The sequence below is a fragment of the Triturus cristatus genome, chromosome 8 (assembly GCF_964204655.1).
Source record: "Triturus cristatus chromosome 8, aTriCri1.1, whole genome shotgun sequence".
Classification (NCBI taxonomy): domain Eukaryota; kingdom Metazoa; phylum Chordata; class Amphibia; order Caudata; family Salamandridae; genus Triturus; species Triturus cristatus.
In genome coordinates, this window is record NC_140591.1 from 692472657 (window position 1) to 692544745 (window position 72089).

Here is a 72089-nt window from a genome sequence, read left to right on the forward strand (position 1 = left end):
TTGTCGGCCAAACTCACTATGCTGTTATGTCTGATCTCCTGTCGTAGAGTCTAGGATGTGCGAGCTCTGGATCTGGCAGGTAGAATGTTTTCTCCACAGGGTGTCTCTTTTGTCATCATGAGGCGGACAAAAATGGTGTCACGTTCGGTAGAGTATCCTGCTTTTCCTCACAATAATAAGTTATGTGTTTTACATTGCCTGAAAAGTTATGAGGAGCGTACACTTGTCCATAGGGCTGAGCCTTTGGGGCAATTGTTGATTGCAATTCAAAAACCTTACAGACCAGTATGCTGCCACCTTGGCCAAGTGGGTTCGGTGGGTGATGTCAGAAGCTGGCATCGATGTCTCCATCTATGGTGCTCATTCCACTAGAGTAGCTATGGCCTCTAAAGCGTATATGTTGGGCTCTCGTTTAGAGGATATACTGAGAGCGGCTGACTGGTCTACGGATTCTATGTTCAAAATATTTTATTATAAGCCTATATCGCATGTTTCTTCTGTTGTTATTGATGAGCTTTGAACCAGCATAATCAGAAGCCTCCGGTCCTGACATAGAATACAAAATTTTCCAGATATTGCAACAAGAATTTTAGATTCTATTAAGGACACGGAGGTGAGTATCAACTGGTATCAACTGTTAAGTTGTATTATTGTTATATTCACAACAGATTATTGCCCACCCTTAAGGAATTAGGTTTTTGGGTTCCCCTTTTTTCAACCTTGTTTCTATTTTCAGGAAATGACTCTAACAAGAACTGAAGTAATGCTCTGGTTGGAGATGACTTTTCCCGTGTGAGAAGATGTTGATCTCAGGACTGAGAAAGGACTATCACAAGAACTGAAGTAATACTCCGGCTGGAAGTGGATCCCCCTTGTGAGAAGATATTGTTCTTTGGACTGGGTGACTATATTCTCCGTTGAGAATTCTAAAGAAACGATTTATCTCTCCGTTGAGAGATGAATTTGCTGTGATGTTTCATTCGGACTTATAGACTGGTTTTCGCAAAGAAAGAGGAAGACAAGGAAGTGTCTCTCTGCTTTGTATACTTTGACAGATCGCCATTGGCTGCTGTGAGGTGGCGTGGTTCAAAGCCTCATGGGATGTGATGTTTTTTACTTATGTAGTTCATTTTTCATTGGCTGCTGAGTTCAGTAAAGAAATTGAGAAAGCATAATCCTCGCCTCCGTGTCCTTAATAGAATCTAAAATTCTTGTTGCGATAGCTGGAAAATTTTGTATTCATTGCCCCAGTGCACCAATTGCTGAGTCTCCTCCCTCTGAAAGAAGTAAGTGTATGCCTTGGCACCCTTGTTATTGCTGATCCCCATATTATGTAGTTCTCTGTTGCTCACCCTCCTCGTTCGTGCTATAAGCACCCACACAAATGGGAAAGGTATCTTTTGAGGTTTTCGAGGGGGGTGAAAATCCTGGACAGAAGAGGCACGTATTTCTTCTGGATTCATTGCGAGTGGTAAGATTATACATATAAAGTTAAGTTCATGCAACAGTAGATGGCGCTGTTGCTACAATCTAGGAGTGACCAATTGAGAGTTTCTCATCGCCGATTCAATTAACATTTTACGCAAGGAGTTTGTTGTTCTCCCCGAGTAAACAGGCAGGGTTTTAAGTGGGATGGCTGCTTAAAAGCAGGTGCTGAGACGCGTCCCTATTGGTGGCTCCATTTTCGCCCTCAGGGTGAACAAAAAAAATCTCAACTCAGCAGCAGCACCACTGCCCAAAGCCTTAGATGTAATTTCAAATCGACTTGTTTTAGTTCTTTAACAGTCTCATTTCAGAACTTAAGCATTTTCAATACTATATATTAAATACCCATAGTTGTTGCTTGTTTATCTGATGCAACTAACAACCATCGGGGTCTCCATTTTCGCCCTCAGGGTGAAGAAAAAAATCTCAACTGAGCAGCAGCATCACTTCTCAAAGCCTTTGATGTAATTTCAAATAAATGTGTTTTAGTTCTTTCACAGTTCTCAATATTATATATTATATACAGCAATGCCATAGTTGTTGCTTATTTATCTTATGCAACTTACAACCATTGGCAAAGCCAATAGTCCTGGCTTGTTGCAGGTATAATGTTACTTGTTGTATCTGATATATCTGGATGCAATGACAAACAGCAAAATACCAGAAGGGTGGCACACTATGCCAAGCACAATTTTTTAGCTTACATGTTTTTAAGCCATGCCCTTAATTTCATTGGCCATGGCCCTTTGAGAGACCCCCCCATTTTTTCATCCAACGTAAAGCCCTGTAACCAGGCGATCCATGTCAGTTAGTAGTATATATCACCGCAGTTCAATCTAAAAAGTGTATAAGGATTTTTTTAAATAAGGCCGTAGTTCACATTTTGTTTATTTTCAGCGTCTTTACTGACCCTGGCATTATTTCTTTACGTTTATTCAGAGCCCACATTTGGAGCAATTTTTTTAGCATTTATTATATTGCACTTATCAAGCAGGATGTAGACTCCATTAAGAGTCCGGGGTATCTCTTCTAGGGGTGGGCGGAATTTGCGGAATTAACCTTCGCAAATTATCGCGAGAATGTTTAAAATTATCGCAAACAAGCAGAAATATCGCGAAGATGCGGAAGTTTTTTTCCGGCATGTTCGCGAGATTTTCTGCATGGTTGCGGGTCGCCAACTTACCCATGTGGTTGCTTGCGGGCGCGGCCATCTTGTTTTGAGTTGTTCTCGCGGTGCATGATCGCGAGAAGAAAGACGTGATCGCGCGACGCATGACGTCACTGCGGGCGCGAACTGTCGCGAGACAGCGCAAATGGCTAAAAACAATACAACATCTCATGGAGAACGCGACCGGATCAAGAAAACTTGTCGGCGAACGCAGGGATTCAGGTAAGGCGATCGCGCGCGCGCGAGAATGTATCATTTTACAGCGCGAGCAAGAAACAAATTATCGCCAAGCTGCGGAAACCGGAATTTTTGACATTTTCGCGCTCTCCGCGGAACGCAAAAATGTCAAATTATCGCAATTTCCGCGAAGGGAACGAAATTTTTGCCCAGGCCTAATCTCTTCCCACAATGTCAGTGTCTTTCCTGACACACCCCCAATCTCCCTTTGAAGGAGACCAGGGGATCCCAGGGGTGGATGCAGAGCGTGTCTTCTTGGTCCTGTTGCAGTGCATCCCCAGGGCTGTAGGTGGGATAAAAAAAGTGAGGGGTCCCTGAAAGGGGTGGAACCTACATAATTGAGCAGTGTGTGACTATTCAAAGTTAATGTCGATCGGTGTTGCAGTGCATGCTTCTGGAGTAGGCACATCCCTCCAGATATCCAGTACAATAATTTTACAGTGGAATTCTTGCATTATTGTCAATTCAGAAGAATTAATTTTAAGAGAAATGAGCCACAGGGGCTATAATTAATTACAGCTCACCATCAAAAGATGCCAGCTGGTGTTTCTGCACAGTTTCCAGCTGATGACTGGCATAGTATCCTCTGTCCTCCGTAGCGCGCATCCACCATTTTGGATGTTTGTGGCCCACTTCTGGTTGCAGATCCGGGCTGTTTGTCGGTCCCGGATCTGCAATCAGAAGTGGGCCACAAGCCCGTCCCTGAAATATTTATGACAGCGCAGCATTTTATACAACTTTGAATTCATAAGTGCACGAAGGGACGCTGCCTCCTTTAGTAGCTTTATGGTCCAAGAAAGATACAGGGATTAGAATAGCGGTATAGATGTGTGAGAATAATGGTGCTACTAGTTTAAAAGGAATTGCCGCCATCAGTGAAATATTTCTCCTGGAAACATGTTGACATTGATGAAAATAATACCTTGGAAAATCAGCAGGGAGAACATGAGATGAGCATAGGCAGCTGAAGTGTAATGATTAAAGCTCAGTTTATGTATAGTGCATTATTCCTGTGTACGTGTCCCTCTTGTGTATATTGCATTGTTTCATGCAGCAGTATCGCACGTAGAACAGCTGGGTTCTGCTTTCAGGCTTCAGAAGAATTTGTTTTGTATTATACTCACAGAATCTCACATCAATAGAGAAAACTGTTCCTGAGTTAGCACTGTTTTGCGTTACTGAGCCCCCTGTCTCTATCTGTCTCTGCCTCTATCTGTCTCTGCCTCTATCTGGCTCTGTCTCTATATGTCTCTATCTGTCTCTATCTGTCTCTGTCTCTATCTGTCTCTGCCTCTATCTGTCTCTGTCTCTATCTGTCAGTCTGTCCCTGTCTCTGTCTGTCTCTGTCTATATCTCTATCTGTCTCTATCTATTTCTGTCTCTATCTGTCTCTGTGCCTCGGGCAGTGCACACGTGCTGTGTCTACACGTCGTCGTCACAAGCCCAGAGACAGCCCCCCCACTCCCCCCTCTCCCTGTGTAATGAATTTGCTGCTTAGTGGGGTTTGTGTCCCACCACTGTGCCTGGGGTTACATCTGTCGCTGGCTTTAATTCTGACTCTCACCCCCTGAGCTGTCAGATCAAAGCCCCCCTTTGGCACCAGTCACCCGTCCGTGTAGGTATGCATGCATCAATTATATATAGCGCCAACCTGGCGACGCGCACTTGTGCACTGTGCTGCAAGAGCGGAGACTAGGCCTAAGCTCCCTGGCCTTAGCTCGACTCTCTGACTACAGGCTGACGGGAAACATCACATCACAGGCTCTTAACGCACACCTCACCCGGCTCTCACTCCCTACTGCCCTCTGTCACCCTCTGTCACCTCACTCGGCTCTCACTCCCTGCAACCCTCTGTCACCTCACCCGGCTCTCAGTCCCTGCTGCGCTCTGTCACCTCACCCGGCTCTCACTCCCTGCTGCCTTCTGCCACCTCACCCGGCTCTCACTCCCTGCTGCCCTCTGTCACCTCACCCGGCTCTCACTCCCTGCTGCCCTCCGTCACCTCACCCGGTTCTCACTACCTGTGGCCCTCCGTCACTTCACACCCTGCTGTCCTCTGTCACCACACCCCCCCCCCCTTCCCCCCGTGTGTGGCAGCTGTAGGTGTTGTGGGTCAGTTAATGATTTGGGTGAGGTATTTGGAACAAGAAATCATTCCAAATGAAGAGCTCCCCCGCCTTTTGCCATTGCATGGTCACACAGGAGGAGAGATTGTATTGACCAGCATGTGTAATTTCTTTGAATCTCATCACAATCTTGTATGTATCACTACAGATGGGGCACCCTCCATGATTGTACATGAGAGGGGCTTTGTATCTCTATGAAGAAAAAAAATTCAATCATCCACTTTAATTGATTATCATTGCATAATCCATCAGGAAGCATTGTGCGTGAAAATACAAGGACAACTTAATGATGTTATGAAGCAAGTAGTAAGAATTGTTAATTATATTCAAACAAAAGCACCCAACCATAGACTTTTTTTAAATTATTGCTGGGGATGCCTAAACTGAATATGCAGAACTGTTGTTGCATTCTGAAGTTACGTGGTTAAGCAGTATTATTTTACTTCCAGAAATTGAACAATTTGTAATCAGTCGAGGGCAGTCCTTCCCAGAATTGCATGACTTGAAATGGCTCACAATGCTCCATTTTATGTGTGACATCTCACATTTCAACACTCTTAATCTGGTACTTCAAGGTAGACAGAAACTTGTGTCATCAATGATGAGTGCCACATACTCCTTTGAAAGTAAACTCGACCTGTTCCGAGACCAGCTGAGCAAGGTGATCTCGCACACTTTCCTAAGTTGCAGGCTTTACTGCAGAGGGTTGAAAAAGCTCAGGAAATGTTGCTGAGTCTCAACTTGTGTGCTCATCTGGAGGAAATTTCTAGGGACATTAAGAGGCGATTTTCTTAGTTTAGAGTTCTCACCCCACTTTTCAGGCTTGTCGAAAATCCATGGATGGCTAATGCAAGGACTCTTGAAGCTGTTGAACTTCTTGGATTGAAAATGGCACAAGCTGAGATGGACTAATTGACATGCAATACAGGTCTGTGCTTGAGCCCTCTTTCTTGGGGAAGGAACCAGAAGATTTCTGGCAAAGTGTGCCATCTGAAAAATTCCCTCTTCTTTTTACCTTGGCACAGAAAATACTTTGCATGTTTGGTTCCACATATGTAGGCAAGTATTCCTTTTCCAAAATGGTTGTTCTAAAAAAATAAGTAAGAAAACAACTGACTAATGCACATCTGGATCTGCTCCTGACACTTGCACTTTCTCAAAATGTTCCAGAGTTCAAGAAATAAATTGCGGGTATAAGGTGTAAAATGAGTGTGTAAACTCTGTGCCTTGGAATAGACTTTTCCCGTATTATGTGTGCCTTTGTACTTGCTGTTCTACATTCACTAAAGGCCTTCAAATCAGAGTAACACTTTCTATTCAACATCTAGATTGGGAGACTTGCACTGCACCTCTTGCACACTGGTGAATACTTTGCCTGTCTTCTTCAGTGAATCTATTCATATGTGATATGAAGGAACTACTTGTACGTCAGTTCCTTTCAGTCTTTAATTATTAATTTGATTGACATCCCTCCAACATTGCCAGTGATACCTAATCAGAATGCATTAAGTACCTAATAGGAATGCTACTTTATCAGAATAATAGACATTTAAAAAAATGTTGGGTTGAATGTACTTTCAATTGACAGAGCTTTATCATTCTTACATCATTGTATGTGATTTATACCACAAATGGCACATTTTCTATGAATTACTAGAATATCCTTTGGAATGGTTACACTTCAAACCTATCCACAATGCAGCAGTCTCTCAATCTTTGTAATTGTTTATTTAAATAACTTATTTTCTAAATTTCATGCATTGTTTCTCTTCACGTGGTAATATGCCAATATGCCATGTCCCGCCCAATATAGCCCCACCCCCAAACCACCCATCTGAATCTCCCCATCCACATGTCCCTCCACCCAAGGATATATGTGTGGCCCCCGATGACAACCCAGACAGTGCATTTTGGCTCCTGAGGAAATGTTTGTGAGTACTCATGCTCTATACAAACACTGATCGATTCTCTCTGGCACGGTATTTCTATAACACGTTCTTTGAACCTACTTCTTTTCGGGCACACTTCAGGTTACACCTATACCTGTAGCCCAGGGCCCCAGGGATAGTAGTCGCCACTAGTTGCCATCCTTCTCCTAGGGGTGGGTTGCTTACTTCTCATTATACATCTCCTTTCTGGGATTCAACACTCAAATTCCCAATTTCCATATTTCTTGACTAAGACTTTTCCAACCACATAGTTTATTCCCAATTTCATTGTGACTTTAAGTAATGCAAGATTAAGTATCAATTGCAGCCTTGAAAAAGTCCATGTGACAAAACACGTACAGCTGCTATCTTGTGTGTGATGTCACGCTTGCCTTTTAAGGATTATAAAATCTTTGGAAGAATCGCCACGTTGGCGTAGCAACAATGAGCAGTTTAATCTAAGAGGGACAGGGAGTGTACCTGGCAGACAGCTGCCAGGTTTGGGTGGGGTAAAGTAAGAATTAGAATGTTAGACGTTATTGTTTTATTTTGCATTACCAAAATCGCACGTTATACCATAGGCTTACAGACATGACACTATTTACTAACGCATCATCAATGGCACATCAGGTCGATACGCGTCACTGCATATCAGTGACCCTGTTGACATGGCACATACGAGGCAGCAACAATCAGAAAAAGAGTAGGCAGGTGCTCCAATACATGCGACAGAACAAAGTTGACATTGTTTACTTGCAGAAAGCGCACCTATCACCAACCCACCCTCCTAGATTTGCAACTCCTGGGGGACTCACCGTTTTTTCGCAAGTTACAGCTCTTACTCCTGAGGAGTGGCAATTTTGATAAATAAAGCACTGTCCTTTGTACATGTCTCCACAGTCACTGATGTAGAGGGACGCTTTCTCTTGGTAGTGAGTAGACTAGCGGGTCACGTGGCCCTACTACTTAACGTTTACTCCCTGAACACAGACGATCCGGCCTTTAACACTCGATTACAGTCTCAAATGGATGCCATAGACACCGACTACACCTTCCTGGGAGAAGACTTAAATATCCTGCCAGACCCCAAACTTGACAGCACTGCCATGTCCCCAGTCAATAAGCCCTGGTAACTCCCGTTGATGAAAGAAATTTGCCATACCTACCCATTGACGGATGCCTGGAGGCACCTAAATCCTGAAGTACAGATTACACACATTACGCGCAGCAATACAACATGTGGATGAGACTGGACTATTGGCTGCTATCCAATTCAGCTATATCATGGGTCCAATCGGCTGCACATTTGCCCTGCACACTATCTGACCATTCTCCAGTGCTCCTAACAATTCAAGTCCGGGAGAGGAAGGCTTTGTAAGGCAGTGGCAATTTCCCACCATGGGGCTGCAAGACAGAGTCATTAAGGATGAAATACACACCGTGATAGTTGAATACTTTGCCCACAACACAGGATCAGTCTCTTTGCAGGTGGTACTGTGGGATGCCTTTAAGGTATGCATCAGAGGGGCCTGCATTTCCACCCACACTGGAGTTTTGAGAGATCTGCGATGCAGCCTCGCAAAATTAGAGGGTGAGGTTACTAAACTAGACAGGGACATTATGGTAGGAGGGGATAGGGACGGCCCTACATACCTGAACTGCAGGGCAGACTTACTTGCAGAACATACTGAGGCTGTAGAGCGGGAAGCCCACTACTTGGGGAAATATGCGAAAGCCCGACGGTATGACGAGGGAGAGCGCCCTGGGTGCACTCTCGCGCGACTACTCCAACTGCACCGCTACATACAGTGGCCACAGGTACGTTAGAAATAGGGCAAGTGCTACTGCAATACTACACAGCGGTTCACAGTCTGGGGGAAATCAAGACATACTTAAATGAGATAGCTATGGTCTGGCTACCTGGTCCCCATCAAGAATTTCTAAGTGAACCATTCTCCATTGGTGAAATAGAGCAGGCCATAAACAACATGGATGGTTCCAAAGCCCCGGGCCTAGACGGCTTTCCCAGAGCCTTTTACAAAGCCTATAAAACTATCTTGGCCCCCCACCTCCTGGAGGTATATGGGGAGGTGCTAGATGAGGGAACTCTGCCCCCCTCATTCATAAAGGCATAATTATCCTTTTACTAAAACCTGGAAAGGATCCAGAAAAATGTGGCTCATACTGCTCGCTCTCATTGCTAAACTTCGATTATAAAATATTAGCCAAGCTGCTGGCCACTCGGTTGGTCCTACTCATGGAGCAGATTATAGCACCTGCCCAGACTGGATTTAATAAAACACAGGTCCACAGCTCTAAACTTGCGTTCCTTCTTCTCCATAGTCAACAGAATAGACCCAAAAGTCCAGGCGGTGGCCTTTTTGGACGCTGAAAAAGCATTTGATTCTGTAGAGTGGCCCTTTTTGCACACAGTGGTGGGGAAAGTGGGCATGCTGAAGGGCTTCACTGCGTTAATCAAACTGCTGTATGCTGCTCCATCAGTCCGCAACCGCTATAAGAGCACGATTACGGAGCCTTTCCCTATATCTCGAGAAACACAGCAGGGATGCCCAATATCCCCATTATTGTTCATAATCGCAATGGATCCCTTGATCCGCTACTTGCAAAAAGATCACATGCATAGAGGACTTCAGTTCAAACATCGTCCACTGCTGGTAACTTTGTATGCTGATGATGTAGTACTTGATGTTAGAATGCCAGCCACTAATCTCCCACCAGTATTGCTGGAAATCGAAAGGTTTGGGTCCTTATCTGTACTCCACATCAATTGGGGAAAATCCAAGATTTTCACACTGACGGAAGTACAAGATAGAGCATGTGGACAATTTCTAATCAAGTGGTGCGAGGCAGAGATCAGATATTTAGGCATACACCTTGACAGGGACAAAGAGCATTTACTGTGACTGAACTATGGTCCAGCGATAAACAAACTGCAAACGCAGGTGGAGCGTTGGATCCAACTGCCATTGTCCATGGCGGGATGATGGTTCTCCCCTGTTTACTCTACCTCTTCCAAAGCATCCCCATTCCACTTACAAACGCGTTCTTCACACAGATACGTACGTTATTAATAAAATTGGTGGAGTAAGCTGAAACATACTGACTTTGCCATATGAAAGAGGGGGATTCGGGGTGCCTGATGTACAACTTTATTATTTACTGGCGCAGTGTGGGTACTCCTGGCTCTGGTACCACCCAGACGCAAGCATGCCATGTGCAAAGGCAGAGAGAGATCTGACTGATCCTAACCCGTTAAATTCATTATTGCCAACTGTGATGACACGGGATCCTCATGCTGTTCAGACACTGTACACAACATGTTGGGAATGGACGCGACTGCTCAGAAAAATAGGAGACACGTCACTATACTCCCCAGCCCTCTCAATAATAGCTAACCCATGGCTCCCCCCTACATTAGACATGCTAACTAGACACACCCTCCAGCACTTGGGTATAAGCACCATTAGAGACTTGTTCCCTAACAGCCATGTTTTTTCCCGCACAGAAGACCCCCGGTTTTCAACAGCCCCGTTCATGGACCACGTTGTCCTGGCCCATGTACAGAGGGCACTTAGAGATGCTATACCCACATATCCCATCAAACCTAAAGAGTTCACTTCACTTACACTAGTACTTATGGACCACAGTGGAGAGCACATCACTTCCCAACTCTATAAAGCCTGTTTTTGGTGCTCATGCCTCAGTAGGGGACGCTTGGGCAGTCGATCTGGGGCAACCGCTCACTGACTAAATTTGGAAAAGTTGCTGCACACAAACAAAGCTAGTCTCCTGCAACCATAGGCTCAAGCTACTGCACTTTAAGATCCTAAAAAGGGCCTACGTCATGCTACAGCAGATGGCCCGTATAGACAGCACTAGGTTCGGGCACAGCCCCAAGTGTAACCTTCAGGCGGCTTCATTCGCACATATGAGAGGGACGTGCTCCAAAATAGCTTCATACCGGCAAGACATATTTAGGAAGGTGCAACAGATGACTGAGCTACAGCTAGCCTGCTCCCCATGAATAGCCTTACTCGGATATGTAGATGAGATCCCCAGGAGTGTAGCAGATTCGTAGCGATGGCAATGCTACTGGCTAATCGCGAAATTATCATGCGATGGGCCAGCAAACAGAAACCCGCAGTCAAACGCTGGGTTAAGAGCATGATACACTGCGACACCACAAGTGAGCTATTCGCAGAGCTTCAGCCCCGGCATCTCGCCCAAAAAACATATGGCAACTACTGAGGGAAAACCTGCGGTGACAGGATGACCATGCCACACAAGCGAATTAGGAACACAAAGCAGCACTCCCAAGGGAGTTTGAGTTAACTGAATACATAACTTGTTTACACTTTATATGCACAATAACCTGTGAGCTTCCTAGTGTGCTTCGGTACCTTTGACTGCCTATATTAAGTGTTAAACCGGCTATTTAGAGCGTGTTTTGAGTTTGATACTTTTCCTTTTCGAAAAGCTACAATGACAGGTAGTCTAGCTCTGAATTAATAGTCTGTTACTGTCATCTTGTGGCTAATTTCCAAATTGCCTATGAATTATTTTGTCCTACATTCTGTCATACACTGACTGGCACAACAATACTTTCCATTAGCAAATGAGATTCTGCTTAAATTAATCTGAATGTGAAACCGAGATAAACGCAGGGCTTTAAGTGGGATGAAAAAACTGGGAGGTCTCTCAAAGGGGCATGGCCAATGTAATTAGGGGCGTGGCTCAAAATCACGTAAGCAAAAAATCTGTGCTTAGCATATTGTGCTACCCGACTTGTATTTTGCTGTTTCTCTCATTGCATCCACATATATGATACAAGTAACATCATACCTACAACAAGTCAGGACTATTGGCTTTGTCAATGGTTGTTAGTTGCATAAGATAAATAAACAGCAACTATGGCTCGTATATAATATTGAAAAAGCTTCCACTTAAAGGCCTGATGAGCCCATGACAGCCCTGCTGCTCCTGAGTTTCAAAAACAGAAGTGAAACCCAGAGAGAAAATTACTCTTGTTAGAATATTTCCCTTCCCCTACAACGCTCACCTGGCATGATGTCAGTGCGAAGTGAGCAGTGTAAGCACATGCACATGATGTGCCTGCTGTCACTGCAGACCGAGAAAAAACAGACTGCTTGTGCCAGGGCGCAAAACAGAGTCCGATAGAGACCCCTTTAAAAAACCACCGGTGCTCAGACCTGGTGAGACCCGGCCCACTTAAAGCCCTGGAAAAATGGTATCGAACTAAATGAAGGATCTGTCTAACGTCTTCGGGACAACATCTGTGAATATTCCCTTTTATTTACTGCAGTCACATGGGCCCGAACTCAAAACGTACTGTGTGTAATAAGACATTTTGAAAGCGATTTGTCAAATAGGAACTGATATCTACCATTTTTCGCTGATGCAAGAAAACCGTATATGTATTTAAATGCATTTATAACCACAAAGGACAGTTTGAAAGAACAAATGTACAGACCCATTTGACACATCTGCAACAGGTAAATCTGCTGTGCCGTCTTGTTTTCTGGTTTTAAACAGGACAGGAAAATGAGTACCCAGATGGGAGAGCGACTGGTGGTACCGTTGCTAATGCGGAGGCAGTGTATGTATTTAATAAAAATGCCTCTTCCCACATTTTGTGCACTTCTAAACTTTACTTCAAGTTTGACTATTCTGAGCAATGAAGGCAGTAAAGTGTGCTTTTTACCAGCCCCTCTACTCTTTCTGCTACTCAGAGCCAGTGGGAAATAGATTACCCCTTTATACGAACCTGCCTGGGGAGATGCAGACTTTGGTGTGAAGGAGCACTGGCGACGATAATACCGCCATTTGCAATACTGCTGAATGACTACAAATGGTATTTTAATTTCCCAGACGATTTAAGAACTGATTCACATTTTTAGAAACGAATACCCTTGGCTCTACAAACGAAGCGGCTTATGAAGTGAACTGAAAACCCCAAAGCCCAGTGAGATCTCAGGACCTGCTGGAGCTTCCTGCAACACCACAACAGCAGTTTCCGCAGCCTCAGAGTACTTGAAGCACCAACACTATAATGAAGAGTCAATCTCACAGTTACAAGCCTACTTCAAAGAACCTCAGAAAACGATAAGGGCAACAGCTGAAAAAGTAGAAGACAAAGAGGAAATGTAAAGATCTGGAAGACAGGTCACAAAGAGACAATATCAGAATCCATAATACCAGGAAGAATGTGAAAAGAACAAATGTAAGTATGTTCTGTACTAACCTATTTAAACATCCTTGTGGAGGAGGCAACTCCAGACATTGGAACAGTGAGAGCATGCAGAGCGGGCCCAGCACAACTGGAACCTGAGCCGCAACCAAGAGATATCCTGGCAATACGCACATCGTCAGAAACCAAAGGTAGGATTTTAAGCCCAGTACAACAAGGAGCATCATCTTTGATCACTGCATGATGCAAATGTACCATGATGTTTCTCAAGCGACCCTGGCCAAAAGGAAAGCATGTGCCGAAATAACAAAGGCACCCAGAAACAGACAGATTAAACACAAATGGGCACACCCATTTACACTGATCTGCAAAACACCTGCAAAATTAGATCAATGTAACTAGTAAAAAAAGGAAGAAAATACCTTGCGATACCTAGTACAAATTCAAGCCAGGCAAACCAACTGGAGGAAACAACTGTCAAGCTGGAAAGGGCACATGGGAGAATAAAACACTGCAGTAAAATGTGAAGGAGACAAAAATTATCGGTCAGGAGCAGAACTGTTAATGCTTTACAAGGTATAGTGGAGAGGGAGAAAAGGATCATAATGGACACCTAGAGAATAGGGCGGGATCGTTGGCCACAGCTTTGGTTTCTTTGTCACACCACCCGTTTGCTTTAACCTACATGGTAAAGATGGTTAACATTTTTTAAAGGTTGAGCCTGCAAGCACATGCACTTTTTGCAACACTATTGTGTTCAATAAAGGACTTGCAGCCCACCCACTGCTTACCATTTGTTGGGTTCAGTTTCAGTCTTCTTTCCTACTTCGTAACTGGACAGCGCAGACAAAACATCAGTTCCGTTTGCCTCTGTGGAGCACGGACCAAGCTTAATCAATCCTTCCCCCACTCTCTCCTTTCCCCCTCTTCTGGTTTCCAAGTTGTTGTTCTAAGCTGATCACAGTGTGTCTTTTCAAGAGGGTGTGTTTGGATGGGAAAATCAGTCTGTGCAATGCACAAAGACATCACTTGAAATTTGCATGAATCAGGATGAAAATAAGTGGCACGAGGCACTGTTGTAACGGTCCACACAGGGGCGTAACACAGGCCCCCGCAGCCCCAGAGGTGCGGGGGGCTTCCAAGCTCCAGGGGGCCCCCTCAGCACAGCACTCTGGCTCCTGATTGAGCCCGGAGGGGGCCCCTCCACTCACCTTGCAGGGAGGCCCCCTCAAGTTTCGTCACGCCAGTGCGTCCACATCTGCCATCCCAATGGCCACCTCTCAGTGCCCAGTTTCCAGCAGCTTTTTTTTTCTGTTGCCAAGATTCCCACCTGGACAGTTATGTAACATTTCAACAATGCCATTTTGTTGCAGTAATCGACAGTGGACTGCAGGCTGCCTCATTGCGCCTTATTGAAACAGGGTTATTTCAGTGCCATCTTGTCAAATTCTTTAACTTCTCAACACTCTCCAAAGGGATCTTAAGTGGATTTAGTCAGTCTCATTGCCAAGAAAATACTGTGTTTCAGCGTAACATTCACAGCTCATCAAAGCACTGCAAAGAACACATAATCACAACTGCAGTGGGCCACCATACTTAAATCACACACTCTTTTGCAAAGATTCTCTTTAGTTAATTGTATTTCATTAGGGAGAGATGTGGCGTTATGGCCAAAGCTGCCACTTATGGTGCTGGGAAACCAGGTTCGAGTCTCAGTGTCAGTTTAGCATCCTGTGATTTGGGGCAAATCACTTAGGGGCATATTATCAAGCACGGCGTTAAAATTATCGCCGCCTTAGCGGCAGAAAACCGCCGCTAAAGCGGCGATAATGGGCTTGATATTATGCCGAAGAGAATTCTCTTTGAAGCCCATGTTGACACCAGAACATGGGCTTCTATGGGAATCCTCTTCGGCATATTATCAAGCCCATTATCGCCGCTTTAGTGGCAGTTTTCTGCCGCTAAAGTGGCGATAATTTTAACTCTGTTTCTTAATAATATGCCCCTTAATCTCGTAATGACTTCATGACAATACTTTAGGTCTGAGTTCGCACTATTTAAAATTGCACAAAAAATTGATTTTGTTGTGAATCAGAAACCCCGCTTATGAAAATATGAACAGCCATAAAGGTACTCTAACGTCTGTCATAAGAGGCTCCCTGCGAGAATCGAAGAGAGAAAAGCACCAAAAGAGAAGTTCCACAAAGCCAGTTGCAACACATATTGTAATTAAAAGCCACGAAAAAACAGAACTATTAAAAAATAATATACTGGATATCCACTATTAATATTTGTTTCTGTTTTACCATTTATTGATGGGGCTGGCTCGATTTGTTTCCTCCCCTCCCCACCCCACACCCAGCTCGTTGTTATTTAAGCTGTTTGCCATTAGCTCACCCCCTCCTCCGTGCTCACAGCCACGTAAATCCCTGGTCCAGCTCCCGCTCACCTATGCTTAAATGTACGCTCAAGCTCGGACAGCTACACTGCTATAGAGGCCAATAATTCAATACAGTCTGACTGTACTGGGGCTGTTACTAAATCCATCAAGCAGTAAACATCATCTGATGCTAATGCAAGCTTTTATCTTTCCACTTTGATGTATGTCTGTGGGAAGCCTGAGCATTCAGTGAATCATGTAATTCAGAGCCAGGTCTGTCTCAGACATCATATTGACATTTTTTTAGGTCTCGCCTAAGGCATTCTATACAATGACTGGCCCTACCATACCATACAGTGACAGCCTGTACCATACTATACAATGACAGCCCGTACCATACCATACAAAAACAGGCCATACCATACCATACTGTGCTATACCATACTATACCATACAATGAAAGGCCATACCATACCATACAATGACAGGCCATAACATACCATACCAAACACTACAATGACAGGCCATAACATACCAGACCATACCATACTATACAATGACAGCCATAACATACCATGCAAAGACAGGCCATATATACCATATAATGATAGGCCATATCATAACATACTATACTATATAATAGAAGGCCATACCATGTCACATTAAACTCTACAATGACAGTCCATACCATACCATGTTATACAATGACATGTCACACAATATCATACTGTAATATACAATGACAGGTAATACCTTACTATATAATGACAAGCTATCCCTTACCATTCCATGCCATACTATACAATGACAGGCAAAACCATATTATACAAAGACAGGACATACCATAGCATTTCATAAAATGAAAGGCCATACTGTACCTTACAATCACAAGCCTTACCATATCATACCATACCATGAAATAACAGGTCATACCATACCATACTACAGAATGACTGGCCATATCATGCTATACTATAGAATGGCAGGGAATACTACACCAGGGCAGGCATTAGGGCAGTGCGACTAGTGCGGCCTCACTGGGTGCTAACCTGGGGAGGGGGACCTGACCTCAGGGAGGGGGCTCTGTGTTTAGCAATAACTTATGATTTAAAAACACCTGCAGCAGAGTTACTTGTGCGTTATAGAAAAGTGACTGTTACTAACATAAAATAAGTTAGGACCTTCTGGGTTTCCCCCCCCCCAGTCTTTCATTATCTATTCCTAATGTTGCTGAAAAGGGTTTGTTCAGGTAAATATACCTTCTTATTAGTAAAGCCAGCCTTTACCGGTGCTTTAAAACAAATTAAATGTATGTCAGAGAGGGTCTATGGAGGAATATGGGGCACTTTTGCCCAGTGGTCATGAGGGAATCTGAGGAGGTGGTTGGGGGTGGGGAGGGTATCAAAAATGATTGTCGGACCAGGGCGCCAACAGCTCTAAAACCGGCCCTGTACTACACCTTGCCATACTAAAGAATGACAATTCATACCATACAATACTATAAAATGAAAGGCCATACAATAAAACACTATGAAATGACAGGCCAGTGTGCACCACACTACAACACTACACACCACTAACAAAACATTGACAGAGCTAATAGATCCCACATAGGCAAGACCTATTGCTTTGGCAATGCTTGTTGATGAATGCATTCATGTTGATTTGGGAGGGTGTGTGGATTGGCGGGAACAGTGTCACAATTCACCACTGACGGGGCCATCAGTACCTTTCCTTCATGCTATAACGGGCCAGTTCTCCACCATTGCCAGTTGGACCAATCTACAGTGTTTACCCCATAGTTATAATAGTGACTTGGAGAGTATAGGGATAAACTCTTTTACAAATAGGCGCAAGGTGTAGTAAACCTCAATCAGAGAGGTACCTTACGTCACATACCTGCAACAAACCCACCGGAGTCTAAAGGACACAAGATTAATGTCACACATATTGAACCCACACAGTTATTTACCACAGCTAAAGATAAGAAAAGCAAAGGCGTATTTTCAGCAATACACAAATGTTTACCATTGAAAGTAATAGAAACATTATTAACGAATGGGAAAGGAGATATGTAATACTCATAGGCACACTAAGTGGGAGTTAGAGTACGTCAGCTGCCTCATATGTGCCTAACAATAACCAAAAGACACATGTCTACGATCCTGGACCTATTGGAAGGGAAATCTTGAGGAGAAATCCTGTGAACCAGAGATTATATTAATGTCCATCCTCTCGAGCTGGGCAGAGGCCCTTTGGACAGATACACAGGGAGGTGGGATGACCCAGGCTCTCTTAATAAGATTGATTGACACAGGAGTAACCAGCCTATGGAGGGGAACCCGCCCACTGGAAAGGGACTTCACTTTCTTTTCGCATTTCCACAGATCCTTCTCCAGAATAAACCAAATCTGAGGAATAGGACCATTGCTGAACCAGACAGTTAGAATCGAGGTAGCCTTAGGAGCTATTAAGATGCATCGGAGAAATATGTCATCCATGACCAAAAACAATCCAGAGGTGAACTTAAAGCAAAAGAACAGCAATACCAAGAGGGGAGTACTGTCTCACATCTGGAAGAAATGACTAAAATAAGAAACCAACTAGATCTACTGCTAACAGAAGAATCTGAAAGAGCTCTATTTCACCTTAAACAAAGCTAATAAAGCTGGTAAATTACTGGTAGAAAGGAGACATTCTAAAGACCGCTCCCGCATAAGTAATATTAGAAAACATGATAGGGGCCTATTTAAAACATAAACTGAAAAATAATTGATTTGCTGGAATCAATACACCTACCTATCCTGCCACAAAATGTGAAGGATGAACTGGAGCATTAACCAACGATTAAGGAGGTGGAGAGAGTCATTAAAAAGGTACCATCAAATAAAGCCCTGGGACCTGAAGACCTCGCGAACTGGTTCTACAAAATATTTGACCCCTAAATAACTGCTCAACTGGCTAAACCTGGGATGCAGGTAGAGTGACTGATTCTATGATCAATGTAGTTATAGTTCTAAAGCATAAATAAGGCAAACAAAAGAATAATGTACCATGGACGGGCCTATATATATCTTAATATAGACTTAAAAATATTTATGGAGGTAATGGCAAATATTCTGGAGGGGTGTTTGTCCTTTCTGATTCATCCAGACCAGTCAGGGTTCATCAAGGGCCACCAGGCCTTCAAAGACATGTTCAGGATCTTAAATTGATTTGAAAAAGGCAATAGTCACTCCATAGTAACATTAATAGTGGAGATTGATGCTGAAAATGAGTTTTACCCTGGCCACTTCCAAAATGTCTATTTCTCCAAGTGTTAGAAAAAGCTGAAATAGGTACCTTTATGCAAAATTAAATCTGGGCTAGTTACCAAGACCCAACAGCGTGTATATTGGTGGATGGGATCAAACAGACACTTCTAACTATTTCCTGGGACAAGACAGGCACTTCCCTTGTCCCTGCTCCTTTTTACGCTTTCAATTGAACTGCTAGCCCAACTGGTGAGACAGGCACTAGAGATTAAAGGATAGACTTTAAAGGCTCCTCACACAAGACGCATCTCTTTGCAGATGACATCTTACTGACTTGACAGCATTGGCATAGGTAGCCATTTGTTCGCCAGTGGCGGTCCTTGCATTTGCCGCATTGAAGCGCGGGAGGCGGGTGCTGGAGAGATTCCGCTGGTTGCCGCCTCGCGACGGCCGCATTGTAGAGCGGGGGAGGTGGCAGCGATTGCCCCCAGAGACCACAGTTGAGAGCGGGAAGAGGCCGCCGCCCCCAAAACCCATGCCACCTGGGGCAGACTGCCCCTCTTGCTACTCCACTGCCTGACAGACCTTTTGAACTAGATATCCGCAAGTACCCACCTTTAATAAAAGAAGGAAAGAATTATCTTTTGAGGTGGGGGCCAATGCTCATTTCCTGGGTGGAAAGAATAGCATCCTTGAAGATGAACATGCTTCTTAGATTAATGCACTTTTTCAGGTCCAAACAGTGTTGCTTCCCAGCCAAGATATACAGCAATTGCAGTGCCTGTGTGATAAATTCATCTGGCAAAACCACAGACCTAGAATAACTAGAAAGGTGTTATAGGGCATAAAGAGCAAGACCAAGACTAGGTTATGGAGTGCTTGTTAGGAGTACACATATACACAGTACTTATGCCTGCATATATACACTGTCTTAGTATAACTGTGGAAATGGTTATTCTTTTCACTGTTCTCGTAATGCAAATTAAGCTGATCTGTTTCTATCTACTCATAATCACAGCACACATGTTTTATGCAAGAATCACAATGCTACAATAAATATTGAAAAGCCTTGCTGAGTTTTTCTTGTGTACTTCTTTGGGGATGCACGAGAATCCAAACGAAAAAGTTCGAAGTCTGTTACTACAACTTCTTTGGGGGATGAGGGTTGTCATGTTCTGAGGTTGCACACATGTTTGTTGCCCTCTAAGGTTATGGGTTTGGATGGCTAACAAGACTATTGGCCAACATCTCCTGAGGGGGAGGGGAATCAGACTTGCACCATTCCAATATTTATGTTGTTCGACAAGCGCTCAGTTTTGCCACACTTTGCCTCAAGTCATATGACAATGGTGTGTTAGACCAAAGAATTAGGAAGGACAGACAGGGAGGGATTGGAAAGTGGTAGCACACATGCTCCTTGCAGTGAAACAGGAAATCACATCAAATAGGAAAAAGACTAAGGTCCAAGGTGATATAAATTGGGCATGAATGTTATGGACACTGTTAGAATTGAAATGATATCATGTGACCTGGGCAAAGGGCACTAGGACCCTGCACCCAGTCACCAGAGGGGACAGCAACCGGACACCACTGCCGGTCAGGGAGTGGGGGAAAGCATTATGCTACTGCAAGGGCAAGGGACGAGACGTGACTGTGAGCACTGTGCAAGAAACAGAATAAAGAATATATAAGAACTCACCGGTCTCTGCGTGGTTCCTGTGCAACGACACTACAACTGGCGACGACGAGGTGGGATCTGCAAGCACCACACCACCAGAAACACGTGCCCGTGGTCTCTACAACATTCGAAAGGAGCCAAGAGCCCACCCTGGTCCGCTGATTGCCAGAAAAGAAACGCAACATCGGAATACAGCAACGTCAGGAGCCCACCCCGGCCGCATCAAGTGAAAAGGTGAGGAGAAGGGGAGCAGTGCACCTGACTGTGACGGCAGCCACCCGCTGACTAATGAGATAGCCCTGAGCCTCCCGCATGGATTTCAAGCTGAAATCTCATGAGAACTCAATGGCCATCTTAAGGTCAGGCAGGAGAACGCATCAGAGGCTGGAAAAGGCCCAGTGCCATCTTAGAGTCAGGCAATAGAAGAGATAGGAAATCTCACCCAGCTGACATCTCGGCGAACATTTTGAAGTCGGGCGGGAGAGCCAATAAGAAGCTGTAGAAGGCCAGGCGGCCATTTTAAAGTCAGGCAAAACCTGAAAAAGCACAAAAGAACCAAAAAAAGGGGAAATTAAAGGAAATTACAGCAAACAAAGGCGAAATAAAGAAAATAAAGTAGAAACAAAAGGAAATTACAGCAAACAAAGGTGAAATAAAGAAAACAAAGTACCGCGAAAGAAGAAAACTGCACACAGAAGAAAGGAAAAGCATGCAGAGTAAGGAGAAGGAGGTCTGCATCCCAATAAAATGACAGAAGACGGAAGTGACAAGAACAGCGCAAATGCAATCTTCTGAAGACCACTACCGTTCAGTTTGTCAGACCCACAAACAGGCATTCGTTGGGAAAGATGGATAAGGCAATTTGAACGCTACATGCGTGCCCCGTGCGTAGACTACACAGATGAGCAAAACATAGTTTTGCTCCTAAACTTAGTAGGAGATGAGGTTGAGAACCTCTTGATAAACTTACCCCAGAACAGACCCCAACATACAAGGGACTGATAAAGTGTCTCACAGACAAATTTGACCCCCAAAGGAATGTCGACTTTGAGAGGTACACATTCAATACACGTGCAAACTAGCAGAGGAGTCCCTCGACGACTTCGTGACCAGACTAAGAAAACTAGGTACGTATTGCAAATTCGACGAATTTGACAATGAGCAGGCCATATGACTGCGCATCATTGAAAGCTGTCAGTCAGTGGAGTTCCCTGCACGAATTCTGAAGGAACCGTCCACGCTGGAGAAAATACTGACCATGGCCCGAGCAGAGGCCAGAGCCACAACACATGCCAGACAAATGAAAATTGGGAAGGCAAGAAGAGTGGCACAAGCAAACCGTGCATTTGGGAAAGTCAAGAAATTAGACAACACACCGCGGCCCCGGAAGCAGAAGCAAGAAAGAACATGCTATCGCTGTGGACTTGAATTTTCACGTGCTGGCGCCTGCCAGGGCGATGGGTCATAAATGCCGGAAATGCAACAGGGATAACCATTTCTCGAGGGCCTGCATGAGTGGACAATTCAAAAATGAGCGTGGGAGACAAGCAAGACCTCAGGCAACGACAAGCAGGTACGCACGACACATGGACACGCAAAATCGCAGCCCCTCAGCTGGATTGGAATTGAGCAGACACGCCAGAGGCAGCAGAACGGCTGTATCTGATGTCAGAGGTACCAACAAAAGAGCGCATGCCGGAACACATTCATCTTGTAGACAGAGAGCAAATAAAGAAAACAGCGATGGTGAACATTGAGGTAGGGAGTCACAGCACAAGCTTTGTACCAGACAGTGGAGCTACATGCAACATCATGTGCATGTCAGAGTATGAGAAGATGAGAGTGAAACCGCCGCTATCTGTTGATGTTTTCACCTGGGGCTCGAGGACAACGGGGTGAACATGGGGAAGTTCAGAGAGACACTGACATACAAAGAAATGTCGGTAAAGGAGGAAGTACATGTACTACGAGGAGATATTCCAGCACCCTGTCTACTAAGCAATGTCACCGCGCAGGTGATGGGTCTTTTAGCAATAACCTATAACATGTCAGAATGACAGAATATCTGGGGAGACCCCCAGCCATACTACAAGGACTGGGCAAACTAAGAGACAAGCAAATAATGAAGCAGCCAAGTCTGTGGCTCAGCATCACTGAAGAGTGCCCATAAATCTGCAACCACAGGCGGAAGAAGAAATACAAAGCCTACTGGCACAAGACATCATAGAGCCAGCTGACGGACTGACCCCATGGGTATCTCATATAGTAGCAGTACCAAAGAAGAACACATCAAAGATTTGCATTTGCATTGCCATGAGAATACTGAACACGGCAATCGAGAGGGAAAGACACCCAGGGACTCACTTAAATGACTGGATCAGCTGTCTTACTGGCGCATGCAGATTTTCAAAGTTAGAACTGTGCAAAGGATACCATCAACTGGAGCTTGATCCGCAATTGCGATACATCATGACGTTCTCTGCCCACATGGGTCTTTTTCTCTACAAACCACTAAATTTTGGAATTTCATCAGCAGAAGAGATATTTCAAGAGATCCGGATCCCAGAAAAGTAGAAATACTAGAAAAAGCAAAGCCTCCAACCGAAGTAGCAGAAGTGAGGTAATTTCTTGGGTTAGCAAGCTACTGTGCTCAATACATAAATTCTTTGCCACAGTGAGCACACCGCTCCGGGACCTAACAAAGCAGGGTCAGAAATGTCTCTGGACACATGAATGCGGCAGGGCTTTTGAGGCCATCAGACATGCAGTAATGGCTGTAGATCATCTTGCCTATTTTGACCCATCGCTATGCACTGAGCTCACTGTTGACGCCAGCCCGGTAGGGCTAGGAGCAATCTTGGCACAACACATGCCTAGAAGAGAGTCGCCAAGGTAAATTGTTGCATATGCGAGCAAGAGCTTATCAGACATTGAAAGGGCATACTCCCAGCCAGAGAAGGAGAGTCCAGCAGTAGTATGGGTGTGTGAACACAACCACATATTCATCTATGAAAAACCATTCACCATTGTAGCTGATCACCAAGCTCTAGTGACAATATATGGAAATCTGAATGCAAAGATACCGCCACGCATTGAAAGGTGGAGAATTAGATTGATGGACTATGACTTCAAGATCGAGCACCAACCGGGAAAAGATTAGAACCCAGCTGACTACATGTCACAACATCCCCTACCGCAGGCACCTCTAAACACATAGATGGCAGAAGAGTACCTAAACTTTGTGTTAAGGCACAACACTCCTGCCCCAATAACAATTGAAGAGCTGGAACGAGAGACAACAAGGGATGCCACAATGCAAGCCGTCAAATCAACAACACAACAGCAAAGATGGAGACACGTAAACAACAACAGCCCCATAGGAGAAGGAGTGAGCAGGGAAGAAATGCTGGCATTCAAAAACAAACAAGAGGAACTTTCAGAAACAGAAAAAGGAATCATGCTAAGAGGAACAAGGATAGTAATGCCAAAAGCATTGCAGCGGCAGATTGTAAACCTGGCACATGAGTCCCACAGAGGCATAGAAGCAACAAAAAAGATGCTACGGGAAAGAGTATGGCTCCCAGGTTTGGATCGACAGGGGGAAGACACCATCCTCAACTGTCACCTATGCCAAATAACGGGACGGCCCGCAAAGCCAGAACAGCTACAGATGTTGGAGCTTCCAACGACAGTGTGGACCACACTGGCAGCTGATTTCTATGGGCCATTGGACACTGGCAACTACTTGCTAGTGGTCATTGATGAGTACTCCAGCTTTCCTATAGTACGACACGTCTCGTCAACATCAGAAAACTGCAACGTTGCCAATACTGAATGACATATTTGCAGCCTGGGGCTCCCCACAAACAATGAGGACAGACAATGGGCCTCCCTTCTCAGGAGAGTAGTTTTGCAAATTCATGGCCTACATGGGCATTCACCACCGGAAGATAACGCCCTTGTGACCACAAGCAAACGGCATGGTGGAACGGTTCATGGGAAATATCAAGAAAGCAAACCAAAGAGCAAAACTGGCACAAATCTCCATAGGCCAGGCACTCTGTCAAATACTAAGAGACAACCGCAACATGCCTCACAGCTCCACGGGACGATGCCCAGCAGAAACGGTGCTAGGAAGTACAAGCAGAACAAGATTGCCCCAGCTAGAGGCAAAAACGCCACCAGAACACAATAGCATTGCAACAAGAGATCAAGAAGCAAAAACCAAAAAATGAAACTCGATGCAGACACCAGGACACATGCAACATCATCACAACTGAGGCAAGGAGACGCAATTCTGGTGCGCCAACTACAATCAAGAAATTTAGACAGTCCTTTCTCAGATGAACCGCTGACAATAATAAATGTCAAAGGACCTATAATAACAGCTGCATCGGGCCCCTAGCGGATCACCAGAAATAGCTCACATTCAAAGGGACTCAAGACATCGGATGAAGACGGAGGGGATACAGCATCCAAGAGAAACACAACACATGACAAAGAGGAAGTCCTGGACAACATGGGAAGAATGGCACACAATAGCGAGAGACAACAAGAGGTAACAAACGAAGAGACAGAATGGTCATACCCAAGGAGAGTGAGCAGAAGGCCAAAGAAACTGATTGAAGAAATGTAATGGTGGACTTTCTCTTTTTCTCTCTCTTTCTCTTTTCTCTCTATCTCTCTCTTTCTCTTACGTCTGTCTTTTTCTTTCTTTCCACAAAGAAGGGAGATGTTGTGACCTGGGCAAAGGGCACTAGGACCCTGCACCCAGTGACCAGAGGGGACAGCAACCGGATACCACTTCCGGTCAGGGAGTGGGGGGTGGCACTATGCTACTGCAAGGGCAGGGGACGAGACGTGCCTGCGAGCACGGTGCAAGAAACAGAATAAAGAATATATAAGCACTCATGGTCTCTGCGTGGTTCCTGTACAGCGACACTACATGACCTACACAATGATTGGAAGAAATTTGAGTCTATTTGGAAACTGGTCACGGACTATCTCCAAGAAGGTACATCTAATATGGAATGCCCAACAACGCTGAGGGCATTGAGACTGGACTGATTGCAGGGGATATCCCCATGAAAAAACTGCAGAGATGGTACGGGGTGGGGAAGCAATCACAAGCCACCCAAAGTGAGGATTTGGTATTTGGAGTTTTTGAATAAGCACTTTAAGTGAGAGGGGAGGGAATGAGGGACAACTTTGAATTTGTTGGAATGTAGCTTTACTGAGACTAAGGTTTATTCACTATACATATATATAAAATGTATTCCAAAAAAAAGACTGCTGAAACGCTTGTGTTGATCGGGAATGATGGAGAAAAGGAGGTCGACTGCTCTGGATGTCTTACTTGCCCTAGAACGTGCCACAAATACCTTATGCACCAGCTGTGAGGAGCACCTCCCAAATAATGGGGTGCAACCCAGCCTGCCCCAAGAGAACAACAGCCAGAACAGGAGATCACTCAATCAAGTGATGCCAAGATTGATAGTGAAGCGTTCAAGAAGTTGTCTGGGAAAAATACTTCACTGAACTGCCTGCAGGGTGCGCTCTTCACCCCTCTGAAGTCAGTGTGCTCCTCTGACAACAGTCAACTAACTGACACAGCAGATGCACGATGACGTAGAGGCACTTAGCTGTGCAGGCATTGCTAGTTGTAAAAGCATGCAAGAGTATTCCTTATAACCCGAGAAAGCCAGTAGCCCTGTTTTGAAGCCATAAATTGTTGTGTAGAAGAGCCTGTGAGTGGCCAGCATCTGTTTCCACGGAAGACTGGGAGGAAAAAAGAGGACCACAGAAAATATAGTGCCCTTCTTCACCAAAGATTGCACTCATGGAAAATATACACACCATCTTCGCCAAGCTAGTATCACACCGATGGGCAATGCAAACACATCACACTCACAGCAAGTGCACAGCTCCATTTCACCAAACAAATATCAGCTCTTCCCAAGTGTGCAATCCTTCAACCAATATGAAATGCCAAGTCAATTATGTACCTCCTTAATAAAACAATTCACACTCATTGAAGGGGTGCTACTCGTGTTCAAATAAAATTATGCTCGACGTATTGCTTCTTGTTGTCTAAAGGACGCCATTTTGTTTATTTCTTTGACTTTTTATTTTTACAGATCATTATTTTTCAGATATTTGAGTCCCCTTGGTCAAAGAAAACAAGCATAGGTTATAATCGCCAGAAAGCACAGCTAAATTGAATGAAATCACAGAGCTCGAAAAGCGAGCACCCGTGACATGGAGACAAATGGTAAAGATAAATAAAACGATTAAAGCCAGTGCTCTGCCGCAGATCATCAAAGAAACTTCAAACTCACAGCAAATGAGTACCACAACCTCCCCTCAACCAAAAGTGAGATGTGTTGCAGGCTGAGCTCCGCAAGGGCAATTTTACATGACTATAGTCCCATGGTTATATATTTTAATACATTCCAAATTATAAGTGAAGAAAGAACCGAAAACAGCAAAAACTCTGGGTGGCAGATTCCGGGTATGTTTTTGTCACGTCAGAATGCTGTAAGTGGCTTCATCCCAGTAATCCAGACATCCATGGAAAGAGAATCACAGTCCTCTCAAAAGAAGCAGCATCAAATCTGAGGTCAGAAAACAAAGGACGTGTAATTAAAAAGAAAGAAAACATCACCTCACCTCTAGAGTTTGCTTGTATGAACAAAGTCAAGTGAAGTCTTAGCCCTACAGCAAAAATACTGCAGAGAGAGAGTGAAGCAAATTCACAGCTTCCAGGGCCGGATTGGCCATAACCTGTACCGGGCATTTCCTCGGGAGGCTGGAAGGGTGGGGGCCGATTTTACAGCAGAGGGGGTTACTGGGGTAAAGTTTTGCAGCAGTGCTGCAATATCCGCCATCGGTAACAAAAGCAGCAGAGCTTCACACTTGCACCCCGCGGGACTGGTCCAACAAGATTGCCAGGACTGCTTCGGGTTTCCAGTCCAGCCCTGACAGTTCCCCACGGTGATTATGCTACGACTTCCTCATACCTTTTTCGGGGTGTTTAGAATATTCCCCACCAGTGGAGTAGCTAGGGGGCAGCTGAAGGGGATGCTCTGCCCCAGGCAGCACTGTGTTTAGGGGTGGCGGAGGTGAGCATGTTGGGTCTGTTGACTACCACCATCCCCCGCGAACAAGTCATCCGTTGTCGGCTGCCAACTCCCCTCCCCCAACAAGTCGGCCGCCATCGGCCACTACGAACAAGTCGTCCATCTCCCACTACCCCCGCTCTTAACTGCACCAGGCGGCAAACTTAGGGGCAGCTCCGGATGGCAGTAGGGCTATCTACGCCACTGTTCCCCACCATCCGGCCGATATTTGCCTGAGGCCACGGTGTCCACTCCGAGCACCACGGTGTCCAGTGGCTCAGTGACTCTCTCCTCAGGGTAGCTGTGTGTGTTAAAGCATTTGAAGGGATTCTTTGTGGGCTAACCTTCTCTTTGTGTGGGATTCCTCATTCTTCTTTAGGGCTCTCCCACAGGTTCATCCTCTGGTTTCAGTTGGTGATAAGTGTCAAACGCCATCTGCCCTCTGACCTCCTCCTTGGTAGTACGCGCCCCTGACAGTGAACGTCATGTCGTGATGAAGGCACTTGCCCATAGCCACAACCAACACTCTTCCTGCCCCAGTGATAAGATTGACAATGTGGGGAAGAGAAGGGAATTCAAGGGTAGGGCAGAGCAGAAACTGCATGAGTAGAGACAAGCTTCCTGAGTAGCACAGACCAATGGCATAACAAGGGCAACAAAGATAAAGAATAGAAAGAAGGTACCTGGCTCTGCTTCACTTGCTCACTGCACACTGTAGAACTACACTAGTGGTGAAGCAATTACAGCTATAGAACCATTATGTAGGCGAGTGAGTTGTGAGCTCAGTGCCGTGGGTGAAGCAAAAACCCAACTACCACCTGTATTTTACATGCTTATGGCTAGGAAACAGCTTTTACTCCGAAGTTTTTACTTCGTATAACATTTACCATGCATTAAGTCTTTACAACACGTCATTATCATGCATTTGAACAGTAGGTGGCAGTGTTTCTCTATGTGACACTATATATTTTTACGGGTAATTAAAAAAGAGGGTTTGGAGGGTCTCCCTCCAAACATTTTAAATGTTAAAACAGTAGCAAACCTGTAAACGACAAATCTAATTTCTTAAAAATATATATATATAAAAATTAATGTATAATTTTTGAACAGTAGGTGGCAGTGTTAGACTGTGACATGATTTTTCAGTAACAGCAAGCGTAGGTATGCATGAAAGTTGATTGCGTGGTGAAGGTATTTCAATTAAATATGAGTGAATGGAAATGTGTGGCAGTGGTATGCGTTGTAAAATGTGCGATGTATAAATGTGCACGGTGAAGGAAGGTGTGGTAATGTCATACAGCCCTTATGCCGGCCAAGAAGGGCGTAAAATGCTACACACGCCCAGGACATCTTGCAGCAGTGCATCGTCTGAAAAGCAACTCTGGTGTGCATACTGGAGAGCTGAACAACAGCAGTCTAGACCTCTCTCAGATCCCCACTGTGCACAGAGACATGGGGGAAGTGCAGTGTGCTCCAAGCTGTAAAGGAGCGCGTGGGCAATGAACACTAGGGGAGCTCCTATAGCCTGGAGAGAGAGGTTTTGGTGTGGCAGCCATTGTGAATCCTGCTCATCCTGGTTCCATGTTTCGGAGTACCGCTGTACCACGACTTTATTGGCTTCGGCATGCCGAGTGCAGCTCTTTTTCAGGCATTAATGAAGATTGGTTTTAGAGTTTTGTGAAGCCATCTTGCTTTCATTCAATTTTATGTTCTGGCTTGACAGCGCTGCTGTTGCCAGGTAATTATTTAAGAATCACTCGACAGGGGCTACATCACTTGAGAGGGATTTAACTACATCCACATATTGGGAACCAGTACATGTTTTGATTGGTTAGAAGTTGTGTACTTCCACAAAAAAGTGATTGCCCTCCACGCAGCTGTGATCATATGTGTTTATTTATTTAGTAGCTTAAGGTGAAACTTTCAGGGGCACATACATGACATTGGAATGCTATTAAAGTGTCAAAGGTAACTAGATCATTCATGTTGTTTTTCCTCTGGCAGCTGCACAGATGGAAGGAGGGTAGCATTAATCTACATGGATTTTTAAAGTCTGGATCGAAACTGTCACCTGTCCTTTTAACCTACGCCAATATTTGTATATAGTTCTTTGCTTCCACACAAATACATATCTATTACCATGGTAGTTACTTATAATGCTTCACATTACCACACATCATTCCTTTAAGGCCAAATCTATTGGCATTGCCAATGCTTGTTTTAGTTTAAGACTCTGCTTTCAGGCTGGCCCCAGCTGGATATTATCTCTGTGATGGCCACTAATCGTACTGAGTCGCACTTAGCAACCTATCTCATGAATATTGATGAGGAAGGTCAGATTAAGACCCACTACAATTCAGAATTTGGGGAACTGACCTATCAGTACAAAGGTCAGCTTGCGAAATTGAACATTGATCACAAAAATTTTAGTTGCAATTTGTGACCAGTATTTTGGAAATATGGCCCAGTTATAGTCCACATGATGGGCTAATGTATAAAATAGTTTAACAACGTAGGATAAAAATACTGGAAATCACCAAAGAATTCAATAGGACAGTTAATAGTCCAAAGTCACTAAATGGTTTCAAGGTATAGTTTGAATCCAGTCAACACATCTAAACACGAGGACTCACTCATAGAAGCGGTTTTAAATTACACCGATATGATGGGTGGATCAAAGAAATACGCTGCAGCACTGAAGCTCCGGCTTGAGGATTGGCACAGTTGATTCACATGTGCCAAGTCGCTCAGCAGGAAACAAAGAACACAGGTGGGAAATATTGTCAGTTTTCTAGCTCAAAATGGCTCAATTGCATCTAAGCGGCAGCAGCGGCTCCTCCACACGAGCAGAGGAGAGTCGCCCTGCCTGCTGCGTGGGCAGCAGGCGAAAAAACATAAATAAAATGGCATAATAATGCCATTTTATTTTGCCACCAAACGTGAGACAGGGGGCAGGGTTGAATGCTACTATTGCAGGATTACTGCTGCCCCTTTCAGTGCGCATGTCGGGTTGGCTGGCTGGCTACCTACGGCCAGCCCATCATGCGCACTGCAGACCCAGCAATCCCCGGGCTGTGAAATAGCTGGAGAAATGCTGGCACAGGCCCCAAACCTCAAAATGGGTGCTGGGTTGGTAGCCTGCTCCCACCAATTCTGGAGCTTCTCTCACACCGATGAGAGCAGCTACCGGATTGGTTGGATCGTGCTCCACTAAGCAGGAAGGAAGTCCTTCCATTCCTGCTAGTGGATGCGAGGGAGAGAATGCCATGCTGGGAGAAGGAGAAGTGCAGCATTTATGGTGAGTTTTGCGCCATCGCACCTCACCGTATATTTTAACCAGTAGGCACCACTGCTAAGCGGTGTCAAGAAGTGGTTCAAAACACTAGGGTCTACTGGTCAAGATGGAGTGAAATCCAGAAGCTGCTGGCTCAAGGCCTCATGGGTGCAAGCGGCGATGTTCAGCAGTCTCTGCAAAGCGCAGATACTTCTTGCAGTGGTGATTAAAAACAAGTCTTATGGCCATTGCTTGACTCAAATACCAGTAAGAAATGATTGATCTTGGCAGCTTGGAAATTCATATTCAGAGAAATATGAACAAAATTAGTTATGAATGCTGTAAGTTTCTTCAGGACTAGTTTAAAAGAAGAGTGATAGATATACAGTGAGGGTGGAGACAAGAGAAGTGAGAGATGAGAGCTATGAAGTGAAGGATTTTGGCTGAAGAGTGAGGGATGAAGCAATAAGTGTTGGATGAGGGGTAATGAGCGAGGGATAAGGCATAAGGCGATAGGAGTGACTAATGATGGATTGGGAATGAGGGGTTAGGAGGAGGAAAGTGGAAAGTGGAGTGAGAGATGCGAGGTCAAGAGAGAAGAATGGAGGATGACGAGTGAGGAATGGGAAGTGGGAGATGAAGGGCGAGGGTGGGAAAACAAGGAAGGTGAAGTGAGGGATGAGAGGGGAGTTGAGAAACAAGTTATGAGTGGCAACGGATGATGAATGAAGAATGATGTGTGCGGACCAAGGAATGAGGTGTACAGAGTGAGTGATGATGAGAGGGAGATGAGGGATGAGGAGTGAGAAGTGAGGGAAGAGGAATGTGGGATGAGGATGTCATAAGGTTTACAGGGGTAATGTGCATTTTAGTACATCATCATTCGCCCATCTCATTCATTAATCAGATGGCGAGTGCACGTACCACACTGGGTTGCCAGGATCCCTCTGAGGGCATGCACCCACTCAGGACATGCGTAGTGGGCGGCCCCTGGTAAAATCACTCAGGCAGCGAGTTGGCAGTCCTACTCTGATGCCCCAAGCTGGCCTCCCATTTACAGATCCTCTCAATGAATTTGCTACTCAGTGTGTTCACCTGGATCTGGAGCACTCTAGCCACACTAGAGCAATAGGGACAAGACACATCCCAGGCGATACAGAGTCTGTTGTGATGCAAAAGAGAAATCATATAAACATATTGGTAAAGTGCATGTTCCTGCTAAAGGGAATCGAAGTGCTATTGGCAGATAACAGACATTTCTTGTTATCAAGTGCATTATTTTATAGGTTGGTGCACAATTGTTGGACTTGGCCCTTTTTTGAAGGGTCATCCCACAACTTTTTGCCTTCCTCCTGTATTGTTTCAGACCTGTTTTTGGGCACTTTGCAACTGCTGATCAGTGTCAAAATGTAAGTGCTCCCTGTATAAAGTGTTATGGTAATTGGTTGTCCATAAGTGGTATGTTTGTCTTACTAGTAAAGTCCCTAGTAAAGTGCACTATGTGTGCCAGGGCTGGTAATGCAAATGCTACTAGTGGGCCTGCAGCACTAGTTGTGCCACCCACACAAGTAGCCCTAAAACGAGATCTCAGGCCTGCCACTGCAGTGCCTGCGCGCAGTTTGATTACTGCCTTGTTGTCTTGACAAGTGCACCCACTTGCCAGGCCTTACCCTTCCCTTTTTATGCACATCAGACACCCCTATAATAGGCCCAAGGTACCCCCCTGGGCAGGGTGCAGTGTATGTGAAAGATAGGTAATGTACTGAGGTGTGTACCATGTCCTGGCAGTGAAATATTGCCAAATTCGTTTTTCACTGTTGCAAGGCCATCTTGCCCATAGGACAGAATGGGGAATGCTGAGTCACATGTTTCAAGCATATCGTCCCATAGGCATAAGGTGGACAGATGGAGTTTAGTGTGCCTGAACTCAGAATTCAATAAGACATCTTTTTGTGAAGATTGTTTTTGAATTCTGTGTTTAGAAACCGCGCTTTTAGAAGTGGCTGGTTTCTTGTCCTAACCATCCTGCGTGCCTCTGCCTGGTTGTGTATTGACTGTCTGGGTTTGGATGTGACAGGGTCTGGGAAGTGTCCTGAATCCAGGGACGCGTAGGTGAGACAGCAACAGGCTGGCCTGCATTTGGTGTGGGTGGAGGAGTAGCCCCCTGGATGTGAAGAGGGCTGTGTTGCTGCCACAAAAGGATGGTTCTACCTCCTGTGGAGCGTCTGGGGCCCAGACCCTCACTATCAAAGGAAGACGGTGTGCACTGGCAGGAAGAAACCCAGGTCTGGTTTGGACCGGGCTCAGAGCCCCCTAAACACAAAGACTTCAAAGGCATTTAGGGGTATAAATGTGAGAGCTGAAACCCCTGATCTCAAGACTGAACTCAAGCCTGAAAAAGGATTGAAACTACTTCCTGATCAAGAGGAACTTATGCCAAAGAAGAACAGTTGAAGAGACTGAAGAGAAGGACTGCCATTGCTGTGTGTTCTGGGGCTGGCCTGCAGTTTGCTGATTTGACTAAGCAGAGGACAAGGGACTTTGCTGTGTGCTGTGTCCCCCTGCTTGAAAGGACTTTGTTGTGTGCTGTGTCCTGAAGTAACTTGTCTCCAAGGGCCCAAGGAGAGCTGGTCTCCTGTTTTGGAAACTCGGGAACATCAAAGTTTCCAACCGTATCTCAGTGATGCTTGGTGCGTGGTGCTTTTGCACGCCTGACACTGCCGTGTGGCCTGTGGTATTGTTTACGGTGTGCCCCGTGACTGCATTGCCCACAATGTGAAACATCGTCCACGCTGCTGCATTGCTGTTTGTGGCCCGAGCCGTCATCGTAACTGAGACTGTAAGTAAGGATCGCCGCCGCCGGCCCGAGCCGCAACGTGCTAAAGGATTTCTGGAAGCTAAGGAAGCTGCAAGGTGAAAGGGATCGTGATCATTGTTCGCCAAGAGGAATTTGCACAAGATGGTCAACTAAGGAGAAGGCAGCGCCGTAACGCGTCCGGCTACTGTGTTGCCAAGCACCACAGCGGCAACGTCATCGGGACCGCCCAGCAGGACGTCCGACAAGCGGGGAAAGAGAGAGAGAGAGAGGCAGCGCACCCCCCCAGGTAAGGCTTGGACTCTGGTCGGGAGCCGCAAGCGTGAGTTGCCTGGGGAGGCATGCAGGATGAGTACAGGAGTGCTCCGTTCTCTCTCCCGCTGCACCACATTAGACGCACTGAGTCCCCGAGCGGCCCGTACCTGCCCAGCAGTACCGGAGCAGCCCCTTTAAGTTAACGACCGTTGTCTCTGTTGTTGGGGCCTAGTGGTGCCCGAGCTGATCGCGCAGATTGACGTATAGCCTTATTCTTGCATTACGAACTGCATTATTCTTGCATTACGAACCGCATTATTCTTGCATTACGAACCAAATTATTCCTGCGTTATGAACTGCATTAGTACTTGTATTAAGGACTGTCTTATTTCTACATTAGGAACTGCATTACGAACTGCATAGCATTGCATTAGGACTGCATTAGATCATCGTGAACTGCTCATTAATACCGCAAGAACCTACAAGTGATTGTTGGCCTAATAACCGGCCCAGTGAAATATTACAAATACGCATATGCTGGATATTTTTATCGTTTGATCTCATCGTATTTCTTCTTGATAAAGATACCGCTATCTTCCTAAATCAGCATGGTGTCCATTTGTGGTGTTATCACTGTGTTACTGGGAGTGTGGTTGCAAATACTTTACACATTGCCTTGGAGATAAGCCTGGTTGCTCGCGCGAAGCTACCGGAGGGTGAGCAGGAGAGTGTGTCCCTCCTTTCCCTGACTAGAAGCAAGGGTCCCTATTTGGACTAAGGTACCTACCTCAGCCAACTTGAGACCCCCAGGTCTAACAACAATGAAATGATATACGTTCTGGCCAGGGTTACAGCCTGCACCATGGAACCGTGGAGTACAGCTGAGATCGCAGCAGTGGATGTATAAGTCCAATGAGCCTCAAGACCCGTCTTGGAGGCCACATTGTCAGTCCAGGGAAAATCACAAGAAGGAATAGTTTAGAGAAGAAAGAGTGGGAGATGGCTAAATGCATATTGGCCTCTTTTAGGGTTTGGCAGACCCAGACTAGAAAAAAACACCACAAAAATGTATGCTTACTATGGTCTTGAACCTCTCACATAAGTCTGCACTTTTACTAAAGAGTTACACATGACACTGAAGACAATTCTTCGCCAATTGAGTGACACCAGCACCTTAGACATCTGCCATATGCCTGAGGAATTATAATTAACCTGTTTTGTTCTTAATATGGGGTCATGAAAAGTTAAAGATATATTAAAAAACTATGAACATTTGATCTAAGGCATTGAATGCTAAAACACTGCACTGATAAAACTTCACATCGAATAGCACTTTGCATCATAATGCACTCAGACACAAGAGAGTACCATTTCAGATCTGACAATTTCAGATCCAAGAGGCTAAGCTGAACAAGCTTAAAAAGCAAAGAATACGTCAAAGTACCAAGAGCATGGGTCTCACCGATGATAATTGCACTGAAGTCAAAGCAACCAGGTGAAGTGAAGAAATGTATTGATTTGAGACTCTTGGTGAAAGCAATCAAACGAACTGCACACATACAGCAACCAGAAACGACCCGGTCAAAAGTTCTACCTTCTGACTTGGTCTCTGCATTAGAAGTCAAACATCATCTCACTTCCCTGCCACCATTATGGGCTCAGGGACCCACAGAGTTGGAGCATTCTGTATGGGTAACAGATGGTGTGATGACTGCGATCATTGGAATGAGTGGTGGTTCCACCGTTTCATACAAAGCAGGGACAGAAGGTATGCCCACTCTTACCAGTGGTGCAGCAAATATGTGGAGCTTGGCATGTAGAAGGCCTCCAGCACCCAGGTATAGCTATTGGGAGTTGCACATCTTGGTTTCTGCAGTGTTAACATGCCCACATGGGACTGTCCTGGGACAGGGTTCCACGCATGTACGTGTGTTTTTGGACAGCGTTGGCTTACCCAGGCCCCATAATGGTGGAAGGTGGAAGGTGGGAGATGGAGTGTACCAGGAAGCAATAGGAGGGGTTGGTGGTGAAGACCACCCATGTACAGGGCTGCCATTAGATTGCTCCTGGATGGAAGCATGGCCACAGACTGACAGTGGTACATGGATCACAAGAGCACAACAATGGTGGAAAAGCATGCAAAAAGAAATAAAGAAGAATTCAGCCATCCCAACCGAGGAGGAGAAAGAATTCTCAGAAGGAGGAGGGAGGTGACAGTGGGTGGCCTATTGCTGAGGTAAAATGAAATGATGAGAGTATTGGATGCATTCATGAGAGAGTTAGATAAAATGTAGAAATCAGTGGCAGCAGCAGAGACACGATTGGGTAAGATGAAAGTGTGGGTGTCTGCAATGGTGTCTGTGGTGGAGTAGATGAAGAGGAGGATGCAAGCACTTAAAGGTCATGGGGAGGCAATTGTGTCTGATTTCTGTGAGATGTAATTGGTTAGACACGATGTTGCAAATGCCCCAATATTTCAATAGATATATCTGGAGGAGAAGATGCAAGCACTGTGGAATATAAGGAGGCCTACAAACATTTGTGCCCTGCAGTTCCAGGCCGTGGACTTGGAGTAAGATGTAACTGGGGCGATGCATGCTTTCATTGCTGAGTGCCTGATGCACTCATATTACACTGGGGCATTTGGAATAAAAAAAAGGCATACAGACTTCTTTAAAAACCATCAAAGACCAATCTGGAGCTGCACATGAAACCATCATAGTGGTGCTAAAAGATACTGAATTGTATTCGCCTCTTCTAAAAGTTGACCTCCTTCAAAGAAGAACTGGGTGTTGACAACAGGAGAAGTTTGCTGTTCCCAGATTAGGGTACGGCGATAAGAAAGGTAACAGCAATTAATGGCAGTGGGAAGGAGCTTGTTGCGATGAGTGTCCCACCACCACTGCTGGAACCCAGCTGGACTAAAATAGTGTACAATTGAAAGCCCTTTCACTTTTTTGATATAGAAGCAGCAAGGTCATTCCTACTTGGTGTTAAAAAAATGTTCCATAAGGGTTGATATTAACCTTTGGTGTTTGCATATGCATGTATACATTTGATTCATTTTTATACCACTTGATCCAGAGACTATTGGCAAGGGAGGATGAGGAGCCCATTCTGATTGAGATAGTTGACCGTCTGAAAAGTGAGATCTCTTTATTCATTTTATTCACATATTTTGTCCCTTCTTGTCCTATCTCCATGATACCAGTATTGGAGGGGAGACTGTTGCCTACGTGCCATATGGCATAACCAGTGCTTAATCTGTGCCGGTGATTGTAGTGCTGTGCGCCGGCACTTCTTTTTGAGGACTGTGATTTATTTTTCAGCATCAGACTTTGATCCGGTGTGAGAAAGGTAGATAAGTGTGAAAAAATCAAACAAGAAATATAGAAAGAACTACAGAAGGAGAAAGCAGGGATGAAAAAGAACCTAAAAGTGAAGTTAAGAGACAGGAAGTCGGGGTGTGGCTTGCGCCCAGAGAAGATAGCGGCGTTTTCGTGACGCGCTCAGTGAAGGCAGAGAGGCCGGGAGCTTTTCTTTGCTCTCCTCATGACGTAACCAGATTAAATTGAAGAGGCAGCTGTCGAAGCACTTCAGGAATGCGGTCGGCGTGAGCACTGCCGGTAAACAGACGGCTTCGAACAGCTGACTCCCTTTTCTTTTCTGATGGGATGGGACGGGCGTCCGCCATTTTATGACTGCTCGCGGGATGCAGCGAGCGGTAACCACCATACAAAATCATCTGGATATCTGAATAAGCCAAGGTACCTTTTGTGCAGACTATCACTACAAAGACCTGGGTGTCAGAAGGTTTTTTATGCCATACAGATTGGTTCTAACCTTATAGGTCTTTAGTACTGCCCCTAGTCAGAAGATCTTTTGGGGTAGTTGCCAAGTAGTTAGCTACCTTCACTTTCTTAAAAAACAAAAAACGATAAACGGTTTTACTCCAAGCAGTCTCACAAATGATCGTGAAGGTGTCTAAACTCATGTGTAGTACACCTGAGGTTTCTCAGTTCAATTAACTAATGAGAAAACCGTGAATAAACACATAAATGTGCAAAAAATGTGAAAGAGACGTGATGGCACCTCACGTGCGCAACCCCAATTGGGCCTGCTGGCTGGTACTCGTCAGCATTGCCCACTCTTCTCATCATCGGCAGCCATCACGCTCAAAAATAATAATAAAGGGGTGTCCGAAAGATAAAGCCAAAACAAAAACAAGTGGTGCGACTTAATAGTGAAGATTAAAAAGTGAAACAGGTACACCCACTATAGGTTCAAACTTTATTCCGCCTTAGGAGTGCACCTACTTCAATGATTAAAAAGGTTGCTGAATATGCATACCCTTCTTATATGCCAACATGTTTCATCGCCTGGATTCTTTCTGGCGATTTCGTCAGGGCAATAACAGTCGCTTGGCACACGATAGGGACACTTCTTAAAATCACATTCGGAGACCTTGTGGAGCCTTGGCCTCGCGTACCAGCTCAATGAATGAGGTCACCAGTAGGCTCCTTATGTGAGTCCTCGGGGTTTTGTGTAGCATTCCACCGTAATGCCAATCACCTAAAGGTGATTGGTCTCCGGTGAAGGTCTCCGAATGTGATTTTAAGAAGTGTCCCTATCGTGTGCCAAGCGACTGTTATTGCCCTGACGAAATCACCAGAAAGAATCCAGGCGATGAAACATGTTGGCATATAAGAAGGGTATGCATATTCAGCAACCTTTTTAATCATTGAAGTAGGTGCACTCCTAAGGCGGAATAAAGTTTGAACCTATAGTGGGTGTACCTGTTTCACTTTTTAATCTTCACTATTAAGTCGCACCACTTGTTTTTGTTTTGGCTTTATCTTTCGGACACCCCTTTATTATTATTTTTGAGCGTGATGGCTGCCGATGATGAGAAGAGTGGGCAATGCTGACGAGTACCAGCCAGCAGGCCCAATTGGGGTTGCGCACGTGAGGTGCCATCACGTCTCTTTCACATTTTTTGCACATTTATGTGTTTATTCACGGTTTTCTCATTAGTTAATTGAACTGAGAAACCTCAGGTGTACTACACATGAGTTTAGACACCTTCACGATCATTTGTGAGACTGCTTGGAGTAAAACCGTTTATCGTTTTTTGTTTTTTAAGAAAGTGAAGGTAGCTAACTACTTGGCAACTACCCCAAAAGATCTTCTGACTAGGGGCAGTACTAAAGACCTATAAGGTTAGAACCAATCTGTATGGCATAAAAAACCTTCTGACACCCAGGTCTTTGTAGTGATAGACTGTTTGAGTGGAGGGCGACCTGGGTTTCTTTCCCTCTAGAGCTCCTTATTGTGTACACCTTTTGTGCAGAGCCTGCAGAAATGTGAAAAAAGCTAAGTGCAACTAAGGCAATTGTATTGGGACATTTTAACCCTTCATGCTCAGGCTTCGTTCCCGTTCTGTGACTGACAAAATCTGAGATTATTTGTGCACTTAATATATTTGACTTTGCCTCAATCTCTGGTCATGCAGCGAAGTTTCCTTGTTTCAATGTAACAATTCATTCTGCTTGCTGCAACGCACTTTCTTTTATAGGGATGTGAATTAATGGAGTTATTAGTTTTTGTGCTTCTGCCCATTTCTTCTGAGGAATACTACATCTCTATACATGTGTAGTTTTATAGTGAATGGTATTCAACCTTATGGGCTTCTTTATACAATGTAGTTGACTTATCCTGCTGTGCAATATAGACTGCCTACAATTATTAATCATCTCTATCACTCTTGGGGCTAGGTTGGACCGCAGTAGAGTATAAACTCTGACTTTTAGTTGGCTGACGCATCTTCTACTGTCGCATTGACACAGCTCAAGAGTAAATAATTTCAAGAAGACGAATATCCCAGGTTTTTAAATATTTCACACTCTTGGAAATACTAAAGCTTATTATGCTGGTGTATGGGCAGATTGAAGAAGGCAAGACCAGTGTTACCATCCACAAGTTGTACATACATTGTCTGTTCAAGGCTACGTGCTTCTTCTGTTCAAATGGATGATTCTGGGACTTCACAACCTAAAGTAGCCTCTTCTTCTAACACGATTGCTTCTTCTACAGCTACTAAAGCCCCAACTAAAAGGCTGAAAAAATACCCTCCATCCCCACCAAAGCAAACATCGTCTGTATCCATGGACCTGCTCTTGGAGGAGATAAGGGCTTTAAGCCCTTTCGTTGAAGAAACAAATTACAAATTCTAACGGATGGATGGACAAAAATGGAAGAAAGACTCACTAAGGTAGAACATAGTGGGGAAATGAGGGGCACCTCCTTAGTCAAAGCTGAAAATCTTCAATCACAGATTACTTCACTACAGAAGCAAGTCGAAAACCTTGAAAACAGGAATAGACAAAATAACCTTCGTATTTATGGACTGCCGGAAGGTTTGGAAGGTTCCGACCCTATCACTTTTTTCAAGCAGTTTATACCAAATGTGCTCCACCTACCTGAGGACACCCCTCTCAACATCTAACGTGCCCACAGATTAGGTCCTCCACACCCATCGTCTTCAGGCATGAGGAAACCGAGAGGGGTTATTTTATACTCCCTTGAATATACGGATCTTCTCAAGGTGCTGTCAGCAGTCAGATCCATGAAACGCATCTCTTCCTTAGGAAACCAGCTCTTCTTTTCACAAGACTATGCAAAACCCACAGCAGACAGACGCAAAGAGTTCTTAGTAATGAGACCAGCTTTACGTTCTATTGGAGCACAGTTTGGCCTATTTCACCTTTGACTTTTTAAGGTTACCTTTAATAATAATACCATCACATATGAAGATCCGGTTAAGTTACAAAGTTTTCTTAATTTGCACTACCCGGAAAAGATGGATATTCCTAGTACTCATTTTAAATAACTCTGTCAGCTAGTCTTGAGTTTATTTGCTTCCTATATGAATTTCTGATAAGCTACCGAAATGGCTTAGTCTTAGTATAGGTATTCCATAACAGGTGGTTTGCCTGGATAATCTTTTGTTTTCAGGTTACGTTTTCACAGTGTTTGTCTCAAAGTTATGATAAACTTTAAAAATTGTTACTTGGAATGTCAGAGGCTTAAACTCTCCCATTAAAAGACAACGAGTTCTCTCCCATTTAGCTAAGATGGCTGTCAATATAGCTCTGATAGAGGAGTCACATCTTACAGAGAATGAATCATTAAGCTTAAGAGGAATTGGGTTGGAGAAGTTTTCTTTTCACCAGGGGATGGTAAAAGAAATGGTGTCATAACCTTATGTCATAAAGCTCTAAATGCCAAACTCATATCACAGGAACGAGATAGCGAAGGTAGATGGTTGTTTACTAACTTGTTAATTGGTAAAACTTCCATATCCTTGTTCAATATATATGCCCCTACTAATGGTGATGTCTCCTTTTCGTATTGTATATCCCAACTACTCTTAAATTATCCTGCAGAAAACTTCATTTTTGCAGGTGATTGCAACCAAGTGATGGATCTCTTCCTTGATCAGAACTCCAAGGTCCCCTTCATCCCCAACAAATCACACAAAGCTTTTCTACGAACTATAGAACAGAGGAACTTAGTAGATGCATGGAGACTCTGCAACCCGTCTTCGAGAGAATACTCCTTTTACTCTCCACCGCATCAGACGCAATCCAGAATAGACCATATTTTTATCACACACCACGTCTCCCAATCTTTCCTTTCAGCAGATATAGGACCCATACTTATTTCTGATCATGCTCCTGGTTTGCTTCAACTAGATATTGTACACCAATCTAGGTCACCCAGGAGATGGCGTTTTAATAATTATTTACTTCTAGATCCTAACTTTAATTTATCCTTTACTTCCTTTATCCATGAATTCTTTCAAACTAACCTAACTGACGATCTCCCTTTCAGTACAATTTGGAATGCTTTTAAAGCTACTGCCCGAGATTTCATTATTAGGTACACATCAAATAAATGCAAATCATTCCGAACAATCCATAATGCACTTCATACTAAAATTAAAACACTAGAACATGCTTTTTATACTTCTAAAATGAAGAAAAGTCTAGAAGATCTTATAAATGCAAAAATAGCCTTTAATAAAATTTTGACTGAAAATGCCTCTTTATTTTTGCTGAAAACGAGTGCGAAATATTATGGCGGCCAAAATAAATCATGTTAATTACTTGCTAATTACCTCAAGATCAAACAGAATAGGCTTCACATTGACTCTATTATAGATGACAACCAATTACCAAAACATAAAGATCACGAAATCCTTCAAAATTTGTACGCTTCTACGAATCTCTTTATACACCAGAAAATATGCCTTTGGATGCAGCTTAACTTCAACATTTCTTTAATATTCAGAAACGTGATATTCCCCATTCCAGCCTGGACATTTTGGAAACAGACATAACACAAGTGGAATTGCTTAATGTTTTGAAGACTCTTAAAAAAGATAAAGCCCCAGGCCCTGATGGGCTTACAGTTGAATTTTTTTCACATTTTGCCCAACTGCTTATCCCATGCTTACATACTCTCATTTCCTCTTTCAATTCCTCATGCAACTCATCAGGTTCATTTTTAGAAGCTTTAATATGCCTAATACTGAAAGATGGTAAAGATTCCAGATATTGTAAAAATTATAGTTCCATTTCGTTATTTAATGTGGATTATACTTTGTTTTCAAAATCATTAGCTATACGACTAGAACCTCACCTTCCTTCGCTGCTGGGTAAGAAACAATCAGGATTTGTCAAAGGTCGGAATATAACTGATAACACAAGATTATTCTTTGGCATCTTATCCAGAATGTCTCATCACCCAGATTCATTGGCTGCCATTGCCCTTGATGAGGAGAAGGTCTTTGATAGAGTTTCATGGCCATTTATTTTTCATGCCCTTAAATGATTTGGATTTGGACCAAAAATGATCTCCCTAATTGCCTTACTTTATTCTGAGCCAAGGCAGCCATCTCTACTAATGGTCTTATATCTTCATACTTTACTCTTAAAAGAGGAGTTAGTCAAGGTTGCCCTTTGTCCCCTTTTCTTTTTAACCTAGCATTGCAACCTTTTCTATCTAGAATTCGACAAAATCATTCTATTAGGGGTTTTACATCTGAATCCCAACACATCAAATTAGCAGCATATGCAGATGATATTTTTATCTTTCTTTCTCAACCGCAGTCTTCACTCTCTGCATTCTTACAAGAGGTTGAAGCTTATGGCTTAGTGTCTGGAAACAAACTAAATACAGACAAATGTGAGGTTATGCCTCTAACCAAATATACGTTCAAAGAAGACTTTCAGATATCCAAATTTGCATGGAATTCCAAGCATATAAAATACCTTAGATTATGGTTCTCTTCATCCATTGTAACATCCATCTCTCTAAATTTAGATAAATGTTTAGATAAACTAAAAACACTTATTGCAAGATGGCACCCGCTTCACCTCTCTTGGTGGGGACGATTAGACACCATTAAAATGATGCTTACCCCTAAAGTACTCTATATCATCTCCAATATACCATTGTCTATACCAGCCAAATTCTTTCATAGGATCAATTCTATACTAAAATCATTTCTGTGGAATAAAAAAAAACAAGAATGGCATTACAAAAATTAACACGACCAAAATCAGAAGGTGTTAACTTTCCCCATTTTTCCAATTATCATAAAGCATTTCAAATGAAACATTTATCAAATTGGATCTCTAACCATTCATCTAATAAGCCATTATGGATTGACCTTAAAGCTTCATTTAGATCACCCTTTTCATTTCAAAAATATCTTTCTTTTACTCGCAAACCGCAAAAAAGCTATACACCAATAATCAAGCACTCATGTAAATTATTACAAGCCACTCTTCCTCTGGCCCCACATGATTTTGACACTTTTCTTAAATCCACAATTTGGCATAACAAACTTATACTTGTTAAAAATAAACCTATATACTGGAAAGTATGGAGAGTAAAAGGTATGGAGAGATAAAGGCTTACTTTGGGTACACCAATTGTTGATCTCTATCACTTACCCGTTTCCTTCCAGCATAAATTTCAATTCTACGTACTGCGATATCTGAAGCCTGTGTACAGTTTTCCAATACACCCTCTTCACCTACCCTGACTGATAATACTTCGAATAGTTTTCTTCATGTACATCCTAAAGCCTCCACTATTTATTCACGTTTAACACAATCTCCCATACATAGGGACAAATCCAAAGTTGAACTTTCCTGGGAGACTAACCTTGACACTGAATGGCCTATCGCTGTATGGAACAGAATATTGCTAAAAATAAGGAAATCTTCCAGAGCGGCCAGCACTACACAAACAATTTTCTTAATCTACAACAGGTTACTCTTTACACCCGCACACAAACATAAGATACAGACTGCTACTCCCAATACATGTTGGACTTGGTACCTTAAAACATATGTTATTTACATGTCCATATGTATTCAAGTTTTGGGAGTGGGTTTGGTCTCAAATCAAGATTATATTTCATACTACAATCCCCCTATCTTTTATTAATATTTTAGGTAGCTTGTCCTCTGATTGGAAGAAAAAACATTCCCACACACAAATCATAGATTTATTACTAGCGGTTGCTTTCCAACAGATAACAAAGAATTGGAAGGATACCTCTAAATTATCATATCTCGCCTGGTGGGACGCTATTTGTCATAATCATAGTCTAGACATGATTCTTTTACATCCAGTCGCGCTTGCCACAAAACTATTTCAACTATGGTCTCCAATCGCACAATTTCTAGATGATTGTGCAAAAAAATCCTTTCTACCCCAACCTCTGCTACAAGAAGTTGCCAAGCCTCCCTGACTTTCATCTACTGTATTGACATTGCTTAATATTTTATTTCAGCTATATCTAAATGATAATACAACATAATATTACATTTTCCTCTTATTTTATGATAAAATTAATATGAACCAGACTCTCTTTGCTTTAGATATACTTATTTTATGATGTATTTTCCTGTTCAATCCTAATGTACCATGTATCATCAATACATTTTGCTTCTTTTCTTTCACTTATGTAATTCTCATTGATTATATGTATGAAATATTGTTATTTGATTATTTTATTTTAATAAACTTACTTTTGAAACTTAAAAAGAGACATGAAGTCTAGGATGGTGGAAGAAAGAGGCGTGAGGTGACATAAAGTCTATTTGGCTCGAGTAGTGACATTTAACACCACTGTCGGAGGGCTCCAAAGAAAAATGTTGGGACCCAGCACTTATTTCTTCATTTTTTTAATACAAATTAAAAACGGGTGTAGCTTCTCATATGGTCCCACATACCTCATTTTAAACCCAGTTGTTAGAGTACCCAGATGCAAATATAGGCAGCACAGACAAAGCCACTTTGCCTGACTTACTACCAGCTAATCCTATGAAAGGAAACACCCAGCTAATTTTCAGACAGCAGCCAGCCCCCATCTCTAAGCCGGGTCCTCTTACGAGGGAGTAGCCTGGGATATTTTTCCATAGGCACCATTCTTTTCAGAATAAATACAAAAAAGACCTGGTCTATGAAGGTGCCTCTCTTTAGGCCAAAAAGTATATATATATAAGCGGAGGTAGGGATTCACAATATTTTGTTCCCCTATACGCCTCTCTTTACCATTACGAGGTAGTAACCTCCTGCTTTATTGCCTTCAATTTTAAGAAAAAAAGAAGTTTTTAACAATTGGAAGTCCCCACATTATATTACCCCCGACCAACATACAAGAGGAATAATGTGAAAGGTGCATAAAAATTCAGCATCGCAATCAAAAAATTGTGAAAAAGCAAAAAATTGTGAAAAAGCAAGATGACCCCTCAAGTGCGCACCACCAATCGAGCTCACTGGTTGGTACTCACCAGCTGTGCCCACTTTTATCATCATCGGCAGTCATCTTGCCTTATAAAATAATAAATGTAGTGTCCAAAACAAGCAAAAGAATTTAGTGCTGTGAAAAAGTGAAGTGAAAAAATCACATCCCACGATGCGACTATGTGAATCTAAAATTGAAGAAAGTTGCACTTTTCTCGATACCAACTTTATTATTCCCTGTACACTTTGTTCAAATTACAAATCGGTTGCCTATCATGCATACCGTTTTTATACTGAGCCAACATGTTTCATTGCCACGACAATTTTGGGCAATTTCTTCAGGGCAAACAGAGTCGCCAGGCACCAGTAATGGACACTTAAATGACTTTTTCCGGGGACTGCCAAATGTAAAAACAAAAGAACACACACAACCCGTTATTCTCATCTAATCTTTTAAAAAGGTCTGTAACATATTGCTCTTAACAGGAGAGTTTATATTACCCTAAATGAGCCACCGTTCCTCGTACCAGCTCTTTTCAGTAGGTCATACAAGAGACTCCATCTGTGAGTCCTCTTGGTGGATTAACACTCAACTGTCATGTCCATCTATAGAGTGATAAAAAATCTTACTAATCACATGTGCACTTAAATAGTTCACGACGTAGTCCTTTCACACATAGGACACTCGCATATAATAAATTGCACTACTATGTGAACCTTAAAAGAAAGCAGTATACAGCGAACTATCACAAATGCAGTGATCATATTGCACCATTTCTTCATTTGTCTTGGAAGTGATGCTGAATTTTGACAGGTAGCTGTGCTGACTCAGTGAGCTGACCGTTCACTGCTAAACATAAGGGTGCATATTCACAAAGTGCGCTTTGTAGCATGTGTCGTAGTAGGGCTGGAGTACCACTCACATATAGTTACATAGCTAGGTTAGGCTCAGGAAGAAACACTGCAATTTTAAATATACACATTTCTTAAGTTGCCCTCTTTTCAACACAACGACTTTTGACACATTTGCGTGATTGACAGTGCAGGATTAATTACTCTGAAACCATATTGCCTACAATTCCACTTCATAAGTATACTATCATGACACCTGGAACATTCAGTACAAAGCCTGAACACACATTGTGCAAATAATGTTGTTTATTATTCGTATTTTATTATTATTGACTGGACTATCACAGAGACAATAAACAAAGTCAGCCCGGCTGAAGCCTCGACACGAAAGCATGGATGATGTTATTATAAACACACAGGCATTTCTGTGCTCAAATTAAAGGAGCACTCTGCAGTCATTGCAAGGTCATCGCTGTGTCAGAGTCTCTGCCTAGCTGATTCCTGTTTATCCTCTGGGAGGAGGGATGTCCAACTTTCCAACTTGTGACCAAGATGGGGACTTAGATCATCCAGTAGGGGATTCTTCGCAGCACACCCACCCTTGAAAACTAGGTTAGGGAGCACATCGTAAGAGTACACTATACCCTGTTCTTACATGCCAGCATATATACAATGTTTTAGCACGATAGTGGAATCATTCATTCTTTTCACTGTCCTTATAGTGCTAATCACTTTTATCTGTTTCTGTCTATTAATCATTGCAGCGTACATATTTTTTACAAGAATCACACTGGTTGAAGAAACATTGAAAATGCCCCTTTGTGTATTTCTTGTTTATCTCTCTGAGTGAGCACGAGTGACTGAGTGAAAAGGTTCTAGATCTGTTACTATGATTCCCTGGGGAGTCAGGGTTGTCATGTTCGGAGGTTTCCCAAACCATTTGTTACCTTCCCAGTTTTAGGGTTGGCACTTATGGTGGCACTGTGAGCTAGCAGGTCTATAGATCAACATATCCTGAGAGGGTGCATGGAATCAATCTGGCACCATCCCAATGTTTATGTTGTTCAACAAACGAACAGTTCCTACTAGAAAATGGAAACTATACGACAATATTACAAAATGCTACTCTAAAACCTTTGTGATGAGACCTTTGCCTCTCCTATGCTATGTTGTGCATATTTGTATAGCACACGACTCACCCACGAGGCTCTCCTGGCGCTGATGCAGGAGTTGTATGGGCCGAACCAGAGCAGGGACTAGGTGAAAAGCCAGGCCTTCAGTTTCTTGCAGAATTCAAGAGCTGAGGAGGACGCTCTGAAGAAATGCAGAGTTCTGTGCAGAGGTCTTTGTCACATGTGCGGAGATCTCTACATGCATAGTTCTACATTTTAGATGTAAATGTTGGAGGAATCTTAGGGAGAGTCTGGAAAATGGAGAACACTTACTATTAAATGGCAGGTGCTTATCGCGGAATAATGAGAAGTTTAGGGAGGAATAAGGAGGAATTTAGGGAGGAACCCACCCACGAAAGACTAAGCCCATTGCTGCTTACAAACTGAACTTCTAAAGTTACTACAACCAAAATGGTCCTAAAACGTTCATAACTGTACTCCATGTCAGCCTTGGAGTAAGTTGAGCACCATGCATGACACTCACACGTACTGAAATACACCCATGTAGAAAACAATGGAGAAAGAGCTTAAAATAACCCCATTAGAAAAAGATTTGATAAATAACATTATATCAAAACTTAAAATATATATATTTTTAGCTTAATGGTAAACATTCATTTATTTAATGAATAAGTATTATATTTTTATAAAATGTAATGATAAATTATTTAAAATGTAAAATAATATTAAAATGTTAAATGTTGGTTACAAAATAATTTACAGCAACATGGATAGCATTCATAACTTTTTAATCACTTTTAGTACCCACAGAATAAAAATAATAATATTCTTTCAAAAATATATTTAAATGAATTAACTATTTAATAAAATGTTACATTACCGTGTTGTAACAATTCATTTAGTCAGTTCTAGATTTAAAATAAATATTACATATAATGTTACATTAATTATTTTGTTTTAAAATATTTGGGGGTTTTTTGTAATGTCCAAGAACCTTTTAATTACTACATTTTTCATATGTCACAGCCCCCCACCCTCCCCCCGCGCCCGCAGAGGAGGTCTACGGCAATGTATTAAAAAATGTACATTTACACTTATGAATACAATTCAAGCGGATCTGTAAATCATGTACTCGAATCTCGTATATTCCGACTGAACCTTTATCTTTTTTAATTAAGAACATAAGAATGGTGATTACCATTAAATTGAGAACTAACATCTGCTGTTCAAGTCCTTAGAAACGAAAGAAATGCAGTATTTATTATAACACACTTGTTGTTACGTCATTAGCAGTCGTGAAAACACAGCTCTTTTAATGTAACTATATCTTCTTCACGCTCAATCCTTGTAGGTATTTTGATGTTTGAAATTTGCTCGGTTCTACTTCTCCCTTGTGCGTAACTCAGTCGAATGTTTACATGAAATATTTGTTTCGGAAGTTTTTTTTATGGCCGTTAGATGGCAACCTTGGATAGAGAAAGGCGATATTATTGTCTTGGATGTATATTGAATGCTCGGTGGTCAGTAGATAGTTTATTGAGATCGCACCACAACGAACTATAATTACAATAAGCTCTAGCCTTAAATGGTTAATATTTGAGAACTTCTGAAGTTGCACATTTTTTTTTCGTTTGTATCCTCAAACAATAAGTGTTAATACCTTTGTTTTATTTGAAATTTCTTGTAGCAAGTGTTGATACAGCTGTGGATACTTGTAAACACTATACTTTAAGTTATACCTTTTAGTTGTCGGCTTTAGTTTTGAATTGACTGCAGGCGCCCTCGTTCCTCCTACAACCAGTAGCAGCTAAAAGCGAGAAAGATACCGTTCATACATTTTTTTTTGTGTATCTTTTCTATAGCGCGAACGCGACCCGAAGGTATTGGAGCGCTTTATATGAACACCGTATTTACACTACATATTCAGGAACTGGGAGATTAAGTGATTTGCCCAGAATCACAGGATGTGGACGCGACCTCGAGGCTCGAACCCTGGTTTCCTGCACCAAAGTCGGCAGTTTAAGCCGGCGGACCACATCCTCTCCCCAATAATACATTTGGTTCACTGTCATTGAAGAACCACTAATGGGGATACGAGGCAAGATCATGGGTGGAATAGGAGAATGCGAAGGTTATTTTTGTCTCGACCAATCAATCAATACGATCTTTAATCGGATTATACAAAGAATTCATAAACAAATAAAAAGATGAGCGTTTGGTGTGGGACCCCCCCCCCCCCCCCAAAAAAAAAACACAAAGGAATAAATAAATGCATTCTTGGCTTGGTAGCGGGGCCAGAGATCCTGGGGGTTAGATCTGCTGTGTCTGTTTCATTTTTTCTCTTCGTGCACAAAGAATAATATACAAAGCATGACCTGTGATGTAAAACAGGAGCAAGAGAGAGTGACATAAATATACATCTAGTGGCAAAATTTCTACATTTAAAACCAGATAACCTGGAAAAAATACTGGCTTCCCCGCTTGTCCAAACTGTGTGATTCTAGGCAAACGTTTTATTCCACAGAGCCTCCTTTTTCTTTATTATCACATATGAGGGCAATTTTAAATATTTGAAGTCAGGATGTTTGCTAACCAAGCACCTCTTTTATTCGGTTTAATTGACTATAATGTTGCTCCATCCGTAATAAGAATCTAGGGCACTTTAGATTTCAAAAGACTACTGGCTTGCCTCTTACTAATAGCTTTGTTGTTGGGGGGGTGAGCCATTAATGTTTCTAAATTCATGTTTAAAATATATCACTTCTATTAAATGTCTGTTAATACAGAGACATATTCTGATGCACTAAGGTGAAATGGTTCTGGTTGTTAACAAAACACGTTTTTGAATTTTGAAGAGACCCTTTCATATTTTTACATTAGGTAAATTGCATGAGATACAAGCCAAACCATGGTTGGACTGGGACAGAAAGCAGGCCCCGGGGCTATAATAAAATTGGCCACTGTTAACGAATTAGCTAAAAAAGAGGCCCATATTTGCAAATAGGGCCGTTCTGAACATGTGAACACACGCTGTATAAGTGTTTTGCAAGGTATGGAAGACTGCATGGATTTGAGCTTGATGCAGGCGATGTTTTTTATATCAGGCAAATCAACAGTAAATGTCGATCCAGCAGACCCACAAATAGCCATTAAAAAGTCCACAAAACCGACCTCTCATACCAGTCTGCCAGGCACTGCCTGATGGCCCTACAGGCCAGTCTGACCCTGTGCCAAATGTTTTCATGGAATTAGGTGGGCATTACTAACACTTAGTGGCCAACCTGGCATTAAGATGACATCTTTGGCATTAGGTGTGTTTCCCCCGGTATTAGTAAACGCCTGCTATGGTGGCCACACCAGTCTTCTAGTGGGAATTCTTGAAATGTGGTGAGAGACATAGACATGTGATAGTGGCGCACTGGCGTGAGAGCTGTATCTATCTGTGTTGGGCAGTAGTAAGTGCGACTGCCTGATGAAAATGCAGAGTTTCATGTTTGAGACCACAACAATAATTCACTATAAAGGAAACGCTGGTACTTTGGTACAAATCCAAGTATTCAAAGTACATTATAAGATGATGTTTGAGAGAAAATGGGGTTATTTACCAAAAATCGAAAACTGGGTTTTCATTTTAAAATGTGTGTATTTTTTTAAATTGATAAGCTGGTGTTTGCATGCTCCACCTATTCTGAATACTAATGGTGAACCTCTCTTACACTTCTTCTGGTCGGCTCCTTCAACCTGCTCCTAAGGGCGTAGCTTGGTCAGTAAGATTGGGGTGGTGTGAGATTCAGAGTTTCCGAAAATCAGGCAGGCATATAATGTTTAAATAATTCTTTTTTAATTAATTTTTTATAACATGTTTTTATTTGGCTTGAAATCAAGTAGCATACAGTACAGTACTGTCATGTCATTTCGGTCTATAATACATCTTTTGTAACCAACATATTGTGCTCTTTACTTTGTAACATTTCAGGTGTGGGTTACAGTGAACATTGTTTGTATATAGACATAGGTGCTTGACAGCTGGAAATGCAACACTAACATCGCAGTGCATGCTTACAACTTGGAGTCCAGTGAGTGCTTATATATATAGACATAGGTGCTTGACAGCTGCAAATGCAACACTAACAGTTCGGTTTTCGCTTACAACTTGGAGCAGAGTGCTCAACCCCTTCCCCCCTCCCACTTTAAACTCTCTTGAGTGCTCTGGATGATCTTACATGTATGATGCACCTGAAGGGGGCCAAGAGCACCTGGGGGAGGTGGGGGGGGGCAGTGGACCTGGAGCACATTTTTAATTATTTACGTGCCAATGAGTGGTGGTCTGGTAGGGGCGGGTGGCTCATATTAGTCAGTTCCTTAGTCGTCAGTGGGGACAGATTTGAATTGTTCTAGTAAGTGGGCCCACTCCATTGAGATGGTTTTTTTCCGGAACCCTCTGTATTCCTCCCGCTGTAGGGCCTCTCTTTCTGCTGTGACCCAACGTATTACTTCCTCCCCCATGCTCCCTTTCTAGGTTCTAAGAGAGATTTCCAACGCAGTGTGAGCATTCTTTTGGCCAATATTAGGGAGAGGTCGCTGAAGCGGCGCAGCACTGCAATTTTTTTCGGAAGTGGGGACAGGCTCAAAATGCACACTTCTATGGACAATCAAGAAGGTCCTTCAGACAGGTGTGCCAGGCCTGCAGTGACCTCCCCCCAATACTCATGCAGGGAGGGACAGGGCCAGAGCATATGGATCAAGCCAGCCTCAACCAAGTGACAGCCGGGGCATTCCGAGGGGGCAGTTGGATAGATTGCATGGACCCCGTGTGGCATTAATTATGCTCTGTGTAATAGTGAGAGCTGTATAAATTTGAATCGGATATTAAGAGACACTCCTTTGGGGTATTCAAGAATAATGGCCCACTCATTGTCCGTGAAGGCTCTCACAATATCTGTCTCCCATTTCTGCCTAAGGGGCAATATTGGAACTTCTAAGTGTTCTCCCAAGCTCCTGTACAGCAATCTAACCAAGTGGCGTCCAAGGCCCATTATGTGTAAGGCATGTAGCAATTTGAATGTAGGGGGGCTCTCGCTGGTCCACGAGCCAGTGTCGGCGGACATAGTGTAGTATGCTAGCATGGGTTAAAAACAATGTATGGGGTATCCCATGGCTGCGTACAAATTCAGCATGGGGCATTAGGGTTTTGTCAGTGAGCAGGGATCCCAGTGTCTCTACTTCAGCCTCCTCCCAAAGTTCCAGTCTGTGGGCTGTCAAGATCCCTTGTGGTGTAGGCAGCTCGCAGAGGGGGAGGTTCGGGGAATATGGGGTAGGTAAGTTAGTGCACTTCTATGCAACTTTCCAGTAGTGTATTGCTGTCTGGTAAAGTAACGGAGTTTCCCTTGGCATCTCAGATTCTGGGCAAAGTAAAGCTTGTAGTGTTCCGAGCAGTAATTGTGCAGGTGTGTAACCAATTTCAAACAGGTTATGGCCCGCTAGCCAATATGCTACCCACTGTAATTGTCCAACCATACAATATGCTTTATAGTCCGGGGCTCCCATACCACCCTTGGCTGTGGGCAATTGTAGTTGGCGAGGCTTATCCAGCGGCACAGTTCCCATACCAGGGTTATCAATAAGAAGTCTTAAATTTTGAATACCCAAGCTGGGACCACCATCGGCAGATTGACAAAATGGTACAGTATCCTTGGTAACATAACCATTTTGGCCACTGCAAGGCGCCCGCCATGGACGATGACAATTTAATCCAGAAGGCTACTTGTGACTTTATGGAGTTAATTGTATGGATAAGGTTTCCTTTCAATGTGTCGCGAGTGTCTCTATATATCTGGATACCTAGGTATTTGAAGGTGATCGGTTCTACCCTGAGCTGCGCCATGCCGAATTGCAATACAGGCAGTTTGTAATTATTAAAAAAGGAATATGCTATTGATTTCAAGGCATTTAAGTGTAGTCCTGATATGGCGGCAAATAAGTTTAAGAGATCCGCCAGTGGGTATAAGTCCATTCGTATGTCCTTAAAGTACAACAGCATATCACCGACGTATAGAGATACAGAGTGTGTGACCGGGCCTATCGGTATACCATAGGTTCCCATTGTTTGACGTAAATGTTGGGTAAGGGTCTCTAATGCTAATACAAATAAGAGTGGCGATAGGGGGCAGCCTTGTCGCGTCCCTCTGGATATCTGATAGGCGGGGGAGATATTGCGACCTGTTTTTGCTCGTGCTGTGGGCATGGTATAAAGTAACTTTACCAAACAGCAATAGAAGGGGGGAATCCCACATTTTCTCAGTGCCGCAGGCATATAATTCCAGCTCAGGGTGTCAAAGGCTTGTCGAATATCCACTGACAGACAGCCTGCATAAGAGAAGTGGTCCTGGACCGTATTGACTAAGCTGAAGAGGCGACGTATATTTAGGGACGTGTTTCGTCGAGGTATAAAGCCACTTTGGTCAGTGTGAATCAGCCTGGGAAGGAGAGGAAGGAGACGCGATGCTAATACCTTACTAAGTTTCTTGTATTCTGTATTAAGAATAGGCAAGGGCCTATAGGAGGAGAGGTCCATAGTGGGTTTATCAGGGTTTAATATGGAAGTCACTATTGCCTCCCTTGTTGTGGGAGGTAAAGTTCCCTCCTCTGGGGATGTAGCAGCTTGGGGACTAATTGTGATGCAAACGTGGGGTAGAATTCAATGGGAAGTCCATCTGAGCCCAGCGTTTTATTGCTGGCAAGCTCCCTGATGGCTCCTCGAATTTCTATTTGGGTAATTGGAGCTGAAATGACTGGAAGAGGTATTGATGCTATAATATTTAAATACATTATACGATAAGCAGGGTGCATGAGAGGGATCTAAGGGGAAGTGAGAAGGGAAAGGAATGCAGATTGATAGGAGTATTAAGAGAGAAAACACAATATTTTGTAAAATAAGCAATATTTTTGAAGTCTTTCAAAACAGAGAGGTAGAGCGTGAGTGTGTTTGTGTGTGTGTGTGTGTGTGTGTATGTAAAAAGTCCTGGTGAAATCTGACAGATATCTCACCATGTTCGACTGAAAGCATCTGGACCCAACTATTCATCAGAAAATATATTTATTAGAGGGGATGTACCACCCCAAACACCCCCCTGAATCTAAGCCCCTGTGTGAGAGAGCCTCTAAACGTGCCTCACTGAAGTACTTTTAGTTTGGCCGGGTGGACAATAGTAACCTGGACTTCCATGTTCTGTAGTTCTGTGTTTGTTGTTGGTGGAGCATTCTTCCTGTTGAGTCCATGTGCTCTGCTTCATCATCACTGTATTCCTGTGGCATTGAACATCCCTGGTACCACAACCCTATGCAACCCTTCTCCCAATATCACCATTTGTCACATACTCAATATCTTTTCATGTGCAGGATGTCCGCGTCATGAGTCTCATGACAGGTTCTCTACAGCGGTGTAACAAAGGCCCCTGCAGTGCGGGGTTGGCCCCGACCTCTGGGCCCCCCCACAGCACAGTACCCTGGCCTGAGAGCTCCTGAGTGAGTCAAGAGTGGGGCGCTAGTATGTACGTTTCAGGGAGGCCCCCTCAAGTTTTGTTACGCTACTGGTGCTCTACAATATTTTGTTAGGGTTCCAACTATGCTGGAGATAGGAGTCCAACCAACAAGAAGCTCCTTTTAACACGGGAGACTACCAACCCCAAGTTTATGTCATGACACAACTGATTGTTGGATGAAGCTGTTTGGCACACAGACCTTTTTACGTTCACCCTGTGTTAGGATAGCTGCCCACTGGCCCTTTCTTGTACGTCCATCCAAGCAGTCTGTCAAGAATGAGCTCCCGTAAGGAACAAGAAATGAGTTTCTGGAATTTTCACTTAACCATAATGGGTAAGAGTACTCCTGCTAGGGGGTCCCATTGACGTCAGAAGCCCAGGTTGTGGGTTGTCATAAGATGGCTGTCTTACTGCTAGGTGTCTGCCCTCTCAGCCGCTCCATGCTCTTCAGGCCCTCCCTCCTCTCTCGCCTCTCAGCTCATGCTCTGCTAGACCAGCGAGATGAGTGTCTGGTTCAAAGCATTAATCCCATTAGATTGTGTAAAACTCATCACCAAGGGCCAAACAAGCCTTTTTCTCCACTAGGCATTTTCCAGGTGGAATGGAGTCATTGGTGGCCGGTTTTGAAAGGCCAGGGCTGCGTGTGGTGCCTCTGTCATTTTTCCCAACTGGCCCGAGGTTTTCTTTTAATTGTTCTTTTTAAGGAGGTGGAGGTTTATTTGGCGCGAACACGACCCAAATAATATTGGAGCGCGTTACATGAGGAACGACGAGGCTTCAAGAAAGAGAGCAAGGGAGGGGGAATGTAGAGAGAAAGCGATCGGAGAGGAAGAAGAGAGCGAGGGGCGAGAGAGAATGGATACTTGGATGGAGGGAGAGAGAGACTGCACGAGGAGCGGAAATGATCAGGGCTGGTTTCAGCATTCTTGCCAGGGCTGCTTTTGGTTCCCTCAACCTGGCCCTACAGTGAGCCCTTTTCCATGTTGCCACAGTCTCGTTGTCTAAGCCATGGTCCATCAGTCTGTATAGTAATCTGTCTGGATGAGCATGTATTCAGTCAGTGTAAGGTTTTAACTGGTCTTTACCAGGGCCCGAGTTGGTGTATTGTGTGTAGATGAATGTTTGCTCCTTACAAATGAATGCATATTTGACTGGTTATATATTTAGATTTACTGCATATAGATACAACCACGAAGAATGTAGGCAGTGTGCTCAGTAGTGGGCATGTACGATTTTATTGGTAGCAAGCCCTGGGCATATGTTGTGTGATGCTTGCTGTGCCCTAAGAAGTATGTGCATGAGATCCTATTGGCCCATTTCTAGGAGGTGACGTCATGTATGGCCTTCACTGAAAGCAAGCCCAGACCTTTCTTTGTACATTTTTGGCTTTGTGCCCAAAAGGGAGCTTATATTTAATAGGTCATGTGAATCTGAACATATTATTACATTATTGCAAATGAGAAGACCAGTGTTGTTTCCAAGTAAATTTTATTAGATGCTAAATTTCTGTAGGGTTAGTTTTCCTTTTCATACATTCTTCCAGAGTTATTGTGAAGGTATACATTTTGAAAAAAATAGCAATATAAAGAGGTCGTTTCACAAACATTCATGATGTAGTGAGTGCGGGATTGCATATGTTTCACAATTTTAATTAGTAATGCACACGTAAAAAAGAGGGACACGATCTTAGATTGCAATATTATGAGGTCATTATAAAATATGTATATATATTAGTTATGCTTGTGAGGAAAACAACGTGTGAACTATATCATATTCACCAGTAACCATAAAAGAGTGTCTTACCTCCATAAATACATTTTCCAGAGCAATTTTCTTTTCTTTTTTGGGATAATTCCGTGAGGACTTGCAAGCTTTTAGGGGCTGTCCAGATAACTCTGCTTTTCCTGAAAAATACTTTTGTTTTTAGGCTGGCTTGGAAGCATGCATGTTTAATTCTGCTAGGATCTGCGCTACAAGGTAGCCTAACCTTTCTTATTAGCAAAGATATGGGTTTGCGTAACCCCTCTAACTAAGTTGTGCTTATTTGTTTTATGTGTAACATTGCCTCTGTAGATAAGCTCTGCTTTCCCTTTCCAGAAAGATATTCACTTATAGGCATTGAAAAAAAGCAAGCCCTTTCTTTCCCTGCTTTTCTAGGAAGAGCAGCTCATGCCTTGATCCTGTTATGATTAGACTTTGACAACGTTCTACCAACAAGTACTCCCCACCACTAACTCAGAGGTGAAATTATGAGTTAAATTTGAACAGACCTAGAATTTCAGATGTTGTGATCCCTCAATGAAGATTGGAAATACACACCACTACTCAGTGGGGAAGGAGGCAACTCCTTTTGTTTTATATTACCTCACACACCCTAGTGGTGTCATGCTTCATCATCGGGACACCTCGACCCCTATAAGTCGAGGTGGGCTCGTCCATATCTCAGGGAGCTCTTATGAAGATGTTTTTGGCCAGGGGGATAAAGATTAAAAGCCACAGCAGTTCCCAGTATCCCTTTTATTCTTGGAACTGTCTGTGGTGAAAATAAAATACAATGTTAGGGTCACAATGGGATGTTATGGTCCTAAGACCCTATAGCCAACATGTTTCAGTCCTGCTGGGCCACATGAAGGGTGCTGGACTTTCTTCAGGGCGGAAAACACGCCCCCTGGATAAGATCTAGGTAGAAGAATTCCCTGCACTATTCGGGACAAGGGCGACTAACGCTCCTCATCAATTGTCATAGACTATTTAGTCTTGTATTTCACTCCCTCTAGGTAGAGAAACAAGGAGACAAAAGAAAAAAGGGGGGGAAAAAAAGAAAAAAGACACCACATATAATTACATATGGAGTTCCAGGAAAGTTCATGTCTGCAGACGTGCGTTTCAACTCAATCAAGGTGAAAACAACAGACACTTCCGGGTGGTGGGTGAAAAAACACTCTGATTTTCTCACACGTTCCTATTTGTGTGTTACCCGGTTTTTGTTGTGGCGGCTGTATGCTGCATCCTAACTCCTTTTATTCAAAGGTGTAAGTCTATATACTGTACTAGCACCCGTGTGGTCCTCTAGAGAAAAAACTATAAAATGTGCACGAAAATCGCCGTGGTTATTTATATACATTTATATATACATATCTCTGTACATATAACATGATCGCGTGATGACATGCTCACCATTCGCGCTCTTACATACGTATATACTTTCTCTCTCTTTCATACATGCATTCTTACCCCGTTTTTTGAGGGGTATCAACTCCAAGTGGAAGACTACCGTAACTGGGGTAGCCCTGTAGTCAAACACTTCGTGATCGTAAGCGTAAGTATCAGTGCCCCAATGAGATGTAAATATCCCAGTTAGTCATGAAGGGAAGGTCATCAAGTGAGCGTACATATAGAGACACACACAAAAACATAAACAAAAAACAAAGTTCGTTTAGAGTAATGTTCGGTGCTGGATCCCGCGAGGGGACCAGCTTTGTTCTCATACCTTAGCGTTGTGGTCATTCATCAGCATGTTACTCACGCCATCAAGGGTCCTGCCCCTCGTAACAACCTATTCGGTGGTGGTTCCACTGCTTGGGGTGCTGTTCCGTTTCTTTTGGACGCTTTTAATAACGGCTTTGCTACTGACTGTTGCCCCGCCTACTTCCGTATCCTGTCTCTGGATCTGTCGACTATCACCGAGACTCATGGGAAATGTAGTTGCGAGCTTGACGCGTGTCTGTTGATACTTTCTTTAAGAATTTTACAAACCAAAACTTTATCAATATACTGATGTGTGTTTGTCGATTCTAAATATGACTGCGTATTCTCATGTCTATTTCACCACAATATATCAGAGGCGATATAGCCGGCATAATAGCCGGCGTAATTGCCGGTTACAACTACAAATGATCAATGTAAACCCCTATGCCTGAACTGTCTGACGAGAGATTGTAATCTCAATATGTCCTGAGCTACTCGGACTTGGGAGTCTGGTTAAAAAATCGGAGGTGTGGGATATCCGATACCCATAGGGGACCCCCACCTAGTTCTCAGACGATCTGTTTAAGAGACTAGTTGTTGGATCAATATTTCAATATCTTAAAGACACGACGCCTCGCACAACCCAACCTGTTCGTGTCGTTGGATGCGTAAAGGCTATTGGTCTTAGAATAATGATAGATAAAAAGGTGATCTAGCCATTGGTTGCTACAGGGTGAAAACATTCAGTCTCTAGTATCCCTAATTTTGGTTTAGAATCAGGGTATGACTATATGAGATTTGAATGTGTGGTTATGTTCAGTTGTGCTATTCATACTGAATATTATCTCTGAGTGAGTTGGTTCCACGGTATTGAGTCGTTTAATCCAATAATATGGGTTTTGAGTCTATATACCCATCGTTGTTCACGTTCCAGTAGGGTTTTGGACATGTCGCCGTCCCCATTAACTTTCTCAATGATTGTCCACCACAAATCTGAATCTGTGTGTTTTTGTTCTTTGTAATGTGCAGTCAATTTGGTAGACGTAATAGCCCTTCTGATCGTGCTCCTATGCTCACATATACGCACTTTGATTTTTCTTCCTGTCATTCCCACATACATAAGTTGGCAGGGACATTTTATCAGATAGATGACATTATCTGTATTGCAATTCGTGTGTGATTGCTGTTCCCACGGGTATGACATTCCCAGATCTATTTCTCTAGTCTGTTCTGCGAATGGGCAAACCACGCAAGTACCACATGGGTAATGTCCAGTGACCATCGGTAGATTCCATAGTGTTGTCTGTTTTCTGGATTGTGTTTTAGGTTTCTTGAAATCTGTATGAACGAGAGAATCCCTCAGACTTTTGTTCCGTTTAAAAGAGAACATTGGCTTCTCATATTTTAGTTGATTGGACGTAAGAACTGTCCACTTTTTGTTGATGATCTTCTTAATCTCGTTGGACGATCTGTTATAGGTGGTAACACATATGAGAGCATCTGGCTCTTCTTTTTGGTATGTCTCAAGTAGGGCCTCTCTGGGTGTATTACGAGATCGTTTCTTCGCACTTTCAACAATCCTTCTGGGGTATGATCTTGCATATAGTTTCTTTGCCAGATTATCTGCTTCTACTTTGTATTCATCCAGATCGGCACAGTTTCTGCGTATACGCAAAATTAGCCTAATGGGAGATTTTCGCTGAGTGATCCGGGATGTGCGCTATTGAAAAGGAGTACGCGTTACAACAAACAAATGATGGACGGAATGCTGACAATGCAGACATTCTCCCCCAGTCAAGAGATCTGGGTTAAATCCATCGTTCTTTTGCCCACTACGCCACCCCAGTTCAGACATGGCAATATGCAAATCAGTCTTGACCCTGTGCCTCATGGGAACAGTCCAGCCCGAACTGCCAAGCCATGTCTTCCCTGGACCGGAATCAAGCATCCTAGGACCGGTTTCTGGCTATCAGCCGTCATCAGCCAGGATAGCTTGACTCCAGTGGCGTAGTGAGCACGGGTCCCACGTCTGGGAATACCCATCCCACTTAGGGCGAAAAGCGTTACAACAAACAAATGATGGACGGAATGCTGACAATGCAGACATTCTCCCCCAGTCAAGAGATCTGGGTTAAATCCATCGTTCTTTTGCCCACTACGCCACCCCAGTTCAGACATGGCAATATGCAAATCAGTCTTGACCCTGTGCCTCATGGGAACAGTCCAGCCTGACCTGCCAAGCCATGTCTTCCCTGGACCGGAATCAAGCATCCTAGGACCGGTTTCTGGCTATCAGCCGTCATCAGCCAGGATAGCTTGACTCCAGTGGCGTAGTGAGCACGGGTCCCACGTCTGGGAATACCCATCCCACTTAGGGCGAAAAGCGTTACAACAAACAAATGATGGACGGAATGCTGACAATGCAGACATTCTCCCCCAGTCAAGAGATCTGGGTTAAATCCATCGTTCTTTTGCCCACTACGCCACCCCAGTTCAGACATGGCAATATGCAAATCAGTCTTGACCCTGTGCCTCATGGGAACAGTCCAGCCCGAACTGCCAAGCCATGTCTTCCCTGGACCGGAATCAAGCATCCTAGGACCGGTTTCTGGCTATGAGCCGTCATCAGCCAGGATAGCTTGACTCCAGTGGCGTAGTGAGCACGGGTCCCACATCTGGGAATACCCATCCCACTTAGGGCGAAAAGCGTTACAACAAACAAATGATGGACGGAATGCTGACAATGCAGACATTCTCCCCCAGTCTAGAGATCTGGGTTAAATCCATCGTTCTTTTGCCCACTACGCCACCCCAGTTCAGACATGGCAATATGCAAATCAGTCTTGACCCTGTGCCTCATGGGAACAGTCCAGCCCGAACTGCCAAGCCATGTCTTCCCTGGACCGGAATCAAGCATCCTAGGACCGGTTTCTGGCTATCTATCAGCCGTCATCAGCCAGGATAGCTTGACTCCAGTGGCGTAGTGAGCACGGGTCCCACGTCTGGGAATACCCATCCCACTTAGGGCGAAAAGCGTTACAGCAAACAAATGATGGACGGAATGCTGACAATGCAGACATTCTCCCCCAGTCAAGAGATCTGGGTTAAATCCATCGTTCTTTTGCCCACTACGCCACCCCAGTTCAGACATGGCAATATGCAAATCAGTCTTGACCCTGTGCCTCATGGGAACAGTCCAGCCCGAACTGCCAAGCCATGTCTTCCCTGGACCGGAATCAAGCCTCCTAGGACCGGTTTCTGGCTTTCAGCCGTCATCAGCCAGGATAGCTTGACTCCAGTGGCGTAGTGAGCACGGGTCCCACGTCTGGGAATACCCATCCCACTTAGGGCGAAAAGCGTTACAACAAACAAATGATGGACGGAATGCTGACAATGCAGACATTCTCCCCCAGTCAAGAGATCTGGGTTAAATCCATCGTTCTTTTGCCCACTACGCCACCCCAGTTCAGACATGGCAATATGCAAATCAGTCTTGACCCTGTGCCTCATGGGAACAGTCCAGCCCGAACTGCCAAACCATGTCTTCCCTGGACCGGAATCAAGCATCCTAGGACCGGTTTCTGGCTATCAGCCGTCATCAGCCAGGATAGCTTGACTCCAGTGGCGTAGTGAGCACGGGTCCCACGTCTGGGAATACCCATCCCACTTAGGGCGAAAAGCGTTACAACAAACAAATGATGGACGGAATGCTGACAATGCAGACATTCTCCTCCAGTCAAGAGATCTGGGTTAAATCCATCGTTCTTTTGCCCACTACGCCACCCCAGTTCAGACATGGCAATATGCAAATCAGTCTTGACCCTGTGCCTCATGGGAACAGTCCAGCCCGAACTGCCAAGCCATGTCTTCCCTGGACCGGAATCAAGCATCCTAGGACCGGTTTCTGGCTATCAGCCGTCATCAGCCAGGATAGCTTGACTCCAGTGGCGTAGTGAGCACGGGTCCCACGTCTGGGAATACCCATCCCACTTAGGGCGAAAAGCGTTACAACAAACAAATGATGGACGGAATGCTGACAATGCAGACATTCTCCCCCAGTCAAGAGATCTGGGTTAAATCCATCGTTCTTTTGCCCACTACGCCACCCCAGTTCAGACATGGCAATATGCAAATCAGTCTTGACCCTGTGCCTCATGGGAACAGTCCAGCCCGAACTGCCAAGCCATGTCTTCCCTGGACCGGAATCAAGCATCCTAGGACCGGTTTCTGGCTATCAGCCGTCATCAGCCAGGATAGCTTGACTCCAGTGGCGTAGTGAGCACGGGTCCCACGTCTGGAAATACCCATCCCACTTAGGGCGAAAAGCGTTACAACAAACAAATGATGGACGGAATGCTGACAATGCAGACATTCTCCCCCAGTCAAGAGATCTGGGTTAAATCCATCGTTCTTTTGCCCACTACGCCACCCCAGTTCAGACATGGCAATATGCAAATCAGTCTTGACCCTGTGCCTCATGGGAACAGTCCAGCCCGAACTGCCAAGCCATGTCTTCCCTGGACCGGAATCAAGCATCCTAGGACCGGTTTCTGGCTATCAGCCGTCATCAGCCAGGATAGCTTGACTCCAGTGGCGTAGTGATCACGGGTCCCACGTCTGGGAATACCCATCCCACTTAGGGCGAAAAGCGTTACAACAAACAAATGATGGACGGAATGCTGACAATGCAGACATTCTCCCCCAGTCAAGAGATCTGGGTTAAATCCATCGTTCTTTTGCCCACTACGCCACCCCAGTTCAGACATGGCAATATGCAAATCAGTCTTGACCCTGTGCCTCATGGGAACAGTCCAGCCCGAACTGCCAAGCCATGTCTTCCCTGGACCGGAATCAAGCATCCTAGGACCGGTTTCTGGCTATCAGCCGTCATCAGCCAGGATAGCTTGACTCCAGTGGCGTAGTGAGCACGGGTCCCACGTCTGGGAAAACCCATCCCACTTAGGGCGAAAAGCGTTACAACAAACAAATGATGGACGGAATGCTGACAATGCAGACATTCTCCCCCAGTCAAGAGATCTGGGTTAAATCCATCGTTCTTTTGCCCACTACGCCACCCCAGTTCAGACATGGCAATATGCAAATCAGTCTTGACCCTGTGCCTCATGGGAACAGTCCAGCCCGAACTGCCAAACCATGTCTTCCCTGGACCGGAATCAAGCATCCTAGGACCGGTTTCTGGCTATCAGCCGTCATCAGCCAGGATAGCTTGACTCCAGTGGCGTAGTGAGCACGGGTCCCACGTCTGGGAATACCCATCCCACTTAGGGCGAAAAGCGTTACAACAAACAAATGATGGACGGAATGCTGACAATGCAGACATTCTCCTCCAGTCAAGAGATCTGGGTTAAATCCATCGTTCTTTTGCCCACTACGCCACCCCAGTTCAGACATGGCAATATGCAAATCAGTCTTGACCCTGTGCCTCATGGGAACAGTCCAGCCCGAACTGCCAAGCCATGTCTTCCCTGGACCGGAATCAAGCATCCTAGGACCGGTTTCTGGCTATCAGCCGTCATCAGCCAGGATAGCTTGACTCCAGTGGCGTAGTGAGCACGGGTCCCACGTCTGGGAATACCCATCCCACTTAGGGCGAAAAGCGTTACAACAAACAAATGATGGACGGAATGCTGACAATGCAGACATTCTCCCCCAGTCAAGAGATCTGGGTTAAATCCATCGTTCTTTTGCCCACTACGCCACCCCAGTTCAGACATGGCAATATGCAAATCAGTCTTGACCCTGTGCCTCATGGGAACAGTCCAGCCCGAACTGCCAAGCCATGTCTTCCCTGGACCGGAATCAAGCATCCTAGGACCGGTTTCTGGCTATCAGCCGTCATCAGCCAGGATAGCTTGACTCCAGTGGCGTAGTGAGCACGGGTCCCACGTCTGGAAATACCCATCCCACTTAGGGCGAAAAGCGTTACAACAAACAAATGATGGACGGAATGCTGACAATGCAGACATTCTCCCCCAGTCAAGAGATCTGGGTTAAATCCATCGTTCTTTTGCCCACTACGCCACCCCAGTTCAGACATGGCAATATGCAAATCAGTCTTGACCCTGTGCCTCATGGGAACAGTCCAGCCCGAACTGCCAAGCCATGTCTTCCCTGGACCGGAATCAAGCATCCTAGGACCGGTTTCTGGCTATCAGCCGTCATCAGCCAGGATAGCTTGACTCCAGTGGGGTAGTGATCACGGGTCCCACGTCTGGGAATACCCATCCCACTTAGGGCGAAAAGCGTTACAACAAACAAATGATGGACGGAATGCTGACAATGCAGACATTCTCCCCCAGTCAAGAGATCTGGGTTAAATCCATCGTTCTTTTGCCCACTACGCCACCCCAGTTCAGACATGGCAATATGCAAATCAGTCTTGACCCTGTGCCTCATGGGAACAGTCCAGCCCGAACTGCCAAGCCATGTCTTCCCTGGACCGGAATCAAGCATCCTAGGACCGGTTTCTGGCTATCAGCCGTCATCAGCCAGGATAGCTTGACTCCAGTGGCGTAGTGAGCACGGGTCCCACGTCTGGGAAAACCCATCCCACTTAGGGCGAAAAGCGTTACAACAAACAAATGATGGACGGAATGCTGACAATGCAGACATTCTCCCCCAGTCAAGAGATCTGGGTTAAATCCATCGTTCTTTTGCCCACTACGCCACCCCAGTTCAGACATGGCAATATGCAAATCAGTCTTGACCCTGTGCCTCATGGGAACAGTCCAGCCCGAACTGCCAAGCCATGTCTTCCCTGGACCGGAATCAAGCATCCTAGGACCGGTTTCTGGCTATCAGCCGTCATCAGCCAGGATAGCTTGACTCCAGTGGCGTAGTGAGCACGGGTCCCACGTCTGGGAAAACCCATCCCACTTAGGGCGAAAAGCGTTACAACAAACAAATGATGGACGGAATGCTGACAATGTGTCAGAAACTTCAAGTAACACTGGAGTCGACACTGATTCCTATGCCCACTACCTCTGAAAAAGAACTCAAGGAACACTCTGGACAATTGCTGTGAATTAATTGGAAAATAACAGACGAAGTCTCTTACCCTCAATATATTCTGTACAAGCCCCAGGAGGTGATTGATGACAGGCAATGTTCTGTTTAACCTCACAAGAGTCAATGGAAGGAACAATGGAGAATGGCCTGACAACACTCTTGAGGAATTGTATGGAGTAGTCCCGACTCAAGGAAATAACTATGAAGTAGACACTATGACTTAAAACCTAGCTATGGGTAAACTAATATTGTTCTATTGAACTGACTGAACTGTGAAGGAGTACTGACCCCAATTCTGGTACCAGAGATAATTAACTAGGATTTCGTGAAGTGGCACCAACTAAATACATACTACGAATTCTTCAATTAAGTCACTTGCCAGAATCCCACGTTGCGCATGCGATAAGAACAACCAAAACAGAAGCGCTGACAGGAATTCCCTCAGAACAAGAACTTCACACAGAGCCGCGCTGTAACTCCGGTGAAGAGGTCAGTTGAAGTGCGCAGATTCCTGAGCAGCTGTGCGCTTCATCTCCACAGCTGCTCGCGCGCTCTCGAAGACTAGAGCGCTCACTCCTCGCTGTTTGTAATCCCCTTCGGCGGCCATGTTGGGATACTCGCTTCTTCAGGTTCTGTACACAGCGCCGCAGGAACAACATGGTGACTCTATGCTGCCTTCGCCAACATGGATATTTGGAGCCCTGCTTTAATGACCGTTGAGTTTTTGCTGGCACTGATCTAATGCTGGCTATGGTTCTGGAAGTCTTGACAGTACCCCCATTCAAGAATGTCCCTTCCACAGCGGGCTTGTTGGGGTGTGCCTGATGAAAGACTTCAACTAGTCGTGGGGCATTTACATGGACTGCTGGTTCCCACGACCTTTCCTCAGGTCCGTACCCCTTCCACTCTATCAAGTAATACAGTTTGTTTCTCGCCACCTTGGAATCTAAGATTCTGCTGACTTCGTATTCTTCGCTCGATTCTACCACTATGGCGGGTGGAGAGTTTTTTAACCTGACCTTGTCTAGACTTTTCTTCAGAAGGGAAACATGGAAGGTCGGATGAATTTTCAATGACTTCGGTAATTGTAACTTTGCCACTACAGGATTTATGATCTTCTGAATTTTAAATGGCCCTATGAATCTAGGCTGAAACTTCCGATTACCCTTTAATCTCAAATGCCTTGTGGATAGCCACACCTGGTCACCTTTTTTAAACTGTGGGCCTTGTCTTCTCTTTTTGTCTGCCTGCTTTTTATAGGATTGTTTGGCCTTGATTAAATTGCTCAAAGCTCTTTTGTAAGAGCTCTGTAGCTCTTCCATTACTCTAGCCACGGCAGGGACCTCCCCAATCTGTTTCCCCAGTGTGATAGCTGGATGTCTGCCTGTGTTCAAGTAAAATGGAGTGAACCCTGTGGAATCATGAGTTGCGTTATTGTATGCGAATTCTGCAGTCCACAGTAATTCGGACCATTCAACATCCTGCTCTAACAGATAGAGGCGTAAATATTGTTCTAGCTCCTGGTTCACCCTCTCGGTCTGACCGTCTGTCTCGGGGTGATAACTAGTTGAATAACGTGCGTCTATGCCTAAGTTGTGCATAAAGGTCTTCCAAAATTTCGACATGAACTGTGACCCCCTATCTGAAATGATTACTTGTGGAATTCCGTGTGCCCGAATGATGTGTTGGTTGAATGTCTGTACTAATTGCGAAGCTGTGGGTACAGTCTTGAAAGGAATGAAATGTCCCATTTTGGAAAATGAGTCCACCACCACCAAAATCACTGTGTTACCTTGACTAGAGGGCAGATCCACTATTAAATCTAATGTCACGGTGTGCCAGGGGTAGGGTGCGTTAGGTAAGGGTTGCAATAACCCTTGCGGGGCCTGACGACTGGGCTTCCCTTTGATGCAGATTTCACAGGTCGAAACATATTGTCTTACTTGGGCTGCCAGATCTGGCCACCAAAAGTGTCGCCGGACCAGTTCTTCGGTCTTCTTGACCCCCTTGTGGCCTGCCATCCGATCATCGTGACAACCTCTCAAAGCCTCTTCTTGGAGTGTTCTGGTTGGAAGATATAGCTTGCCTTCATGATATGGGAGTCCTTCGACAAGGTTTCTTTTACCATCTGCCTCGGCCCACTTACGAAGATCCTCTTCTGAGCAGACTTGCTGAATTTGTTCATCGAATTCTTTCATTTGCATGGCCCCGATTATTTGTTTCAATGGGACTATGGGTTCTTCGGCTGAAGGTTTCTCTTCGGCTGTTGGGTTCATGCGCGAAAGAGCATCGGCCTTCCCGTTTTTCGCACCTGGTTTGTACGTGAACACGAAGTCAAATTCTGAGAAGTACAAGGACCATCTCAATTGACGTGGCGAAAGTGTTTTAGCAGACTTTAGGAATTGGAGGTTGCGATGGTCTGTAAACACAGTGACAGTATGCTTGGCCCCCAGTAAGTAGTGTCGCCAATCTTGGAATGCTTCTCGAACAGCCAGTAATTCCTTGTCGGCGATGGAGTAATTGCGCTCCGTGTCCGACAGCTTCCTGGACCGGTAGGCCACCGGATGCAGTTGTCCCGTCGTTTTGTTCCTCTGTGACAAAATTCCTCCGGTTGCGAAGTCTGATGCATCAGTTTCAACGAAAAAGGCTTGTTCCGGATCAGGGTGCATTAGAATGGGGGCGCTAATGAAGGTCGTCTTCAAGTCCTGGAAGGTATGTTCTGCAGTTGCAGTCCACACAAATTTTTGTCCCTTCTTTAGCAGGTGAGTGATGGGAGTGACCTTAGACGAGAAATTAGGAATGAACCTCCGGTAAAAATTGGCAAAACCAATAAAACTTTGGATTTCCTTCACACTTCCTGGCGATGACCACTCCTGAATGGCACGGACCTTTGAATTATCCATCTCGACCCCAGCTGCGGACAACATGAATCCCAAGAACTCCACCTTCTCGGCATGAAAAGAACACTTCTCCAATTTCACGTACAAGTGGTTATCCAAAAGCTTCTGGAGTATAGCTCGCACATGCTTGACATGATCTTCCATGTTGTCGGAAAAAATCAATATGTCATCAATATAGACGACAGCCACTCGGTCCAAGAATTCTCTCAGAACATCATTAACGAAGTTTTGAAATGCTGCTGGGGCATTGCTCAACCCATAAGGCATCACTTGATACTCAAACAACCCATACTTGGTCCGAAAGGCTGTTTTCCATTCATCCCCCTCAGCCACTCTCACCAAATGGTAAGCTCCACGCAGGTCAAGCTTGGTGTAAATCTTTGCTCCTTTGACTTGATCCAATAGTTGATTGATTAGTGGCAATGGGTACCGATTTTTCACAGTAACTTGGTTCAAGGCTCTGTAATCGATACACGTGCGGAGAGTTCCATCCTTCTTTGGCCGGAAGAAAAGCGGAGACGAAACTGGAGACTGTGATGGCCTTATGAATCCCATCCTGGTAAACTCTTCCAAATACTCTTTGAGGTAGAGGTTCTCCTTTTCAGTGAGTGCGTAAACTCGACTGCAGGGCAGGTTGGCACCGGCTTCCAATTCGATCTTGCAATCATAGCTTCTGTGTGGTGGTAATTTCTCTGCATTCCTTTTGTCGAACACACTCGCCAAATCTTGGTATTCTTTTGGTATTTCCACTGCGCTAACAGTGCCAATGTGGAGCGACAACTTGGCCAACCCCGTAGCCGGCGATCCCACGCACTCTTCTGAGTTCTTAGTAAAACAATTCCTCTGACAAAATTCCGAGTTCATCTTGACTGTTCTCCTCTCCCAATCAATAATCGGGTTATGCGTGGTCAACCATGGTAACCCTAAAATCAGCTGGAACTGGGGTGCGTCTATGAGGTTAAATCTAATAAATTCTCGATGACCCTGCAATCCTTCCAATTCTAAGGTCTCTGTTTCTTCTACTATGGGTCCTGAAGTCAAATTGGAGCCGTCGACTGCCTTTACGACTTCGAGATTCTTCTTCTTGATCGCCTTTATGCCCATTTCTTGCGCATATTTCAGGTCACAGAAGTTCCCAGTGGCCCCCGAATCGATCATGACTGAGACTTCTTCCAAATTCTGGGTTCCGAATTTGACTGTAAAAAATACTGTAAGATGGGGGGCCGCTGACAGCAATGTGTTAATCAGTTGCTGAGGTTCATGAGTTGACTGTTCGGAACATCCCACCAGGGCAACTCCTGTTACTGGTGGGATCGATCTTTTAACCCCTGGTTACTCTTGTTTCTCTTCGGACACTCCCTCACAAAATGTCCCGAGGTACCACAATACAAACACAACTGATTCGCTCGCCTTTTATCTTTTTCTTCTTGAGAGAGAGGGCCCCTGATGGAACCTATTTGCATTGGTTCCTCACCGGTACCCGTATCAGGTTTTGAGGGTTCGGGTCTCATACGGTCTAGGCGTGGCACAAACGACTTGTAGTCTCGCTTCTTTTCTGACCTTCTTTCAAACAATCGATGCTCGATTTGAAGAACTAAATCAATAAGTTCTGAGATTTCCTGAGGACGTTTCGGGATCTGCGCCAATGCATCTTTTATTTCATCTTTGAGACCACGATAGAATATCGCCGCACGTTTACTGTCGGGCCAATCTGTCTCGACGATTAGTTTGTTGAACTGAGCTATATATGTTACCAATTCTCGATTGCCTTGCTTAAGGTCTAGGAGTTCGTTGTCGGTGGCTTGATTGGCCGTTCTTCTGTCGAATATTCGTAGAAATTCCTTCTTGAAACGATTGAAATCGTACAAAGCTGCGTCGTCTCGAGAGACCAACGGCATAGACCAGGCTGCGGCGTCGCCGCTCAAGTAAGACAACATGAATGCGACCTTGGCTTGATCCTCTTTGAACACTACTGATCTGCACAAGAAATGTAGAGAACATTGGGTCAGGAAAATCTGGGCCTTATGGGGGTCCCCGCTAAAGCGTTCTGGGTTGGCTAAGGGGACAATAGGTGCCACTGAATGAATTACTTGCGTGGCCACTTCTGCACCAGAGTTCTGAGAGGAGTTGAAGCTAGGTAAAGGAGTTGTTCCCGCTAAGAGTTCCTCTAATTTCTGTTGAACGTGACGAGTTTCTTGTTGGGACCTTTTTACCTCATCCCTCAGGACTCTATTCTCTTCTGTGGAACGTGTAAGTTGGGTCTGTAACCCTTCTAGGATTCCCGCCAAGGAGTTCAAATCAAATCCCTCAGCCATGTCGACTTGAGTGAAAGGTTGGCACTTCAATCTGTCAGAAACTTCAAGTAACACTGGAGTCGACACTGATTCCTATGCCCACTACCTCTGAAAAAGAACTCAAGGAACACTCTGGACAATTGCTGTGAATTAATTGGAAAATAACAGACGAAGTCTCTTACCCTCAATATATTCTGTACAAGCCCCAGGAGGTGATTGATGACAGGCAATGTTCTGTTTAACCTCACAAGAGTCAATGGAAGGAACAATGGAGAATGGCCTGACAACACTCTTGAGGAATTGTATGGAGTAGTCCCGACTCAAGGAAATAACTATGAAGTAGACACTATGACTTAAAACCTAGCTATGGGTAAACTAATATTGTTCTATTGAACTGACTGAACTGTGAAGGAGTACTGACCCCAATTCTGGTACCAGAGATAATTAACTAGGATTTCGTGAAGTGGCACCAACTAAATACATACTACGAATTCTTCAATTAAGTCACTTGCCAGAATCCCACGTTGCGCATGCGATAAGAACAACCAAAACAGAAGCGCTGACAGGAATTCCCTCAGAACAAGAACTTCACACAGAGCCGCGCTGTAACTCCGGTGAAGAGGTCAGTTGAAGTGCGCAGATTCCTGAGCAGCTGTGCGCTTCATCTCCACAGCTGCTCGCGCGCTCTCGAAGACTAGAGCGCTCACTCCTCGCTGTTTGTAATCCCCTTCGGCGGCCATGTTGGGATACTCGCTTCTTCAGGTTCTGTACACAGCGCCGCAGGAACAACATGGTGACTCTATGCTGCCTTCGCCAACATGGATATTTGGAGCCCTGCTTTAATGACCGTTGAGTTTTTGCTGGCACTGATCTAATGCTGGCTATGGTTCTGGAAGTCTTGACACAATGCAGACATTCTCCCCCAGTCAAGAGATCTGGGTTAAATCCATAGTTCTTTTGCCCACTACGCCACCCCAGTTCAGTGATATCGGTAAGATTCACTATTAGTCCCGGGATGTGCTTGTCCCTGCTTTGCTCCATTGTTTCGTCTGCCACGTCTCCCTCTTCTTCCGCCCTGTCCCAAAAAACGGTTCTGGTT